Below are 60,301 nucleotides of genomic sequence, written 5' to 3' on the forward strand. Positions count from 1 at the left end.
TCTAGGGGCTCCAGGCTCTATTTTCAGGGGCTTAAAATGTTCATGAAGAGGGGCAATTCTGGAAAGCAAGGCAGACTTAATCACATCAGGCAGATCATCCCATGTACCCTCAAGTTGAAGAGAGCGGGAGTGCCCTGCCTGCCCACTTCCGACTTGGACAGCTGGTGCAGTGGAAATTGTGCATTCTGGAGTCAATCAGGCCTTAATTCTAGTCTCAGATCTGACACATGGGCACTTAAGCTTTCTGAATCCGTTTTCTCATCTGTAGAACAAGCCAGTATTTAATAATAGCATTTACTGAACACTTATTATGTGCCAGGCACTACTGTAAACACTTCAACCCACTAAATCCCCACAGCAACGCTGAGAAGTATTTGCCATTATTAAACATATTCTGCAAATAAGCTAGTAAGCCGCAGAAACCATTTCCTACCCCCTCCCTTGCTGACCAGTGTGGTAAATCTTAACTAGTTTAATGCCATCATGGGAATTCCATTCTCCTTGCTAGTGATGGGCCTCATAATGAAAATGTGACATAATTCTGACCAGTGGGATGTGAGGGGAAACCTAGGGGTCTTCTAAGAGAGCTTTCCTCTTTCTTTTCACCTTTGGATGTTATGTGCAAATGTGCACTCTGGAGCTGCTGCCACTATTATGCATCCCTGAGGGCAGTAGCCAATAAATTGAAAGCAGAGCAGAAAGTGGAAAGAAAAAAAAAAAGTATTTGATGTCATCATAAGGCATCCTACATTGAAGCTATGTTATCTCTGGACCTCTTATGTGAGTGACAGCTTCCTTATGGTTTTGACCTCTATATATGTAGTGTGTGTGCACTAATGTGTGTGTATGTGTGTGTGGTAAAGATGGTTGGTAATGTGACAGAAGGTACCCTAACATGGTCGCTTTTCCTTGAGCATGGCCACACACACACATCCTTCTGACTCCCTAGGACCTCTGGGATTCACCCCGGGCTTCCGGCACTGCTTTAACAGGCAGCACCCCTTGGAGTTGACTGTTGGGAGCGGTTATAGGGTTAAGCCTCGGACTGACCTGCTGGCAAAGTCACAAACAAGTCCCAGCTTGATCTTGTAACTGCTCCCTAGATCTTTCCTGGGTAGCTAGTGGGCTGTGGGAGGGGCAGCAAGTGCTGCCAAAACAAGTGAAACTTACAACATTGTAGATTACCTTGTTTGTCCCTGATTATAAATAAAGCCTCAGCTTTGCAGTCTGGATCTGTTCTGTGGCTAAAGGGCCCAAGATAAAAAATATAGAAGGGAACACCTCGTGTGGCTCAGAAGGGCATGCGCAGAAGCAGGCACTTGTACTCTGCCACGCTCAATGTGTAAGTGGCAAAAGCCTTACAAACGTGCATGCCTGTTGAACCAGCACTGACACTTCTAGGGAAAGAAAACAGATATGCAAAGGTGATTCACTGTGAGGTTTACAATAGCAAAAAACTGGGAACAATCCACATGTTCCTGCGTGGGGGCCTGAGTAAATACATTACAGTACAACCTTACAATGGCACACTACACAGCCATTAACAACAAGGTAAAATAGGCATGGTGTATTAGCTTTAAAAAGCCAGTAACAAAACAGTATATATGGTCTCGTGTTCATTTTTTTAAATCTGTATAGAAGCATAGAAAAGTACAGTTAAACAATGGAATAGAAAATAGTTATTTGGGGGCATTAACATTGTGGGTTAAATTTCTTTTCTGCTTATTTTCACGTGACAAGAGGAATGCTAGTAAATATCAAAAAGAGCAGTAGATGTCCAAGAGAGAAAGTAGGCCCAGGTAGACAAGATGTCTATTTCAACGATGGCCATACTTTGACCCTGGACGTATTGTATTGGTAACAAGGTGGTTGACTCTGTGTCCCTCTGTGTTCCTGCTGTGACAGGGACATAGCACCGAGAAGCAAGAGGTACTCTACTCTCAGGGTCCCTTGGCTGAACTTGGCATCTTCTTCCTTGTGGGTCTGACCACCTTCTCAGTTCTGACTAAGAACTGGCAGATATCCAGCAGCACCAGGAGCGCCAGGCAGACGACAGCCGGGATGCAGGTGTTCAGTGACTCCTTCAGAGACACCAACGTGAAGATGGACCCTGGAATGGAAAGTCAGGTCTCTGAGGCTCCCTGGGGCACCCAAGAGATCCAGGAGCTCAGGGCTCTCCAGCCCAGGCTGACCAGCTCAAGTCCTCCCCTTAAGCACCCCCCAGGCACACATCCTGAACTAGGTGCACTTGTCCCCATGGCCTCCCGGAGAGAGCAGGACCAGGAATCAGAAGCTTTTTGAATCAATGGAACCCCTTTCCGAGAGCAAGAAAGAAACAGGAGCAATCCAGCCAAATAGGGCAGGAAGGTGGCTAGATAGGCACTTTGGAACAAATTCTCCCTGCTCCAACTCCTTTTCTTAATCCTACTGGAGGGAAGGAGGCCCAGGGGTTGGTGGAGGAAGTGAAAGAAAGATCTGAAAATGAGGGAAGCTCCCGCGATGGAAAGAAAGCCTGGGGGCAGGATGGTAGTGGTGGCAGCCATGGTGACACGAGACCTGGGGGGTATAGAAGCAGCAGCTGTCTTTGTACATCAGCAGTTCCTGTGAGCAGAGCTGCTACGACGGGGTCCCTCCAGGACTTCTAGCCCCAGGCACATTCTCTGCCTTTCTGTTCAGGGGGCTCAGCTTCTTGGTTCCCAACTGCCAGACACATAGGTCAAGTGGCAACTGCTACTCTATCCTCTCATCTCAGGGGTGGGATGGGGGGAGAGCAGTCGGGGCTTTTAGATTACATTATAATACATCCTTATGGTGGAATATCACACAGCCAATAGAAGTGATGAGGTAGAAGGTCTAGTTGACATAAATAGTGTTACAGCAGATTAAGTTTGAAAAGCACCTGCCCTAGTCTGAAGACCATGGAAACTGTAATGCAGCAGGAAGTGCTCCTGGTTCCAGAGAAAAAAGGGGGAGGGGCAATAGTAACGGGGAACAGAGGAACAGCCAGGCCTTCCCATCCTCCTCCCCCAAGAATTCCTCCTTCCCCCTGCCCAGGGGGACGCCCCTTACCCATCATGAGCACGATCAAGAGAACGTTACTGATCTCTTGCAGCTTCGGTGGGCCCAGGGCCAGCAGCAGCCCAGCCAGCAGTTCCAGCCAGCCCACGGTCACCTGGTAGCTCATGGGATCTGGCTGGTAGCCGAACACCTTCAACGGGAACACCTCAGCGAACTGCTCGAACAGGGCTTTCTAGGGGTGGCAGGGAATGCCTGTCAGCCACTCACCAAGGATCCACTTCCTAGCCACTGTACGCGGCATTTGGTGCCTACGTCAACTACCCCCAACAAAGGAGTGACTACTCTAGACCAGGTCCAGGGCTGAGGTCAGCTGGAAAGGAGAGAGCCTCCCTGGGGGGCTGAGCTTTGGAATCAGTAAACGAATTCCTGCTCCAGGGAGAAGGGCTGGATGGTGATGCAGAGATGGACTGAGTCTCTCACTGGCTTCTGCCCAGCCCCAAATTTAAGGAAGAGGAAGCCAGGCTTGGGCCTTCTCATCTAGTGCCAAGGCCTTGGGAACGCCACAACGTCTCTTTACGCCTGGCCTGGCTTCTCTTCAGGCACTGTGCAGCGACTATTTGGAGCTGGGAGAGAGGATGGAAGGGCAGATTGTTGCTCATTAAACAGATTCCACTTTCTACATCATGTGCTGGTGCCTGGATCCCACCGCAATAGACACAAGGGGAGTTGAAGGGGCTCAGAGGGACTCATCTTGCTGAATCAGGCTCCGTCCTGGGCCACATGACTTCATCCTGATCCTCAGGTTGGCTACCTTTTCCTGCTCAGTGATGCAAGGAGGCACTAAGCTGTCTGGCTCTAGGGATGAACTTGCCCAAACCCACCACCTTAAGACAGGAAAGAGGGGGAGAACCCAGGCCTGGGAGAGGGAACTCGCAGGGTCTCCAAGTCTGGCTCTTTGAAAGGCTTGGGGGATTGGTAAGCATAGAACATGAAAGCTTTCCCCAGTCGAGAACTAGACAAAAGGCCTAAGGGCGACTTCTAGACCTCCCTCCCAGGCTCCATCCTCCAGAAAAGGGCTCTCTGGATTCTAAGTTAAGGGAGTGTAACCTTTGGCTTAACTGGTTTGGCTCAGTGGATAGAGTGTCGGCCTGCGGACTGAAGGGTCCCAGGTTCATTCCAGTCAAGGGCATGTACCTTGGTTGCGGGCACATCCCCAGTAGGGGGTGTGCAGGAGGCAGCTGATGGATGTTTCTAACTCTCTATCCCTCTCCCTTCCTCTCTGTAAAAAAAAAAAATCAATAAAATATATATTTTTTAAAGAGAGCGTGTGTAACCTTTACACTTCACCTTCAGGGCGGGTTTCCTACCCTGCCAAACGGGGATTAATAAACCCTGCCTCACGAAGCTCCCAAGAACTCCAGCAAGGAAGGCGCTGTGCTTCTTTTCCACCCCATCTCTCTCCCCCAGGGTCCGGAGCATTCCTCCTGCGGCTCTAGATTCGCCCGGGCCACCAATGCTCATCTGGGACGGGCCCTCCCGACCCTCCCGACCCTCCCGTCTGTGGAAACTCCCCGCGGGGCGTCAACGTCCCAGCCCCAGGCTCTAGCGCCCTCTGGCCCGAAGGCAGGCGGTCGGCGGGGCAAGGGTGCGGGCAGACGGGGGCGGGGCGCGCCGGGCACCGGGGTAACCGCTGGGGCCCACCCACCCGCTGCCCACGCCGCGCCGCTCACCATCTGCTGCGACGCAGAAGCCGAGATCTGCTCCGAGAGCTTGGCCGCCCCCGTGAGCGCGAAGAAGCCGCCCAGCAGGACTCGCAGAGCGGCGACCAGCAGCGCCATGGCCGCGCAGGTCCTCCGGGAGGGCGGGCTCACGCGCCCCAGTCCGGCCCGGCCCGGCCCCAAACCCGCCCCCGCCGCGGATGGACTTCCTCCCGCCCCGGGCGGCTGGAGGACGCGCTAGGGCTTCCCTTTCCTCCTCTTCCAGGAGCGTTGCCACTCTCTTTTGTCCCAGTACCGGGTTGGGGGTTGGGGGTGGGGGGTGGGGGGTGGAGGGGTGGGGGAGGGGGCCGTAGGGCCGACGGACCTGGCATTTGTCTCAAGCCCACTTGCTCCTAACTGACTATATGAGCCCGATTGAATTTAGGGGAAATGTGTCTCCCAGTCAACACGAACAGAGTGGAGTTAGACATGGTATGGAAGTGGCTTGCAGGAGGGCACGGTTAGTTAGGATGCAGAAGACCGGGGCCTCATTCCTGCCTGTGCCGCCCTAGCTGAGAGATCTGCGCTGTCCCCTACGCTCGGTGCGCCGCAGCATCTGCTCCTGTAAGTAGGGATAATGCTGCACCAGCGCCCCGGCGTCTGTAAGAGGCCTAGCACAATGCCTGGCACATGCATGAGCTCAAAAAGTTATTTGCGAATTTATGAAGTTATTAATAATAAATCAATAACGAGTCATTATAAAATGAATTGCTCTTTTGTATCTTTACTTGAAACGTATCTTCTGGTGTCTCTCAGCTGAAATCAAAATGTAAAAGGTGTTTGAAAATTCAGATACTTGTGTGGGATGGGAATGAAGGGATGAGGACAAATATGTGACACCTTCATCAATAAAGAAATTTAAAAAAAAAAAAAGAGGAAGCCATGAGATGGCTGACATCAGGACCAAATGCACTGATCAATTACCTCCTACCCTAGCACCAACCAGTCACTAGAAACCACAACTCTGACCATGAACCTAATTCCCTTAGTCACCATGATTACTGAATTTCCCCTATATAACAATCCCCTTGGAAATCATCAGGGAGCCAGGTCTTTGAACTTTAGGTCACCTGTGACGCCTGCTGTGGGCTAATTTCTTAACTAATAAACCATTGTTTTCTTTGCTGCAAAAAAAAAAAAGAAAATTCAGATACTTGTGATATCCTGGGCAGTTAGGCAGGAGCAGAGTAGCACCAGGCCAGGTACAGAAGGTCCCCAGGGTGGAAAGCCCTGGGTGCCTAGCAACGGGCTAACCTGGGAACTCAGGTATTATAGGGTGGGACCTCACCCCCAGGGTGACCTTACCTCCCCTAGCATATCTCGGGTCATGCGGTTTAGACCCCTGACCTTTCATATCACTGGCCGTGCAGTTCGGACCCTCCCCTGATCGTTCCTTCGCTAATCCCGTGGTACATCTCCTTAGAGGAGAACAAGGGGGGCCGGAGAATAGCCTCATTTGACTCCCTTGCATGACCACTCCCTTAAGCACTAAGGCCTCGGAACAATGAGGTTCTGAACCACATGAAATATGAACAAAGCCTCAGGTATGTTGACCACAGAGACAGAGTTTTGGTCAAACTACAGATAAATGACATCTAGGCCTCAGTAGTGTTTCGGCTCCAGGCCCAGAAAAGCAGCAAGGCCAGGCAGGCAACACCATAGCTGACATCAGGACCAGCTGCAATGACTAATGAGCCCCTCCCTGCCTTGGCCCCAATCAATCAGTGGAGACCACAACTCTGAGGAGCCATACCAGGAAAATCTGATGAATACGCTACTGAGATCCTCCCGAGACCACGAGATAAAAGCCATTAAGAGGAAAGACCGAGCACATGCTGGTGCTCGTACTCATATTCTCTCTCTTCTCTCGCCTTTCTCCCCCTCCCTCCCATCCTCTCTCCCTCCCTCTCTCTCTCTCTCTCTCTGTCACACACACATACGTGCCTTTCCCCCCTTCTCCATCCTCCAGGCGTCTTTTGTCTTTCTTTCTCCTACGCTCCAAGGGCCCTTGTTTTGCCTCCGTAACTTGCTTCCTGACGCCACGCAGCTAGTTGGCTCACTTCTTCCACAGCTCACGTCTACCCCTGTGACTTTCTAAACAAACTTGCACTTGTATTTGAGTTCCCTGGCTCTGAATTCTTTTCTTAGTCGAACTCAAGGACCAAAGTCTAACATCTGATGCAGTTCGCTATTAATACTTATAGCTGTGAGCCGAAACCGGTTTGGCTCAGTGGATAGAGCGTCGGCCTGTGGACTCAAGGGTCCCAGGTTCGATTCCGGTCAAGGGCATGTACCTTGGTTGCGGGCACATCCCCAGTAGGGGGTGTGCAAGAGGCAGCTGATCAATGTTTCTCTCTCATCCGATGTTTCTAACTCTCTATCCCTCTCTCTTCCTCTCTGTAAAAAATCAATAAAATATATTTTTTAAAAAAAATACTTATAGCTGTGAGAGAGAGGTTTTCACAGATCTGATTTTACCTGGAAATCTGTATAGACCTGGATGGGCAAACTGGGCCAAATTCGGTCAGTTGTATGGGATGTATTTTTTACTCCCTCCTCCTCCACCAACTAATGTTTGTTTGTTTACACTAGAGGCTGGGTGCCATGCACTGGTGGGGTCCCTCGGCCTGGCCTGCGCCTTCTCGCAATCTGGGACCCCTCAAGGGATGTCGGACTGCCAGTTTCTGCCAGGTCCCCACAGACCAGGCTGAGGGACCCCACCAGTGCACGAATCCATGCACCAGGCCTCTAACATGCATATAAGATCTTTGGTTAATCTCTTCTCGCCCTCCCCCCTCCCTCCTTCCCTCTGAGATTCATAGTCTGTTCCATGTTTCCATGCCTGTGTGCTGAGCGTCTGCCCCTGGTGGTCAGTACGCGTCATAGCTACCAGTCGAACCGAACGGCTGCTTAGGTTTTTATATATATAGATTTTTAATGATAAAATTTTTAAAGGCAGCTTCATGAAAGGAAAATTATATGGATTCATATTTCAATGTTCATAGTTTTATTGAAACAGCCACATTCATTTGTCTGTGTACTGTCTACAGTTGCATTTGTGCTATAACTGCCGACTGAGTACTGCAGTTGCCACCTATGGCCTGCAAAGCCTAAAATATTCACTATTTAGCCTGGGCCAGTGTGGCTAATTGGTTAAAGCATAGGCCCAAGCACTAAAGGGTCGAGGGTCCGATTCCCAGTCAAGGGCATGTACCTGGCTTGTGGGTTCTCTCCCAGCTTCCAGCAACCCCCTACCTCCCACCACAAACACACACACACACACACACACACACACCATCAGGAAGAGTGTGGGAGGCAACTAATCTACCGTATTTTCCGGCGTAGAAAACGACTTTTTAACCCAGGAAAATCTTTTATGCGCCCAGTCGTCTTATACGCCGGAAAATACGGTATGTGCCTCTCTCACATCAATGCTTCTCTTTTTCCCCATTTCTCCCTTCCTCCCTCCCTCCTTTCCACTCTCTCTCTGAAAAGCAATGGAAAAAATATCCTTGGGTGAGGATTAACAAAACGAACAAAAAATCACTATCTGGCCCTTTATGAAAAAAAGTTTGCCAAACCCTGGTCTAGTGGGCCAGAGAGGCCCCCCTACAGGGGTCTCAAACTCTCCTGCTGCTTTCATTTCCTGTTCATCAAGCTGCTTGGATCTTTTTTTTTCTACCTACCACAACCTGCTATAGTAGGAGGCAGGCTGGCTGAAGACAAACACGTCCTACGTGCTTCTAAATGCCAAGCAGTTTCAACATCCAGGTGTGCTATTTATTACATTATAAATTGGACCTTTCACTACCTACATCTTTGTCATTAATCCAAATTATTTGATCAGTCAATAAAATGATATACAATTATGTATAAATGTGTAATGATTAAATTCCTCAACAAAAAGTAAAATTATTCAAACATTTAATCACTGAAAACACATAAGCACATTAGGAAATTATATTTTAGGATACTTATCCCATACAAAAATTAACACAAAGTTATAGAATTTGATAAGCAATATACACATTTACTATTCTTTCTCCTTTACTAATTTTTCTATTCTTGGAATTAAAGATGTGACTGCAAGTCTTAGGGCAGGACCAGAAACCAACAGATTTCTTTGTTTTGACTCAGTCAAAGCTGAAAATGTAGCATCACATAAGTAAATAGTTGAAAAAGGCAATAAAAATTTCATTGCCCTTTCATGGAGTTCTGGGTAACCTATCTTTGCTCTTATCCAAAACTGAGTTACAGACATTGATTTAAATACTGATTTTAATTCTAAATCTGAAGATAACTGTGCTAGTTTTTCTTCTTCCAAGTCCTTGAGATTACTATTTTGGTGATACATGAAAGGATTAATTATCCACAAATTTCCCAGGCGCAAGTCTTCTTCTGGTGGATAACAGTCACTGAACATTTGATAAAGTCCTTCCAGGTGCTCAAAAACAGTGCTGGAAATGCTTCTCATATTTAAGCTGGATGAGTTTGAGAATTCGGAAAATGAAGGAAACATGTCATAATCATTCTCTTGTGTGCGCTTCAACCACATTTTTAACTTTTCTTTAAGTATATCCATTTTATTATACAAATTGAAGAGCGTAGTCATACTTCCTTGGAGACTTAAATTTAGTTCATTTATAAGTGAAAAAATATCTGATAAATAGGCCAGCCTTGCCACCCATTCCTCATCAAGAAAATACTTGGCCAAATCGGAATGCTGCTGATTTAAAAAAATTTCAATTTCATGTCGTAATTCAAATAATCTTGTTAAAATTCTCCCTCTCGATATCCATCGTATTTCAGCAGGAAGTGGTAAATTCACATGCTCAGAACCCATCATCTCTTCACACAAAATTGTTAACATCCGTGAATTCAAGGCATTGCTCTTTATAAAACTTAAAATTTGTGCTGACTGCAAAAGAATTTTATGTAAGCATGGAGACAATTTTTCTGCTGCTAAATGTTCACGGTGAATAAAACAATGCGTAAATGCCAGTGTATTCATGGCAACTTCGTGAATTTTTTCCCTTAAACCAGAATACCTGCCAGTCATGCTTGCAGCTCCATCTGTACAGAGACCAACACAGTATTTCCAATTCAGAGATTTACTATGAATATATTTATTTATTAGTTCAAATAGTTCAACACCAGTTATTTTAGAAGGCATTTCAATACAACATAATAATTCTTCTTTTATATCACTACAATCATTATCAATGAAACGAATATAGCACAAAAGAAGGGTGGTATTTGAGATTTCTGAAGACTCATCTATCTGAAGGGCAAACCACTTTGACTCTCTGACTTTTTGAATCAGCTGTTCCTCAACATCTGCAGACAGTTCATCAATCCTGTGTCCGATCATACTATTAGAAAGAGGAATGGTTTTCATTTTGTCTCCAGCACTTGAACCCCAAACTTCTGAACACATTTCTACTAAGTGTGGTTTAATTAACTCTTCAGCAATGGAGAACGGCTTCTTGCTGGCAGCAATTTGGAAAGCAATTAAATAAGAAGCTTTCACAAGTGACTTTTCAACTAGTAAACACTTTTTAAAAGAACTATTTTGACATTCCATTTCAAGTGATTTTTGTTCAAAAAAATCTACTGGTTTGTTTTCCAATTCTGCATGTTTTGTCTTTAAGTGATGAGAAAGATTTGCTGGCTTCATGTGTTCAGCAGATAAGATTTCTCCACAAATGACACACTGAGGCCGTGGTGAACTTTCTTTTGATCCAGGATAGATAATAAAACCAACTTTTAAATATTCTACATCATAAGTCTGGAAAAAATCTATTTTTTTTTTCTTTGCAGGTGGAGAATCAAGTTCCACATCATTCTTCCCATTGGGCATAGGTAAATCTGAATGAAATATTTGAATTTCTGTTATTTTCAAGAATAAGCTATGTTATTGATGTTTTACTCATACATATTTAAAGTTTATACTTTTTTTTACTACTTATCAAAGGAATGTACTAAAGCTTAAACACAAACCATAATACTTCCATGATGCCATTGAAAACAGAATTTCTCCTTTGTCCAAAGCTTGGTCACTGACTAAAATAAAACTGTAAGCTGTGGTACATGAACAAGAGATTCTGTCTATTCAATAGATAACTGGAATCAGGGTTGAAGTCCACAGAATACATCATATTAAGAATCAATTACTTCACTTTTTAAAAACTCAGGGGGGAAAAAGAGAAAAGAAATGTTACAAAAAGTTAATATTTGGTAAATCTAGATGAAGGATATATTGGTGTTTGTTGTGCTATATTTTCAATCTTCCTGAATTTTGAAATTTTTCCAAATTAAAGTTGGAGGGGGGAAAGGGTTAATTAGTAGTGAGTGTGCAGAGAAATTAATGCTCTCAAAACATTGAAAGTTGGAGCATAAATTGATGTGCTTTTCAGAAGGGCAATTTTGCAACATACATAAAAAAAATTGGGGAAGGTAATGGGGGGATGAGGACAAATATGTAATACCTTAATCAATAAAGAAATTAAAAAACAAAACAAAACTATGATAGCTTTTGCCCTGGCTGGTATTTCTCAGTGATTAGAGCATTGACCCCAGTCAGGGGCACATACCTGGGTTGCAGGCTCAATTCCTGGTGCACTGGGGTATGAGTAGGAGGCAGGTAACCAATCAATGTGTCTCTATTACATCAATGTTTTTCTTTCCCTCTCTCCCTCCTTTCCACTCTCTCTAAAAATCAATGGAAAAAATATCCTCAAGTGAGGGATGGCAAAAAAAAGTCTATGATAGATTTTGAAACTATAATTCCACTACTTAGAATTTATCCTAAGAATAAAATTAGACAAGTGTACAAAGATCCATTTACACAGCTTAACTCAACATTTTTTATAATATTAAAAAATGAAGTAATCTAATTGCCCAATCTTAAAGGAATGGGTATGTTATATACACTGGAATCTATGCACATCTTTTAAGAATCTCAATGTATATTTAAATTTATATTCATATGGAATGGTTTCTGGTTTCTGATGCAATTCAAATAAAAGTGTAGTTTATAACAGTATATAGGAAACAATCTAACATTTAACATAGAAAATTTTTTAATGCATAAGCACACATACCTACACATTTAGATGTCCACAGATCCTTTACTACCTTCCACATGTGAATGTGCATATAATATTAATTCATGTACACAAAGAGTGTATCATTTTAATGGGAATATAAAGCAATCAAACTTACTGAGGAAGGAAAATGGGATTCTCCCTGACTCCTACCAAAAGAAAGGCATCCTTCATAAAAACTCATGATTACTTTTTATATTTTTTATTGATTTCAGAGAGAAGGGAGATGGAGAGAGAGATAGAAACATGAGTGAGAGAGAAACATCGATCAGCTGCTTCCTACATGTCCTCTACTGGTGATTGAGCCAGCAACCCAGACATGTGTCCTGACTGGGAATTGAACTGTGACCTCCTGGTTCCTGGGATGACACCCAACCAACTGAACTTCACTGGCCTAGCTCATGATTATTTTTTGACAGAGTAAGCTTTTAAATACACTATATTCGATGAAGTAAAATTAAGAACAAAAATCAGCCCTGGCTAGTGTGGCTCAGTTGGTTAGGCGTCGTCCCATGCACCAGGAAGTTGCCAGTTCAGTTCCCAGTTGGGGCACATGCCCAGGTTGCGGGCTTGATCCCAGGTAGGGGGTATGTAGGAGGCAGCCAACTGATGTCTAGTTCTCACATCAATGTTTGTTTGTTTCTTTCTTTCTTCCTCTCTCTCTCTCTCCCTCTTCTTTCCTCTATCTCTAAAAAGAAAAAATCAAGCCCTATCTGGTTTGGCTCAGTGGATAGCTTGATTACGGTCAAGGGCACATGCCCGGGTTGCAGGCTTGATCCCCAATGTGGGGCATGCAGGAGGCGGCCGATCAATGATTCTCTCTCATCACTAATGTTTCTATATCTCTCTCCCTCTCCCTTCTCTCTGAAATCAATAAAAATATATTTGAAACACAAAACAAAATAAAATAAAAAAATAAATACAAAAAAAATTTTAAATTAAAAAATGCTTTGAGCAGAGCTATGAAAGTAACTGAAAATATAAGGGTAGGTGGGGTTAAAAGCTATAAAATGGATTGGAGCAACAGTTTATAACCTTTTCAAGTATGAATTCAAATAATTTTCCTTATCAAAAATACCTCAGACATACAGTCATACTTTTAGTAACTGACAAATCAACTTATAGTATTTTTTAAAAAAAGAACTAAGATTAAATCACTAATGCTTTTAAAAATTTTGTATTTAGTAATTGTGATAGCTTATCTATACATCTGGAAAACAGATGTTTGTCTACTCTACACGTAATGCTTTGTGTGCATATGGATTCAATTTAGTAGTTATTAGTGTAAATGACAATAATTATAAGAGAAATAAATTAGATGTTCAAAAGATTAAATGTTTTCACATTTAAGTAATTACCAATGACTTTCTTTTCCTTTCTTTAAAAACAAACAAACAGAGGACACACTTTCCTCATGTGGAAAGCACAGGACACATACCTGTCTGACATTCCTTGTGTTGTGTTTGTGGTTTGCAAGAGATGGCCTTGGTCTGTGTGGCGGGCTTGCACAATAATGCTTTGTTCTTTAAAAGCCGGGCAGACTGGGAATAAAGAAGTTTCATGGCATCTGTCTGTGTATTTCCCTAGTTAAAAACAAATTAAGAAACCAAAGAGAGATTTTCTTTTAGTATCTCATCACTAATAATAATTGCTATCAATTGAAAGGTGGCATATATCAAGAGAAATATAATTCCTCTGAGTGATTGTAATAAAGAAGTCCCTATGGAAAATATACACTAACTCCTAATTCTTCTAATCAGTATTCCATTTACTGAAAATACTCTACCCATAGTAAGTATAATCAAAACAATGAAAACAATCTTTGCTAATTAGGACAACTATTTAGAAAAATTAGAGCCGATGTCAGACTATATGCAAAAATATATTCCATATCAATCAATAACCTCAAAATGAAAAATATTAACTGGAGAACTTTTAAATGAACAGAACAAGAAAAAAGTATTCTTAAATAAAACATGAGAGTTAAAAACAGCCCTAATCAGTTTGGCTCAGTGGATGGAGCGTCGGCCTGCAGACTTAAGGGTCCCAGGTTTGATTCCGGTCAAGAGCACGTACCTTGGTGGCGGGCACATCCCCAGTGTGGGGGGTGCGGGAGGTGGCTGATCGGTGTTTCTCTCTCATCAATGTTTCTGGCTCTCTATCCCTCTCCCTTCCTCTCTGTAAAAAATCAGTAAAATATATATATTTTTTTAAAAAGGCAGATAAGATGGACATATTTGAATTTTTTTTGCAAACAAAGGTCTTTATAAAACAAAGTTGAACTCTGGATGGTGTGGCTCAACTGGTTGAAATGTCATTCTGCATACTGAAAGGTTTCAGGTACAATTCCTGGTCAGGGCACATTCTCAGAATGCAGGTTCCATCCCTGGTTTGGGTGCGTGCTGGAAGCAACTGATTGATATCTCTCTCCTCTCTCTCCTCTCTCTCTCTCCTCTCTCTCCTCTCTCTCTCTCTCTCTCTCTCTCTCTCTCTCTCTCTCTCTCTCTCTCTTCCCCCCCCTTTCCCTTCCTCTTTCAAATCAATAAAAACACATCCTTGGGTAAGGATTTCTAAAAAAAATTGAAGAATAAGCAACAGAGTGGGAGAATGTATTTAAAACATGTTTTTTCATTCAGTTAATATTTACTGAATGTTCAGTATAAGCCAGGCAATGTTCTAAGCCCAGGGGATACAGCAAAAACAAGACAAAGTCCTACTCTCATGTAACTTACATTCTAGAGGGAGGCACAGAAGATAAACAAGTAAGACAAATATATAATGCATAATTTTAGGGAATGATAAGTGCTATGAAAGAAATAAAGTAGGGTAAGAGAATGGAGAGTGATGGTGTGGAGGAAGGAGTAAACATTTGAGCAGAGACCTTCTGAATATTCAAAAGAGCAAGCCATGCAAAGGCCTGAGGTCAGCAGATTACAGGCAGAGGAATGTTAGGTGCAAATCTGTGAAGTGGGAAAGAGCTTGGCCTGCTTTAGGAATATCAACAAGAACAAGGCTGAATAAGTAAGCAGGGGTGAGAATGATACATTTGGAAAGGTAGGCAGAAGCCAAACTGTATAGGGTCTGGAAGGACTGTGTTTTAAATTTTTAAAATAGATAATATATGCAATAATTTTGAGTTATATAATAATACAAAGGGTATAAAAGTATATACATAAAAAGTTTTCTATGCTTCTCTGCCATCTAGCCATACAACCACTCTTCCCAATTTCCTATAGATTTTTCCAAAGATGGCCTATGTCAATGATTATTTTAAAAATATATTTTATTGGACCCAACAAAGATGGCGGCATAGGTTAACACCTGAACCTGCTGCCATGCACAACCACATCAAAACTACAACTAAAAAATAAAACGAATACCATCCAGAACCATGGGAAGGCTGGCTGAGTGGAAATTCTACAACTAGAAGGAAAGAGAAAAACGCATTGAGTCCGGTAGGAGATGCGGAAGTGTGGAAGTGTGGGTACAGAGGTGCGCGTGAAACAGGCTGGCAACTGGGTACGCTGTTGTCTTTTTCAATCGGGAGGAAGATACAAGCTCCCAAATGCTCTGAACTCCAGTTCCGGGCGAGACTCTGGGGACCCAGACTCATACGGAGAGAAACTGGACTGTCTGGCATCGGGCCGGAACGCGAGGGCAGCTTTCTCTCAGAGGTGCTCGCAGCGATCATTGTTTCTGCACAGTGCTGCGAGACACATAGACCCGGGGGCCTCTTTGGGGGCAGCGCTGATGGGCAGCCATTGCTGTTTGCTCTGCCCTGGTGGTTCCCTAAGACCCCGCCCCACCCTATTTACAACCCCACCCAAGCTGTGCACAGAGGCTTTTGCATATCAATGGCCTGGCCTTTTGCAGTCTAAAACCTAACAAACTGCAGCTGGGTCAGAGAGCCCCAGAGCTTCCAAAAGAAGGCCCGAGGCTCCACAGCAGGTTGCATTGCTTCACAGGTGGGCCTCATCTGGGCACCTCCAAACCCCAAACAAAGAGGAGGAATCTGCAGATCTCTCTGTAGCTCCTGCTGAGTGGCCTCAGGCAGTGCCTAACTTTGCGCCTCCTTGGAGATCCAATAGCCCGTGTACCCAGTGGTCAGAGTGAGACTATCCAGATTGCAACTCTTTACATCCATAAGAGACACACTCAGGGGGCAGACTCAGTGACGGCCAAAGCCCCACTGAAGCAAGTCTTGCCCCATAAGGGTGTCTCCAGCACAGAAGTTCTCCCATTGTAGACACAACTGGTCCTCACAGCCAACTGGCCTGGAAGTCAATTCCTCCCAGTGATACCAACAGCAATCAAGGCTTAACTACAACAAGACTGTGCACACAGCACACAAAGGAGTGCACCACGAGTGTCCACCTCAGGTAATTGGGGAGGCTGAGCCACTGGGCCCTATAGGACACCTAGCACACAAAGCCACTCTATCAACACAGGGAAGCAGCCAAAATGCAGAGACAAAGAAATAGGTCACAAATGAAAGAAATGGAGGAAAGCAAACTACTAGATATAGAGTTCAAAACCACAGTTATAAGGTTACTCAAGAATTTTCTAGAAACCTCCAAGAAATATAGTGAGACCCTCAAGGATATGAAAAAGGACCAACTAGAAATTAAGCATACACTGACTGAAATAAAGAATAATATACAGAGATCCAACGGCAGACTAGAGGATCCCAAGAATCAAGTCAAAGATTTGAAATACGAAGAAGCAAAAAACACACAACCAGGAAAGAAAAAAAGAAAAAAGAATCCAACAATATGAAGATAGTGTAAGGAGCCTCTGGGACAACTTCAAGCATACCAACATCAGAATTATGGGGGTGCCAGAAGAAGAGAGAGAGCAAGATATTGAAAACCTATTTGAAGAAATAATGACTGAAAACTTCCCCTACCTGGTTAAAGAAATAGACTTACAAGTCCAGGAAGCGCACAGAACCCCAAACAAAAGGAATCCAAAGAGGACCACACCAAGACACATCATAATTAAAATGCCAAGAACAAAAGACAAAGAGAGAATATTAAAAGCAGCAAGAGAAAAACAGTTTCCTACAAGGGAGTACCCATACAATTGTCAGCTGATTTCTCAACAGAAACTATGCAGGCCAGAAGGGAGTGGCAAGAAATATTCAAAGTGATGAATAACAAGAGCCTACAACCAAGATTACGCTACCCAGCAAAGCTATCATTTAGAATTGAAGGGCAGATAAAGAGCTTCACAGATAAGAAACAGCTAAAGGAGTTCATCACCGCCAAACCAGCATTATATGAAATGCTGAAGGGTATTCTTTAAAAAGAGGAAGATGAAGAAAAAGGTAAAGATAAAAATTATGAACAACAAAGTGACAACAAATACATATCTATCAACAAGTGAATCTAAAAATCAAGTGAATAAAAAATTTGATGAACAAAATAAACTGGTGAATATAATAGAATCAGGGGCATAGAAAGGGAGTGGACTGACAATTCTCGGGGGAAGGGAGTGTGGGGGGTGCGGGAAGAAACTGGACAAAAATCGTACACCTATGGATGAGGACAGTGAGGAGGGGGTTAAGAGGAGAGGGTGGGGTGGGAACCGGGTGGAGGGGAGCTATGGAGGGAAAAAGAGGAACAACTGTAATAATCTGAACAATAAAGGTTTATTTTAAATAATAATAAAATAAAATAAATAAAACTGTATTTTATTGATTTCAGAGAAGGAAGGAGAGATAGAAACATCAATGATGAGAGAGAATCATTGATCAGCTGCCTCCTGCACACTACACAACCCGGGCATATGCCCTGACCGGGAATCGAACCGTGACCTCCTGGTTCATAGGTCGACACTCAATCACTGAGCCACGCCAGCCGGGCTATGTCAATGATTTTCAATGGTGTGCCATGGCATACTGGTGTGTCGCAAAAATTTTTAAAGCATGCAATACCTGACTAGTCAGGGGCATTGACCTCTTTTACCTTAGATTTAATTAAAAAATTACAACAGCCAACACAATATGAATGAATGAATCAATCAATCAATCAAAATTATACCTATTATTTTTTGTCAGATGGGCAAAAAATATATTTTTTGGTGTGCTGCAGAATTTTAGTAATTAGTTTATGTCTGTCATGAGATGAGAAAGGTTGAAAATTGCTAGTTTATGGAATTAAATAAGTTGCTTCTGACTACAAAGCTTCTGACTACAAATGATCATATTATTAGTAAGGTTCTGCATTGTCACTTAGTAAGCTATCTTGGAGGTATATTTACATAACTTTGTATAAAGCTGCCTCCTAGGGGCTTTATACATTGAATGTACCTCAGGGAATGTGAAGTGTCTCAGCTGAACTTCTTTTGTTGTTGTTGATCCTCACCCAACGATATTTTTCCACTGATTTTTTAATATATTTTATTGATTTTTAGAGAGGAAGTGAGACAGAGAGAGATAGAAACATTAATGATGAGAGAGAATCATTGATTGGCTGCCTCCTGCATGCCCCCTACTGAGGATTGAGCCTGCAACCCAGGCATGTGCCCTTGGCAGGAATCGAACCTGGGACCTTTCAGTCTGCAGGCTGATGCTCTATCGAGCCAAACCAGCTAGGGCTTTCCACTGATTTTTAGAGAGAATGGAAGGGAGGGGAAAAAACATTGATGTAATCAAACACAGGACCCTTCAGTCTTCGGGCCAAAGCTCTATCCACTGAACTAAAGTGGCTAGGGCATCTGCTTCTGAACATTTAAATGTTACAAATCTTTTGCTGTTATAAACAATGCTGCAATATCCTTACACATAAATTAATTCTACATGTGCTATTATCCTATATAATACAAGCCTAATATGCAAATCGACCGAATAGCAGAACCACCAGCAGAAAGACCTGTCACTATGACATGCACTGACCACCAGGGGGCAGACACTCAATGCAGGAGCTGTCCCCTGGTGTGCTCCCACAGGGGGAGCACCACTCACCCAGAAGCCGGGCTCACAGCTGGCGAGCGCAGCGGCAGCAGCACTAAGCAGCGCTAAGCAGCGAGCCCAGCGGTAAGGTGCAACGAGCAAGCGGGCAGTAAGGAAGGGTTGTGGATTGCAAGAGGGATGTCCGACTACTGCGGAGAGCGGGCCTAAGCCAGCAGGCAGACATCCCCTGAGAGGTCCTGGACTGCGAGAAGGCAAAGGTCAGTCTGAGGCCTCCTCCCCACCCCAATGCACAAATTTCGTGCACTGGGCCTCTATTATCTATATAAAAAGGTCTTACAAGTGCTGTTTGGTGGGTCAAAAGTATATTAAAATCTGTATGTGACAGACTTTAATTATGATGGTATTGCCAAGTTGCTTTCCATAGAAGTCATATCAAATTAAATGACCTTCCTCTGACCGGTCAGTAGATTGAGCATCATCCTGTGCACCAAGAGATCATTGGTTCGATTCCCAGTCAGGGCACATGCCTGAGTTGTGGGCTCAATCCCCAGTCGGGGGCATGCAAAGGCAGCTGACCAATGATTCTCTCATCATTGATGTTTCTATTTCTCTCTCCCTCTCGGAAATCAATAAAAAAATATAAAAATAATTAAGTGACCTTCAGCAATGTATGTGAGCCTGTTTCCTAGCACTGTTTCCCACTTTTTCATCTCATGACACACATAAACTAATTACTAAAATTCTGCAGCACACCAAAAAATATATTTTTGCCCATATGACAAAGGTATAATTTTGACTCATTCACACCAGTGGCTATTTCTGTGTTTACTGTTGTCATTCTCTTATTTGACAATCTAAGGGAAAAGAGACTGGCGTCCCTGGCTAAATGGTCCAGTATTGCATGTTTTAAGAATTCTTGCAGCACACCAGTGTGCCACAATACGACAACTGAAAATCGCTGCTCTAGTCAACACATTATCAAACTTTTTGCTATTTCTCAATAAGTGAAAAATTAATAATAGTATCATTAGGTATTTTTCATGGTTAATCATTATTTGTATTTCCTCATCTGTGAACTTTCTATTCATATCCTTTGCTCAGTTTTCCTTTGTCTTATAAAAAAATTGTATGCATATTTTTGAATGGGTAACATGACATGTGACATAAATTCCAAAGATTCAAATAGTAAATAAAACTATAATTCTCCCTCTTAAAATTCTCCCTCAGTTATTGAGTTCTCCATAGAGCCACCACTATTATCTATTTATTGGCTGCCTTCCAGAGATATTCTATATATGTATGTACAGGCATGTGTTTTGTCTGTTTTTAAAACAGAAATGGCAGCATGCTATACTGTTTTGTCTTTTTCACTTATATGTAAGACTGCTCTATGTCTGTACATAAAGAGCTGCCTCATTCTTTTTTATTTTAACTGCATGGTATTCCACTGTATGGATATAATATATTTAACTACAGTCCCAACACTGCCACTGTGTATGCTTGTGCAGGGGATTCCACTTGCCAGGCCACATAACTGAGAGGTTGGAGAGGGGTGCATTTCAGGCTTTACCCATGGTCTTCATTTTGGTTTAACTTGTGCAGTAGAAATCCAACTGTACTTTTTTTCCATGTTTACTGAGTTCTCACAATACTATTTATTGAATAATCTAGATTTCTTCTACTAATCTAAAATGCCAATTTTATTATTTCTAAAATCTCATATATATTTAGATCTATTTCTGGACATCATTTCTGTTGAGCTTGTCCATCTGTTCATGGCTTCAGTATCAGTTGTTTCAACTATGTAGAGCTTTATAAAATTTGCAACTTTCCCCATAATTTTTAAAACTAGCTCTTCCCTCTTCTTTATTCTTCTTTTTCAGAATTTCATTGAAGGTGTCTAAGCAGTGAAGTCACACAATCTGGTTTTGTTTTAAGATCATTTTGGCAACAGTATGAAGAAGAAAAAACCGCAAAGGGGAAAAAGGGAAGCAGGAAAACAGGTAGGAAACCATTGCAATAATCCAGAAGAAAGATGATGGTGGCTCAAACTAAGGAGGTAACAAGAACACTGGAGAAGATGTCTGGAAGGAATAAAAGGGCCCTGTTTTAGACATATTGGTTGAGATACCTATTAACCATCTAAGTGTAATTAATCATCTAAATGTCAAGTAAGCAGCTGGATACATGAATCGGGAACTCAGAGATTAGGGCAAAAGAAATAAAACTGGGGATCAGCCACCACCTGGGTGCTATTCAAAACCACAGGACTGCCCTGGCTGGTTTGGCTCAGCAGATAGAGCGTCAGCCTGCGGACTGAAAGGTCCCAAGTTCAATTCTGGTCAAGGGCACGTGCTGGGTTGTGTGCTCGAGCCCCCGTGGGGGACATGCAGGAGGCAAACAATCAATGATTCTCTCACCCCATTGATGTTTCTATCTCCCTCTCCCTTTCTCTCTAAAATCAATAAAAATAAAAATAAAAATAAAAAATAAAATCAATAAAAATATTTTTAATAAAAAATAAAATAAAATAAAACCACAGGACTGTATGAGTTACCTAGGAAGCAATGTAGGTTAAGAAAAGGTACGAGTATGATGGCCTAGAAATTGAAGAAGGTATTTCAAGAAGAAAGGGGGGAAAAAAGCCCTAGCTGGTCTGGCTCCGTAGATGGAGCATCAGCCTTCACACTGAAGGGTCCCAGGTTTGATACCGGTCAAGGGCACATGCCCGGGTTGCAGGCTCGATCACCAGTAGGGGGCGTGCAGGAATGATCAATTGTATCAAATGTTACAGAAAAGATGAGGAGAATGAGAACTGAAAATTGACATTGGATTTGGCAAAATAAAAAGTGATAGTGACCTTGACAAGCAGTTTCAGTGAAGAGGTGCAGACTAAAGCCTGACTAGAGTGAGCTAAGGAAAAATCACATTTTAAAACATGGAGGCAGCAAGTAGAGGCCCACCTTTAGAGGAGTTTTTCCAAAATGGAGAGCAGAGAAATGGGACAGTGGCGAGAGGGCCATGGTGTTAAAGAAGGATTTTTTTCAAGAAGCATTACTGCATATTTCTGTGTTGGTTAAAATGATGAGTTGGAAGGGGGAAAAATCCAAAATATATTAAAAAATCCTATTGCCCTAGCCAGTTTGGCTAAGGAGGTAGAGCGTCGGCCTATGGACTGAAGGGTTTGATTCCGGTCAAGGGCATGTACCTCAGTTGTAGGCTCCCAGCCCTGGTGGGTGGCATGTGGGAGGCAACCAATCAATACATCTCTCTCACATCAGTGTTTCTCTCTGTCTCTCCCTCTCCCTTCCACTCTCTCTAAAAATCAATGAAAAAAATATCCTTAAGTGAGGAAAAAAAAAAAGAAATCATATAAAACAATAAGAAAGACACAATTGAACACAAAATTTGAAAAAATTAAAAACAGAAAATTTAAAGCAAATTCAAATGTTCAAAAACAGAAATTAAAGCAAACTCATTAGTAATCAGTGACAGGAAAAAGAAGACAACAATAAGATATTACTAAACAGACTGGCAAGAAAAATGTTTACATCTGACAACATTAAATGATAGGCTGTGGAAAATGAGTACAATCATAAACTGCTGGTGGGAATAAAAATTGGAACGGCCTCTCTGCAAGGCAATTAAAAAACTAAAACTACAAATATTGCTTTGACCCCAAAATTCCACTTTTCCATATCTACACTAGACAAAAACCTGCACGTGTGCACAAGGATGTTCACTGTAGCAGAGATTTTTAATAGTGAAAAAATGGAAGCAACCTAATGTTCATCAATATGCAGTGGACAAAAAAAATGTGGTTCCTACATACAGTATAATACCAAATAACAGTCAATAGGAATGTACCAAATCTATTAGGTCTCACATGGATACTTGAAAAACAATATTAAATATTTTCTATGGATTTGCATGTATGAATGTGAAAGACTAAAAATGGTCTGAAAGGACACACACCAAACTCCTAATAGCAGTTACATCTAGAAATATGAAAAGTGATCATTTAAAAAATCCTATATAATAAAAGGCTAATATGCAAATTGTCCCGTCAGGAGTTCGACTGACCGGGAATTTGACTGACTGGGAGTTCGACCGCTTGCTATGACATGCGCTGACCACCAGGGGGTGGCGCGGAACAAAGGAAGTCAGCAGCCGACCGGCAGTCAGCAGCCTGGGGAAGGGAAGGAAGACCCTGGCTGGCAGCGGGAAGGCCCCGTTTGGCCCTGATCACTGGCCAGGCCTAGGGACCCTACCCATGCATGAATTTCATGCACCAGGCCTCTTGTAAATAAATAAAAGGATAAGGAAAAAAAAACACTGAGCAAATAAGCCAAATCTAACAATGGCTAATTCTGGATGGTGAAGTATGGCTCTGGGCCAAGTCCAGCCCAGCACTGTTTTTGTAAATAAAAGCGTATTAGGACACAGCCTCTTACTGTGCTGCAATGGCAGAGGTGAAGAGTTGAAACCCAGACCATATGACCTGCAAAGTTTAAAATATTTACTATCTAGACCTTTATACAAAAAGTTTGCTGACCTTTGCAGACTTCCTTCTTTGTATGTTTCTGTATCTAACTGTTACCCCAAATTTAAGACCACTTAAATAACTTGAAAGAAATTCACACTAAAGTCCTAGAGGAACAAAGAAAAAATTCTAAAACTGTCATTTTATTTAAAAAATCAGCCCTAGCCAGTTTGGCTCAGTGGATAGAGCATCGGCCTGCAGACTGAAGGGTCCCAGGTTCGATTCCGGTCAAGGGCATGTACCTTGGTTGCGGGCACATCCCCAGTGGGGATGTGCAGGAGGTAGCTGATCGATGTTTCTCTCTCATCGATGTTTCTAACTCTCTATTCCTCTCCCTTCCTCTCTGTAAAAAATCAATAAAATATATTTTTTTAAAAATCAGAGTACTACACTATTTATTATTATTATTATACTTTTTAAGACTAAACTGAAAATATTAGAGCTATTCTGTAGCACAGTTTAAATGACTGGTTAGAGTAAATTATAGAAGGACTCCAAATAGGGAAAACATATACAGTGTGGGCAAAAGCTTACAGTTGTAACAAAATACAGTTTATTCTTATATTACTAATTAATTATTGTATTATTTCCCATACAAACAATTGTAAACCTACTTTTGCCCAACCCTGTGTATGGCAGTTACATATAATATAAGGAATGTTTCTGAAAATCCTGAATAATTCAAAACTAACACAATTCAAAACTAATTGTCCCATACATATAGAGGAGGAATGCATTCTCAGAGTACACAAATTTTCAATCAATATAGAATATTTTCATAATACATATTAATAATGCTTATTAATATACTTTATATAATGATCTATACATAGAAAAGCCAAAGCGACCGTTATGACTGGTCAACTGGTCACTATGACGCGCACTGAGCACCAGGGGGCAGACACTCAATGCTGGAGCTGCCCCCTGGTGGTCAGTGTGCTCCCACAGCCAACCTCCTACAGCCAGCCAACCTCCCGCAGTCCCTCCCCCTAGCCAGCCAACCTCCCACAGTCCCTCCCCCCAGCCGGCCAGCCCCAATCAGGGCGGCTAGGCCAAGGGACCCCACCCGTGAACGAATTCGTGCACCAGGCCTCTAGTGTAGTTAATAATAAAATTAATTCTATAACACAGTGATTATGTGATTTCAAAATATAATTTAATGTACAGTATCCTATATAATAAAAGCATGACATGCAAATTGACTGAACGGCAGAATGACCAGTCAGTGGGGGCTGAGGTGGTGCCAAGCCAGCCAAGGCACATGCCAGTGGGCAGAGGAAGGGAACGGCAATGGGGCGGGGGGGGGGGAGGGGGAGGGGCGGTGACGGTGGCAACCAGCTGCAGCAGAGGGGCGATGGGGGGAGGGCGGGGATGGCCACTCGCCGGCCAGTGCCCTCTCCTGATCAGCCCACCTGGTCGCCTCCCGCAGAGGGAGGCCAAACTGTGGCTTAGGCCCACTCTGGGAGCAGGCCTAAGTCATCAGTAGGACATCCCCTGAGGACTCTCGGACTGTGAGAGGGCGCAGGTCGGGCTGAGGGACCCCCTCTCCCCCCGAGTGCATGACTTTTCGTGCACAGGCCTCTAGTATAATATACAACTGTGAAGTTCTAATGCAGTATCATGCCTGAAAGTAATTAACTAGAAGTTATCATTATCATCTCCCAACAACACAAATAATTGCAGAGTTAAGAGGTTTCAAAGTAGGACAAGCTATCTCTCTACATTGTAGTGAAGGCTGAAAAATAAATCTAATATGGTTTGTATTTTCCAGAGGATTGGGCCTAAGCCAATAGTCAGATATCCCTCTCACAGTCCAGGGCTCTTGCAGTCCGGAACCCCTCGCTCCTTACCGCCTGCCTGCAGAGGCGGGAGAGGCTCCCGCAATGGCCACTGCACTCACTAGCCGTGAGCTTCTGGCTGAGTGGCGCTCTCCCTCTGGGAGTGCACTGACCACCAGGGGGCAGCACCTGTTTTGAGCATCTGCCCCCTGGTGATCAGTGCACATCAGAGTGACCAGTCGTTCGGCCATTCAGTCAATTTGCATATTAGGATTTTATTATATAGGATTGGTGTGACACTGGTTAATAAAATTATATAGGTTTCAGGTGTACCATGCTATAAAACATCATGTGTATATTGTATGGTGTGTTCACTGCCCCGTCAAGTCTCCTTCCATCCAGATTATCCCCCCTATACCTTCTTCTACCTCCCCCCACACCTTTCATTGTAGTCTTCTTGATATGCAGACATGCTGTCCATCTTTTGCCTTGCCACCCTGGAACAGCAATTCACATTTGGATCATCTTTTCAAAAATAGCAACTATTGCTGAAACATGGTCACTCACTCGCTCGCCGCCCACCCCAATTCTACAGTCTCTGCCCTCCATCAGAGATCCAAATCCACGAGACTTTTATTTTTCTAATTCTAGAAAGTCTTCTTCTATTAATTCATGGGGAATAACCCAAGCAAAATTTCAACATCCCCTTCATCAACCTTGCACAAATTTACCTTCTTTACCACTTTCCCAGATTCTTTATGAGCATGTTGTCTTCCAAGTTAAAACCTCTTTAAATTACAGTAAAGCTGAAATGTTTTGATAGCTTTGGAGTTAGCAGATATAGCTTACCTGCTCATGTTTATATTCTTAATACCTTGGCCGGCTTTAAAACTGGAAAGCCAGTTATGACTTATAGTAAGCCTTTTTGTCACTGTCACCTCCTTTCAAATCATCAAAATACTGCATGCCTTAGTACAGACGATAGCTTGGCCTTCGGAGCGCTTCTGTCAGCCCTGATGTTATAGTCATGCTGCCAGGAATTTACCCACTTATCCCATTATCCTTGCCTGGTTCGTGAACTAAAGGGGGCACCTGCTTTAATGATGCTTTGTTTTCTTGAGCATTACCTCTAATATTCTGCAGGATGCTCTCTCCTAAGTTACTAGAATGAGACATCACAACAGTCGTCTGGCCTTCTTCACACAATTTTGTCACATTTAACTTCTGTTCCAAATTTATTAAATTCTGGGCATAATTTTAGCAGTAGCCCCACCACATAATGCATCTGAATGACATTGCTATTTGATATAAAAAATTATTTTTTACTATATCAAGAGCAAATGTTAAGAGAGTAGCGTAAGAGTCACCAATACATTAACCTAAGGTCTGAGGTTCATGTGATATTGATAAAGAATGATGGGAATTTTGTTTTCCTGCTAAAGTGATGTTGATACTGGACAATAATGACATAGTCTATAATCCTTTCAGCTTGCCAACTGCAATTATGCATTTCTTCAAAAACTTCTAATTTGGGGAAGTTTTACAATATTTCAAATTTGAGAAAGTGGGAATTTAAATATTTTTACTTTAGACTATTTTCTGCCTGATACATAAAATGACATAATACTCAACTTTTTCAATAGACTTTCTCATCTAAAAGAAAATTACTTGAATATAGCAAAAGAGAAAAATAAGTAACCAGATGAAGTTAACAAGTATTAAAAGAAATTAAAGAACCAGACACAAATAATAAAAATAAATTAGGAATGCATTCTCATTAATAATGTAATTTTAAGATCTGAAAACAAAAGTTAATGCACAATATATTACTTTAATTTTTTAAAGATTAACCTGCAAATAGAAATGTACTCAGATATATATTAGAAGGTTATATCCAAAATAAAAATAAAGTGGAATTATCAGGCAAATACTAACAATAAAACTTACATCTTCAATGATCTTTGCTGTCTCTTTAGTAACTGCACCTGTTATAAAATGAAAACATGCTTTATTATTCCCAGAATATACAAACGTAAACACTAAAACCAAGAAGTTACTTTCCTCTCACTAAGGTAGGTGATCTAGAGTCTAGATCAGAATTTCTCAAAAACAGACCAAGAAAACTTGGCCTCAGTATCACCTAGGGTCCTTGGTTAAGGTGAGGATTCCTGTGCCACAATCCCACCTATTGTATTAGAATCTCTTTTGGTAAAGGCAGCTATATTAAAATAATTTGGGTTATTGCCCTAGCTGGTTTGGTTCAGTGGATAGAGCATCAGCCTCTAGACTGAAGTGTCCCAGGTTCAATTCCAGTCAAGGGCGCATGCCCAGTTGCAGGCTCAATCCCCAGTGGGGGGTGTGCAGGAGGCAGCCAATCAATGATTCTCTCTCATCATTGATCTTTCTCTCTCTCCCTCTCCCTTCCTCTCTGAAATCAATAAAATAATAATAATAATTTGGGTTACTGGGAGATGAAGACAAATATGTGATACCTTAATCAATAAAGAAATTTAAAAAAATAAAAATAAATAAAATATTGAACCAGGCTTGAAAAAAATAAATAAATAAATAAATAAATAAAGTAAAGCACATAGTACTTTATGTGCTTCCTATCATTTAACTGATGAGGTACTTTTTGATTCTAACAATTTTAATAAAGCACATTAATTCTAAAAAATAAAGATAAAAAAATAATAATAATTTGGGTTATTAAAAAAATAAACTATGCATGCCCACTTTCTTCCCTATCCATTCCACCCTGCTTGCTACCCTCTTCACTCCAAGACAGAGGAGTATATTTCCTCTTATAAATGTAAGTATTACCAATAACAGCTATGCCCACTAGACAACAATGATTCCCACAGTTTGAACAAATGCTTTTACACCAATCATACCTTTTAAAACACTGTTAGTGTTCCCTGTGGGCTGGGCAGGAGATACTTTTGCTAATGACACCACATTGGTTATAACTGGTATTGTATTTGTCCTTGCAGAAGGGAACACCATTGAAGCAGCTGGTGCCTTAGCAATATTTACTGATTAAAACAAAAAGGTAAGACCTAGTATAAACAAAAGGGTCACACACAAAAACCCTGTTTAACAACTTAATTTTCAAGATGCAATGCAAATATCTAACTCTGTACAATGTTGGGTTGGGTGATTCTGGTCAGATTAGTGTTCATTAGGACTTAAAGAAAGGCTGATTCTCTAAAATTATAAGCTTCAAATTATATTTAACAGAGGGAATTTAATATTTTTTACTTTGCACTATTTTCTGCCTGGCATAATTCAAAGATACATAAAATAACACTATTCTGAACTTTCTCAAAAGACTTTAAAATATAGATATTTGCTTCAGGGTTAGCTGGGTTTTTCTATTAGAGAGTATTAAAACTCCTACATCTATGTTGCTTCAAATAAAAATTTAACATGACAATTTTTATAAATAAGTTGGTGATGTAGCTGTCCATCCATATAAAAACACTGGTTTTGTTAACCCACATCACAGAATGAAAATTCTACCACCCACCTGGCTAATCTCAGGGAATGGATGCTATAACACAAAAGATTAGCACAAGGCATATCTGGATTAAGGAGATGACTAATAAGACTACAAAGGTAGACAAGAGCCACACTGTAAGGAGTCAAAGCACATGGATTCTGTCAATTCAACAGCACTCCAGGCTTTGATCAGAGAACATAATATCAAATGTTTTTAATCTAAGTCAGAGAAGTCCTACTTCAGGGAACTATTTTAAAAACATGCTACGTAACTACCTATTCATCTGGATATTTTGACCACATTAGCTGTCCTACTTGCAAAATTATTTTATTCTTAGCCAAGAAGAACTTGGCTACCCATGAAGAAGTGATCTATTTTATGTTTTTATATAATTAATGTGTTGTTCTTTTTTCCTTGGCTACAAGCAAGCACTTGATAAAGTCTTAGGCCAGACACAGCAACTATATTAACATATTTATAGCCTTTCCCTTTGCCCCAATTTCCTACTTTTATTTCTAGTTTATTAACTGAATAGCATATATCTCTTAGTGTAAGTTATTTATGTACAGGTAAATGCAATAAAAAGCAATCAAATCTAATTTTCCTATAAAATTGGTGCTTCTACATTTATTATTCTTGGTGTGTTTGATTATGAGAGCAAAAAGTATCAGGATTAATTTCCCTCAAAGGCAATCCTTAAGGATTCTTACAGGAAAATTTAAGGAAATTCAGGCTATCTGAATCCAGTAAAATTTTGTTATTATATTATTTACAATTATGTATACTGATACTATTATCCTAGCATTGACATAAAAATCCCATTAGCCAAGTTTAATTTTACCTTTTCTTTGTGAAACAGGGTCATTTGTAATTTGATGATGACAGAACGCCAAGACACAAAATAGATTACAGAAATGTTTGATGTTTCCTCGCCATTTTATGGACTCACTTAGCTTACCCTGTCGTTTACAAGCATCACACTTGGCCATCTGAGAAAAAAAAACAGGACATGCTTAAAACTATAAAATGAAAAGATAAAATTATTATAAAATCAGAAGACACTATAAAAACATGATATATCAGTCAGTTGAGATCACAAAATATGAGATTTCTACCTTAAAATGTTGTGGTTATTCTCCAATGATACATCCAATACAGAGTTAATATCCACAATTTATAAAGAACTCAAACAAGTCGCCCTAGCTGGTTTTGCTCAGTGGTTAGAGTATCAGCCTGTGGACTGGAGGGTCCCGGGTTCAATTCTGATCAACGGCACCTGCCCAGGTTGCGGGCTCAATCCCCAGTAGAGAGCGAGCAGGAGGCAACCAATCAATGATTCTCTCTCATCATTGATGTTCCTATCTCTCTCTTTCCCTTCCTCTCTGAAATCAATAAAATATATTTTTTAAAAAAACAACTCAAACTCAACACCAAAAAAACAATCCAATTAAAATATGGGCAGGGGACCTAAGTAGACACTTCTCCAAAGAGGACATACAGATGGCCTATCTATATATATAAAACACTAATATGCAAATCGACTGAATGGTGGAACAACCAAACAACCGAACAACCAGTAGCTATGACTTGCACTGACCTCCAGGGAGTGCACATGGAACATGGTGTGCATTGGCAGCAGGCAGCAGAGCACAGAACATGGTGGGCATCGGTCGCAGTGGGATGGTGGAGCAGGTGAGTGGGGGTGCCAGACCAGGGCAGGGAGCTGGTCACTGTCATTGGGGTGAGCCTCTGGTGGTTACTGAAAATGCTTTGCTCCTGCGTGCCACAGTCCCGCCTGGTGCTTGCACCCACTACTGGCACAGGAGCCTCTGCTTGCACCCACTGCCGGCCCCAGTGCCAGCCCCAATCACTCGGCACCATAAGTGCGAGTGGCGGCTGCCAGCCCCGATCGCCCCTGAGAGCTTCTCCACCTCCCCCTACCCCTGAGGAGCGATCGGGGCCGGCAGCTATCTCTCACACCCGCTGCTGGCGCCAGAACCACCAATCGCACCAGCTGCTGGCACCGGTCCCATTCACTCCGTGCCATCAGCAGGTGCAAGCAGGGCCAACACCATTAGCACGTGGGAGCAGCGGGAGCGGGGCTGCCAGTTGACAGGGGACCGGGTGCCGTGGAGGAGTGGCTGGGTGGGGACGCAGAGGATGGGCCAAGACCCGCCCCTGTGCCCACCGCAGCCTCACAGCCCACCATTCCTTTCAAGGTACATGAATTCCTGCACTGGGCCCCTAGTCCTATATAATAAAAGCCTAATATGCTAAGTGTCTGGTCATCTGGTCGGCCGTTCAACCAATCAAAGCGTAATATGCTAATGAATATGCTAAGGCTGCTCAGCCTCGCTATGATGTGCACTGACCACCAGGGGGCAGACAGTCGACCGGTCAACCAGTCACTATGACGTGCACTGACAACCAGGGGGCACACACTCCGACTGGTAGGTTAGCTTGCTGCTGGGATCTGGCCAATCGGGACTGAGTGAGACAGGCCGGACATGCCCTGGAGCCCTCCCACAGTCCCTCCCTGGCTGGCCAACCTCCCACGTCTCTCCCAGTCCTGATCATGCACCGGTGGGGTCCCTCAGCCTGGCCTGTGTCCTCTTGCAATCTGGGCCGAGGGACTCCCCCCACCCAAGTGCACAAATTTCGTGCACCAGGCCTCTATATAAGATGTCAATGTTACTCATCATCAAAGAAATGCAAATTACAACCACAATGAGGCCCGGTCAGCATGGCTCAGTGGTTGTCAACCTATGAACCAGGAGGTTATAGTTCGATTCCCCGTCAGGGCACATGCTGGGGTTGTGGGCTTGATCCCCAGTAGGGGGCATGTGGGAGGCAGCCAATTGGTGATTCTCTCTCATCACTGATGTTTTCCATTTCTCTCTCCCTCTCTAAAATCAATTAAAAAATATTTTTTAAAAACCACAATGAAGTATCTCCCTAAACATGTCAGAATGGCTATCATCAATAAATTAAAAAAATAACAAGTATTGGTGAGGATGTGGAGAAAAGGGAACCCTTGTGCACTGTTGGTGGAAATGCAGACCTGTGCTCCCACTATGGCAAACAATATAGAGGTTCCTCAAAAAATTAAAAACGGAACTGCCTTATGACCCAGAGATTCCACTTCTGGGCATTTATCCAAAGAAACCAAAATACTAATTCAAAAGAATATGTGCACCCCTATCTTCATTGCAGCATTATTTACAATAGCCAAGATATGAAAGCAACCCAAGTACCCATCAATAGACAACTGGATAAAAAAGCTATAGTACATATAGACAACAGAACAGTATTACTCAGCCATAAAAAGAACAAAATCTTACCATTTGTGACAGCATGGATGGACCTAGAGAATATTATGCTAAGTCAAATAAGTCAGTCAGAGAAAGACAAATACCATATGATTTCACTTATATGTGGAATTTAGAGAACAGAATAAACAAAATTGATAGAACAAACTGATGCATAGATAGAACAGATTGATGGTAGCCAGAGGGGAGGGGAATTGAGGGAAAGAGTAAAAAAGGCAAAGGGATTAAGAAGTACAAAATGGTAGTTACAAAATAGTCATGAGTATGTAAAGTACAGCATAGGGAATAGAATTAATAATCTATATTATAAAAAGCCCGTGGCCGGAACGCCGAAACAACCAAACAACTGGTCACCAGGAGGTGCATTGATGGGTCCCACAGTGGCGGTAGCAGCGGGAGGGACTCTGGGTCTCGTGGGGGCAGCGTGACGGGTCTGAGGTCCCAAGGCAGCAGTGGGAGGGACTTTGGGGTCTCGCGGCAGCGGCACAGCGGGTCTGGGGTCCTGTGGCAGTGGCGTGGCAGGCAGGGCACATGCGGGTGGGCGGGGCTGCGAGCACAACAGGTGGCGGGCAGGTGGGCGGGGCACACGCAGGTGGGGGGGGTCTGCAAGTACAGCGAGGCACACGCGGGTGGGTGGGGCCACGCGATTTCACACTCTGGGCTTCTAGTATTGTAATAACTAGGTATGGTGCCCAGTGGATACTTGAGATATCAGGGAACACTTTTCTAAAGTATATGATTGTCTAACCACTATGCTATACATCAGAAACTAATACAAAATAATATTTAATGTAAAAATAAAATTAAAAATAGCCCAGCTGGAAAAACCAAGATGGCATAGGTAAACACCTGAAATTGCTGCCTTGTACAACCACTTCAAAACTACAACTAAAAGACAAAATGGACATCATCCAGAACCACAGGAAGGCTGGATGAGTGGAAATTCAACAACTAGAAGGAAAGAGAAAAGCACACTGAGACTCAGAGGAGGTGGGGAAGTAAAGTGTAGAGCTGGGCCTCATCTGGGCACCTCCAAACCCCAAACAAAGAAGAAGAATCTGCAGATCTCTCCATAGCTCCTGCTGGGTGGCCTCAGGCAGAGGCTAAATTAGCACCTCCTTAGAGATCCAAGAGCCCGTGTACCCAGTGGTCAGAGTGGGACTATCCAGATTACAACTCCTCAGATCCATAAGGGACACACTCAGGGGGCAGACTCATTGAGCACCAAAGCCCCACTGAAGTGAGTCTTGCCCCATAAGGGTGTCTCCAGCACAGAAGTTCTCCCATTGTAGACACAACTGATTCTCACAGCCAAATGGCCTGGAGGGCAATTCCTCCCACTGATACCAACAACAAACAAGGCTTAACTAAAACAAGACTGTGCACACAGCACACAAAGGGATGCACCAAGAGTGTCCACCTCAGGTGACTGGGGAGGCTGAGCCACTGGGCCCTATAGGACACCTAGCACACAAAGCCACTCTATCAACACAGGGAAGCAGCCAAAATGCAGAGACAAAGAAACAGGTCACAAATGACAGAAATGGAGGAAAGCAAACTACTGGATATAGAATTCAAAACCACGGTTATAAGGTTTTTCAAGAATTTTCTAGAAACCACCAATAAATTTAGTGAGACCCTCGAGGATATGAAAAAGGACCAACTAGAAATTAAGCATACTGACTAAAATTAAAAATAATATAACAGAGATCCAACAGCAGACTAGAGGATCATAAGAATCAAGTCAAAGATTTGAAATATGAAGAAGCAAAAAACACCCAACCAGAAAAGCAAAAAGCAAAAAGAATCCAAAAAATATGAAGATAGTGTAAGGAGCCTCTGGGACAACTTCAAGCATACCAACATCAGAATTATGGGGGTGCCAGAAGAAGAGAGAGAGCAAGATATTGAAAACCTATTTGAAGAAATAATGAACGAAAACTTCCCCCACCTGATGAAAGAAATAGACTTACAAGTCCAGGAAGCACACAGAACCCCAAACAAAAGGAATCCAAAGAGGACCACACCAAGACACATCATAATTAAAATGCCAAGAACAAAAGACAAAGAGAGAATATTAAAAGCAGCAAGAGAAAAACAGTTAGTTACCTACAAGGGAGTACCCATACAATTGTCAGCTGATTTCTCAACAGAAACTATGCAGGCCAGAAGGGAGTGGCAAGAAATATTCAAAGTGATGAATAGCAAGAACCTACAACCAAGGCTACTTTACCCAGCAAAGCTATCATTCAGAATTGAAGGTCAGACAAAGAGCTTCACAGATAAGAAAAAGCTAAAGGAGTTCACCACCAAACCAGTATTATAGGAAATGCTGAAAGGTATTCTTTAAGGAGAGGAAGATGAAGAAAAAGGTAAAGAAAAAAATTATGAACAACAAATACATATCTATCAACAAGTGAATCTAAAAATCAAGTGAATAAAAAATCTGATGAACAGAATAAACTGGTGAATATAATAGAATCAGGGGCATAGAAAGGGAGTGAACTGACAATTCTCGGGGGGAAAGGAGTGTGGGGGGTGCGGGAAGAGACTGGACAAAAATTGTACACCTGTGGATGAGGACAGTGCGGGGGAGGGCGGGGGAGAGGGCGGGTAAGGGCAGAGGGTGGGGTGGGAACCGGGTGGAGGGGAGCTATGGGGGGAAAAAAGAGAACAACTGTAATAATCTGAACAATAAAGATTCATTTTAAAAAAAAAAAAAAAATAGCCCAGCTGGCGTGGCTCAGCAGTTGAGCATCGACCTATGAACCAGGACGTAATGTTTCGATTCCTGGTCAGGGCACATGCCCAAGTTGCTGGCTCTATCTTCAGTGTGGAGCATGCAGGAGGCAGTTGATCAATGATTCTCTCTCATCATTGATGTTTCTATCTCTCCCTCCCTGTCACTTCTTCTCTGAAATCAGTAAAAAAATATTATAAAAATAAATAAAATAAAATATATATATTGTGGTTAAAAACATGTATTCTTATTTCATATAGATACCCTCAATTGAGAGAATATAAAAGTTCATCTGTTTTCAAAATTAGCAATGAAAAATCTAAAGATAGATTCTATTTTTAAGAGATTAAGAGGCAACGTATTGCAGTAGGAAGAATATGGACTTTGGAGTCATGAAGACTTTGAATCATTTAATATCTAATGAGGTATCCTTTGTCTTGAGCACTGAGATAGGTCCTGGGCATATAATTATGAAAAAGACATACTTCCCCTCAATAAAATTATATTTTGAGGGCTCGGGAAACAAGAAAACAGGTGATTTCACTTGAGTGGTATAGGTGCTGTCTGTCATCTACCCGATTCTTTAAGGACATGTTACTTCTTTTCCTTATTTATACACTGGCAATAACATACCTACCTCTTGGGATTCTGGTGAGGATTAAATGAACACTTATGAAGCACTGGACATGTATTAGTGGTTCAATTAATTCCAGCTTTCATTGTTAACCTTACAAAAAAAGTAATTTTTTTAAAAGGAAGTGGGTAAGGAGGTCAGTCACAGTCATTTGATCTATGAAATGAGAACAAGGCCTGACTTCAAATTTCTCAGAGGAACTTTCTGTATGAGAAAGGCATAAGATAACTTACCTACGTAAAGTTCTAACTCAGTTATAACAAGGTCAATGTGCCTTATAAGAAAGCAAAATTTAAAAGGAACATATCCTCGCCGAAACCGGTTTGGCTCAGTGGATAGAGCATCGGCCTGGGGACTCAAGGGTCCCAGGTTCGATTCCGTTCAAGGGCATGTATCTTGGTTGTGGGCACATCCTCAGTAGGGGGTGTGCAGGAGGCAGCTGATCGATGTTTCTCTCTCATCGATGTTTCTAACTCTCTATCCCTCTCTCTTCCTCTCTGTAAAAAATCAATAAAATATATTTAAAAAAATATATATTTTTTTAAAATAAAAAAAAAAAAAAATAAAAGGAACATATCCTCAAATAATAACAAAGTCTCCAGAAATTCTGTACTCTTTACCCCAAAGATTTCAAGTTTATAATCAATTAAATTTTGCTTTAGGAGCCCATAGTTTATTTTACCCAGTTCTAAACACAAAACTTTATTCATATAATCTGAACATATTTAAACAGAAAATAATTTTTATGAATTTCAGGAAGCCAAAGAGGTATAATTACCTGATAAAACAGAACTGTAAATTTTGACATGCATTCTTCACAACAAAACTCTTCTAACTTGCCCTCCAATCTGTTTTCTACCAAATTAGGGGATGTCTGGGAGCAATAACTGCACATCCTACAGTAGTTTCCCCATCGTTCTCCAAAGTCACGCGCAGAGAGGTATTTGCAAACTGAGAACCAGAAAGGATGAAAGGAAGAAACATCAAATTTACATTAACTTGAAGGAAGTAAAGTGAGTTTCTACAGTCTTAGATGCCCACATTGTTAATTTCTAAATACTGGACACAATTATTTGCCTCTAGGTTAAAGGATAATCTCTATATTCATAAAACAAACTTATATCACCTTTTACATACACTCTAAATATAAGGCTATCTATATTCAGAAACATCAGTTTCTTAAGCCAAGAAGCCATAATTGCTTAAGTACCTGCTTCACAAATGGGTGCAAGGAAAGATCTCTGAAGTCATAGCTAAACTTATGAAAAGATCTAATACCACTGATCTAATTACATTTCAGAAGTTTTTCTTTGCCGAGGTTATGGTAACATTTTAAAAGAGAGACTTTTGTGGGCGTGGGGATTATTGGGGGGGGACAAGGAAAGGGGACATCTGTAATACTTTCAACAATACAGAAAAAATATAAATAAGTAGATAGGTAGGTAGATAGAGATAGATAGATAGATAGATAGATAGATAGATAGATAAAAAGATAGACTTTTGTCAGCTGATTTCTCAACAGAAACTTTGCAGGCCACAAGGGAGTGGCAAAAAATATTCAAAGTGATGAAAAGCAAGGACCTATAACCAAGAATACTTTACCCAGCGAAGTTATCACTTAGAATCAAAGGACAAATAAAGAGCTTCCCAGACAAGAAAAAGCTAAAGGAGTTTGGCCGGCCAGTCTAGCTCAGCGGTTGAGCATCAACCTATGAACCAGGAGGTCATGGTTTGCTTCCCGGTCAGGGCACATGCCCAGGTTGTGGGCTCGATCCCCAGTGTGCGGTGTGCAGCAGGCAAATGATCAATGATCCTCTCTCATCATTGATATTTCTATCTCTCGCTCCCTCTCCCTTCCTCTCTGAAATCAATAAAAATATATTTTTAAAAATAAACCTTAGAAAAAAAGAAAAAGCTAAAGGAGTTTATCACCACCAAACCAGTATTATATGAAATGTTAGCCATAGCTGGTTTGGCTCAGTAGATAGAGCGTCGGCCTGCGGACTGAAGGGACCTAAGTTCGATTCCAGTCAAGGGCACATGCCGGGTTGCGGGCTTGGTCCCCAGTGTGGCGCATGCAGGAGGCAGCCGATCAATGATTCTCTCTCACCATTGATGTTTCTATCTCTCTCTCCCTCTCCCTTCCTCTCTGAAATCAATAAAAAATATATACATTAAGAAAAAAAATGTTAAAGGGTCTTCTTGAAGAAAAAGAAGGGGGAAAAAGATAAAAAATATGAACAATAAAATGGCAATAAATACATATCTATCAACAATTGAAACTAAAAATCAAAATGAACAAGCAGAACAGAAAAAAATAAAAAGATTTTTAAACGAGTTAAATATAAATTCAATTAAAAAGCTTCAAATCATACCTGATAAAACAAAAATTAATTGAAAGTTGATTGTGGATGAATAGCCCAGCCCATAATGAATACTTCACCACAACCACATGATCTGTGGATAAAACTGAACTTTTCCCTTTACCTTCACTACAGAATGGCTTATCAACCCCTGAAAATCGTACAGTCTCCTTTACAATTTTCTGTAGTTTACAGTAGTCACACATTGCTATAACTTTATTTTTCTTTTTGTAGTCCTCAGAGCACGTCTTGCCACAAAACAGAAACATTTTACCCTGTAAAGAAAGAACAGTCAATAAGACCTAATTAAGCAGTTGCTTTATCTTTAAGAAATATTTTTCCTTCTCATTTCAAAGCAAATTAAATGAATTCACAGATGAAGAGATAAAAATGTTTCTTGGATAAGTTTAAATTCAATCTCTCTTATGATCTCTCTTTACCTTGTAGAAAAGAAGTTCTGGTTTTTTGGCAAACAGATGGTTACAGTTCTGACACTTGAGTTTAACAACTGCTTGGATTGAAGCAATTTGCTGGAATTGTGCAGCAAGAGAAGGGAGACTGGCTGCGGCAGAGCCACTGATGGTGCTGGGGGGAACCGCAGAGGTGCTGTTACCTCCTCTTGCTGACACTGTTGACCCAGAAGACGGGCATATTTGGCCCTGAGACAGGGGCACTGCTGAAGAGTTTGTCCCTTTTGGCTTGTCAAATACATCCTGAATGAACACAAATCAGGCAAAGACTTTAACAATTAAGAAGTAACAAAACTTGGTAATTTTCATTTTCTCATTTTAATAAATTTCTTTAAATTTATAAAGTAGTACACAGAAAGAGTTTAAATGGCATACTTCCAGAATAGAAGAACTGAGAAACACATGCTTTCCAGACCAAGACCTCTAGTATATACGACTCTAATAAATTAAAGCAGGCCTCTCATCACCAACCAGCCTCTGATGGCTATTAAGAGCACAGTGATGCCAGATTGGCATGACTTAATGGTTGAGCATTGACCTACGAACCAGGAGGTCACGGTTCGATTCCTGGTCAGGGCACATGCCTGGGTTGCAGGCTTGATCCCCAGTAGGGGGTGTGCAGGAGGCAGCTGACCAATGATTGTCTATCATCATTGATGTTTCTCTCTCTCTCCCTCTCCCTTCCTCTCTGAAATCAATAAAAACATTAAAAAAAAAAAAAAAAAGAAAAGAAAGAAAGAAAAGCACAGTGGCCACCAGTGATGTCTTCTTTCTAATGCCAGGGCTATTGCATCAGGCATCTTCCCACCCTGCAGGATCTCTAAACTCTACTTTCTCTGAGAGTGAAGACAAAATGTGACAAGTGAAGGCTCACAAGTTCATGCCAGGAGTCGTTATGCAGCTGGCCCAGGATGAGAGGAAGAAATACATGAACACATCACCTTATCATGTATCCAAAACCACATCCTAGCTTCCATAGTTGAACAGAATTTTTTTCTAACTGAAATTTAATCTTTTATAAATATGGACCTTCAGCAGTTAACATTTTGCCATAGATCAATGCCTAATAGAACTGCAGGGGTAAAATACGATCTTAGCTCATACCTGGAAAGCCACAACACAACTGGAGCTGCAGAAGCTGTATATACTTCCATTGGACATAGCTAGGTGATACTGAGGGGTTGCCGAGGTTTTACAACTATGACACAAAACCTGGACACCTTGGTAACAAAAAAATAAAAACAATGAATAAGTTACACAGATGAACAAATAATCCAAAAAATGTATTAGAATAAAAACACAAATAATAATATACAAAATAAAAATCAAGAAACTTTATAATAACCTGTCAAGCTAACTAAAACTTCCTCAATTAAGTTCCACTTACACAAAAACTAACTTGGAACTTACGTGGGGTTTTTTTTTCTTTTCACACATGAAACTACACACACACACACACACACACACACACACACACACACACACTTCAACCAAGGAAATCTATAGAAAAACTATGTTCATTTAAAAATAGTTCTTTAAAACTAAACCAATATTGCCCCTTTATTTAACCATATAGGCAAATTTAGTTTCCAACAAAATGAAAGAAAAGCAGTTACATTCTTTTTCAATAGTTACTACTAGTAAATCTATAAATTTATCAAATTTAAACATTACCTGAAGAAGTAACTGTCTTAACTCTGTAAGCAGATAAGCAATTAATAGAGCAGAAAAGCTCTGTTTTTCCTGAGTCATTGGTAGTTTCAATCATTTCAGCTGAGGGCCTCAATGATTTCCCCAAGGCATATGGTGTCTGGGCTGAATTCTGCTAAGAAATAACATTCAAAAAAAAAAAGGAAAGAAATAAGAAATAACATTCACACACCTAAGTATACAGTACATATATACATACTGTTTAAGAAAAAGAAAAGCTACCTATAACCACTGCCTTTGGTTGAAATATTTGAGCGTGACAGTGAGGCCACACCAAGCATAGACTTCTCTGAAAGTTGGGATGTGGGAAAAGTAAGTTTTTTCAGATAATAATAAAACGTAAATTGAAGAAAATTAATAACTACTCAGATAGGTTAGCAACAACAAAACATATTAAAAGTAATGAATTAGATAGTCATAACATACTTTTCTCATCACAAATGATCAGAGAAGACCAGGTAATGCATGTACCAAAGGCTCATCTTCAATGCAGACTTAGACATCAATCTAGGAGAGAATCTACCACATTTAAGGTTACTTAACTAGTTGATCCCATTGGGGATCAAGCCCACAACCCGGGCATGTGCCCTTGTCTGATATCGAACCTGGGACCCTTCAGTCCGCAGGCCATATCCATTGAGCCAAACCAGCTAGGGCAGAAATGATGTTTAATGTATATTAGGTCATTCTGCAGCACTGCTTGTTTTCAAGCTAAGTTTCATAATAAACTTTGCCCGAAAGTTTATCTACGTTTAAAGAAATAGCCCTAACTGGTTTGACTCAGTGGATAGAGTGTCGGCCTGCAGACTGAGGGTCCCAGGTTCAATTCCTGTCAAGGGCATGTACCTTGGTTGCGGGCACATCCCCAGTAGGGAGTGTGCAGGAGGCAACTGATCGATGTTAGTCTCTCATCGATGTTTCTAACTCTCTATCCCTCTCCCTTCCTCTCTGTAAAAAAAAAATAAATAAATAAATAAATAAAATATTTTTAAAAAAAGAAACAATAATAATATTAATGGCTACCATTTATGTAAGCTACCAATAGTATTACTTATTGAAGAATCAGAATCCATGCTAAGCAATTTTTATACACTGCATTATAGAATTCTTTAAACAACATAGTGAGATACTTTAAAATATTAACAAAAAGTTTAAATTATCTTTAATTAGATTAACTTAATAAACAGAAAAGTAAGAGATTAAACTTATTTCACTGACTCCAAAACCCAGGCTCCTAACCACTACTACTGTCACTGACACAATATAAGGTCTCTCAGTAAAAAATTATGTGGGGAAGTAAATGGTTAAGAATGTAAAAATTGTGAAGTTTCAAATTAAAAGAAGAACATCATTTATGCAGTAGACAGAGTACAATACCAGTAACAAAAGTAAGGATGAAACTGATTTGGGGACCATATATCCTATATAATAAAACCCTAATATGCAAATCGACCGAACAGCGGAATGACTGGTGGAACAACCAGTCACTATGATGCAGACTGACCACCAGAGGGCAGACGCTCAACGCAGGAGCTGCCCCCTGATGGTCAGTGCACTCCCACAGGGGAAGTACCGCTCAGCCAGAAGCCAGGCTCATGGCTGGCGAGTGCAGTGGTGGTGGTGGCGGGAGCCTCTCCTGCCTCTGCAGCAGTGCTAAGGAGCAGCAAGCAGGCAGGCAGTAAGGAATGAGGGGTCCTGGACTGCGAGAGGGCGCAGGTCGGGCTAAGGGGACCCCCACTCCAATGCATGAATTTCATGCACCAGGCCTCTAGTATATAAATAAAATGGATTCTATTCCTGTGACAGTAGTAACCAGATTGCCAAAAGCTTAAATTCCTAGAAAAGTAATACTTTTCACAGGATGAATGTCCATTACCAACTGCTTAGAGGAATTAAATAGAAATCAAACTTGCTAACTAAAAAATGTTTTAATTATTACTTAACATCCTTTTGTAAAAATGGAACTTTTTAAAGACCCCACGTCATTCAGCAAGAATTAAATTGACACAAATTGATATACTTAGTAACCAAATGAATGTATTCAAAAATATAAAATCAGCTAAAGTATTCTAATAAGGCAATGTTGCCAAAAGAATTATAATTCATTCCAAAACACATTAAAATATATATTTTCTTTTTTGTTTTGTTTTTTGTTGTTAAATCTTCATTCTTTAAAAAAAAAAAGAAGAAGCCCTAGCTGGTTTGTCTCAGTGGACAGAGCGTCAGCCTGCAGACCAAAGGGTCCCGGGTTTGATTCCAATCAGGGGCACATACCTGTGTTGCAGGCTCAATCCCCAGTGGGGGGTGTGCAGGAGGTAGCCAATCAATGATTCTCTCTCATTGATGTTTCTCTCCCCTTCTCTGAAATCAATAAAAATATTTCTTTTAAAGAATAATTTACTGATTTTTAGAGAGGAAGGGAAAAGGGAGAAACATCTATGTGAGAGCATAACACTGATCCACTGCTTCCTGCACACCCCCTACTGGGGATTGAGCCTATAACCTGGGCATGCGCCATGACAGAGAATCAAACCAGCAACCTCATGATGCACAAAGACAATGCCCAACCAACTGTGCCACACTGGCCAGAGCAAGAGCTCACTATTTTCTTGTGCACTTCATCCCTGCACAGCCATCTCAGGAGGGGAGAGCCCAACTATATGCAAGAGAATGATATTCATACCTGCTTATATGCTGTGACACTTGTTGAAGTAAAAACCTTCTGGGACTGGGAAGAACCAGAACTACTATAGCAATAGCTCCCACAGTTCTCACAACATTTCATAGTGAGGTTGTTGGTAGAATGAAATTTTGAAAAACAAGCATCACTACAAAGACCATGTACCACATTTTGATATTTAACTTCAAATCGAATCTAGGAGAAAAAAAACACATATGCATACAAAATAAGAGCCAGTTAAAAATCTATGATCTTTGAGCAGAATCCCAATAAAGGTAAAATGTAACTTACATCAGCATTCTTCTGACACATACTGCACTTAGTTGAAATGCTATTGTTATATATGGTAACAACAGGTTTTTTCTTTAGTTCATAAGAAGAAAGGCATGATTGGCTGCAGAAATCTTTGCTAGGAGAGGAATTTCCAAATCGGGCTGTGATCACATTCTTTGGATTTAAAATGTCTCTAAAAATAAATAACAAAGGCAAAATGAAATGTGTTCTTCAAAATTGTAATTTCTTCCCCTTTGTGAGCTAAAATAACTACATTTACTAAGGATAGCTATTATATAGTAGAAAATGGCTGACCCTGCATAAGGCATCTGAAAACCTGGGTTTAATGATTAGTTCTGGTACTATCAGCTAAGTAACAATGAATAAGACAATTACTATCTTAATTTCCTCATGTATAAAATGGAGTTCATAATACCAAATTTATAGATGTGTAAAAGAGAATTATATTTAAAATATATCCAGGCAGATTGCCATGACAAAAATAATGAGGCTTACAGCTCCAACTAAGTTTCTTCCACTGGAGCCAATGAAACAACTCCAGTCTATGAAACATTTGTCTTCTTACTAGCCAATAGCTGCCAAGAGTAAAAACACGAATGAGATAAAAAATACATTTACAGCCGAATCCGGTTTGGCTCAGTGGATAGAGCGTCGGCTTGCGGACTCAAGGGTCCCAGGTTCGATTCCGGTCAAGGGCATGTACCTTGGTTGCGGGCACATCCCCAGTGGGGGGTGTGCAGGAGGCAGCTGATCGATGTTTCTCTCTCATTGATGTTTCTGGCTCTCTATCCCTCTCTCTTCCTCTCTGTTAAAAATCAATAAAATATATTTTTAAAAAATACATTTACAAAAAATTAAATTAAATGCAAGATTCTGGAAACAGTGAACTACTGAAGATAATATTACTACCAGGGCCCAACTGGTGTTGCTCTGTGGTTGAGCATCAACCCACGAACCGAGAGGCCACTGGTTCGATTCCCGGTCAGGGCACATGCCAGGTTGCGGGTTCAATCCCCAGTAGGGGGCATGCAGGAGACAGCCAGTCGATGATGTTTCTCACTCATCAATGTCTCTATCTCTCTATCCTCTCTCTTCCTCTCTCTAAAAAAAAAAAAAAAACTCAAAAAAAAGTATGTTAAAAAATATTAGCATGATATATAAAGTTTAGCTATAACTAAAGAGAGCAAAGAAACAGATGACAAAAGGATTACTAAGGCTTGGTATCAGAGGACAGAACCAAGAATAAGATAAAAGAACACAAATAACTGAGTTGTTCTATTATGAGTTCATCTGCAATAAGCACTGGCAGTAAAAACAGAGGCTAAATATTGCCATTCTTCTGACAAGCATATAAACTGAAGGAAATAGTCATTAATCAGAAACACTAGAGCAGGCACAAAGTGAAAAAATAATGGCAATAATATTATATACTATAATAATGTGTATTGAATAATAACTATGTGCCAACATTATTCTTTACTCAAATTATACAATTTAATTGTTGCAAAAACTCTATAATGTAAGTATTATTATAATTGCCATTTGATAGATGAGGAAACTAAATCAAAAATGCCAAAGTCACATAGCTGGGAAGCAATAAAGCCAGAATACAAATCCCAGCAGTCAGATTCTACAGTACATGGAATTAATCATTCCACTATTCTGCCTTAGACATCCTGTACACCTTTGTTATACAGAATTGTTCCATGGTAAATTATGAAAGAACAACAATAGCCCGGCCAGCATGGCTCAATGGTTGAGCGTTGACCTATGAACCAGAGGGTCACAGTTCGATTCCCGGTCAGGGCACATGCCCAGGTTGCGGGCTCGATCCCCAGTGTGGGGTGTGCAGGAGGCGGCCATTCGATGATTCTCTCTCATCATTGATGTTTCTATATCTCTCTCCCTCTCCTTTCCTCTCTGAAATCAATAAAATATATATTTTTTAAAAAGAAAGAACAACAATAACAATGTGATTAACTTTCTAAAACTCACCTACCATTAAAAATACAACAGTGAGCCCTAACCAGTTTGGCTCCAAGGACAGAGCATCGGCCTGCAGACTGAAGGGTCCCAGGTTCGATTTTGGTCAAGGGCACATGCCCAGGTTGCAGGCTCAATCCCTAGTAGGGGGTATGCAGGTGGCAGCCGATCAATGATTCTCTCTCATCATTTATGTTTCTATCTCTCTCTTCCTCTCCCTTCCTCTCTGAAATCAATAAAAATATTTTTTTTTAAAAAAGAAAAGTTCGAATAGACTGTCCAACCTATGAGGGAAGTGGGGGGTGAAGGGGTAAGAGGTCAACCAAAGGACTTGTATGCATGCATATGAGTATAACCTATGGACACAGACAGTAGGGGGGTGAGGGCATGTGCTGGAGGGTGGGAGGGGCTGGGGAGAGATCAATGGGGGGAAAAGGAGACTCATGTCTTAAACAATAAAGAATTTAAATTTTTTTAAAAAAGAAAGAAAATATCTAGCCCAAGGTCGTACAGTTAATAATAGAGCCATGATCTAAAACCAAGCTCTTAACTTTTCTTGCTCTTAGAGACTACTGACAATACACTGTATTCCTAGAATTATATTACCAGAGAAATAGGCAAAATATGCCAAATTTTTCAAAGGTACTAAGGTAGAGGAAGTTTTTTTGGCCCTGACTGGTTTGGCTCAGTGGATAGAGTGTCGGCCTGAAGACTCAAAGGTCCCAAATTCGATTCCGGTTAAGGGCATGTGCCTCGGTTGTGGGCACATCCCTGGGAGGGGGGGGGTGGCAGCTGATTGATGTTTCTCTCTGATCGATGTTTCTAACTTTCTCTCCCTCTCCCTTCCTCTCTGTAAAAAGTCAATAAGATATATATTTTTTTTAAAAAAGTTTGTGACTTTCCTTTCTCTTTCTGAATATATACATTATTTGAAGCAACAATGATCCCCAACAAAAGTTCACTAGGATTTTTTTTAGAAATAAACACATTACATTTGTGGCCACTGAGAGTTTTTAACCTTTTAATGAATTAAATAATTTTCACATACTATTTTAATGTGAATGCTATTATTTTATCTTATACTTCAATAACATTCAAGATAAATAATTTTGAATGGCTGTTGTCTGAATACAGGATATATGAATGATCCTACAATTCCCACAAACTGTTTGTTATTTCTTTCCATAGTAAAATTTAAACTGAAAGAGATTAAAAAACTGGTTTAGGCAATACTTTGAATACCAAATCATTTCTTTAATGTTACAAAAACTTTATAATCTGCAAATTCTCAATAGCTAAAAAGTTATTTCCACAAAAATGAGCTAAAGAGATTTAAAGTAGCAAAAGCATGTTTGAAATAAACTATCTATATATATAAAAGCTTAGGCGACTCTCATGACCAGTCGACTGAAAGACCAGTCACTATGACGCGCACTGACCACCAGGGAGCAGATGCTCAATGCAGGAGCTGCCCCCTGATGGTCAGTGAGCTCCCACAGTGGGAGTGCCGCTCACAGTTGGCGAGTGCAGCAGTGGTGGCGGGAGCCTCTCCCACCTCCCTGGCAGTGCTACGGAGCAGTGGTAGTGGCAGCCAGCGCAGGGAGGCCCAGGTGAGCGGGAGTAGCGTGGCACCCGGCCCCTTCACGCACTGCTACATCCCCCAAGGGGTCCCAGATTGCGAGAGGGCACAGGCCAGGCTGAGGGACCCTACCGGTGCACGAATCCATGCACCAAGCCTATAGTATACACACTAAAAAGGTACAAAGATGTAAATAAAAATTTTATACTTCGAGCAGTTTGTGCAGGTCTTCTTGGGAGGAGGTGGTAGGCAGACAGGTGAAGAATATCTGGCGATGCACCGTGTGGAGCAAAAGAGCTGAGTAGATCCTGTCTTATGATATGCATTTTGCCCCTTACAAAGCACTTTTTTACAACCAGAACAAACAGCCTGCAAAGCTATAGCTGGAACTGAAGGAAGCAATCTATTTGGGCCAGTTGATGCAAGAGGAAACTGAAAGCCTGGGGTCAACTGTTGGGCTATTAAAAACAAAAAACAAAAAGAAGTTTTAGTATCAATATAAACACATAACATTCTCTATTTTTAGGACAATTCTCAGTCTTAAATTCCAATATAAATGGAGGCAGCAAGCACTCCAGGGGATTTCAGGCTTTATAAACCATGACCCATAGTAAAAACCACGTTTTACATTCTAACCCAGCACACATGTACATACATGTGTATGTGCAGGTGTGAATATAATTTAATAACTGACATAGTAGTTTCATGAAATAATGTTTCCTTACTATATGTATTATCTGATATACTAGTAATCTTATTCTATTCCACTTTTAAAATGCTGGTCAAGCCCGGCTGGTTTGGCTCAGTGGCTGGACACTGACCCATGAACCAGGAAGTCATGGTTTGATTCCTGGACAGGGCATATGCCCGGGTTTGAGCTCGATCCCCAGTGTGGGGCATGAAAGGGGTAGCCAATCAATGATTATCTCTCATCATCAGTGTTTCCATCTCTCTCTCCCTCTCCCTTCCTCTCTGAAATCAATTATATACACACACACACACACACATACACACACACATATATATATTTTTTTATTATTATTATTATTTTTAATGCTGGTCAAGACCAGCTACTCAGTGTGAAAGCATTGCTTTGTCTACAGGAAGAAAAAACTTATATGAGGTGCTTTCCCCAAATTCTACTAGTCAGAATATAACAAATATTCATTATAATTAACTTTTGCCGTTCTGTTGCTTACCAAGAGGAATTCCACTGATTGAAAACACAGCATTAATTTTCAATTCACTTTGAGTTTTTGGCTTTGGGGCATGTCCATACTCCTTAAAGGAGGAAAAAAAAAAAAGAGAGAGAGAAAAATGAATATAATTTTAGCATCTAAGTAAACTAGAAATACAAGAAAAACCTAATTCTGTCATATTCATCTTTTCTACATTCTAATTGTAATCAACCTTCACAACTACCTCAAAAGTCAAAATTTACAAGTTATTAAAATAGAGTTAATCTTTACAAAAAGGATCTTTCAGGACTGGAAAATCTTTCATAATGGTTATATCTACTTTTCAAATGTAACCTTCACATACAGGAGTAATATACAGCTTTCCATGCTGAGCACTACTCTTCTCTTAGGTTGTGTTTATAAGGGAACAATAAATTAAATTAATCTGAATAATTTAGAGTTGGTAAAATTATAGTAATTTTAGCCAAGACATTTACATGCTGTCATATCTGTTAGCAGAAAAGACACAAGAGTTTCTGCTCGTTATGCATAAAATCATCACAGTCCAAATCAGATATACCCTTAACATATTTTTAAACGCTTAAAAATAAAGTATAATCATGAAACAAACATTTAAAAATACATATACCTATCTTTGTAAAAGACTGTCTTTTTTCAGAAAAAAAGAAAGGAAGGGAGAGGGAAGGAGAAAAAGATCAATGTGAGAGTGAAACATCTATCAGCTGCCTCATACACACCCCACTACCGGAGATCGAGCCCACAACCTGGGCATGTGCCCTGAACAGGAATGGAATCAGCAACCTTTCAGTGCACTGGACAACGCCCAACCAACACCGTTCCCTCTCCCCTGTGCGCGCGCACACACACACAGACACACACACACACACTTAACTGAAAGAACCATGTCCACTATGAACAGGGACCATATTTGTTTTTCCACGTCCATACACTCAACGGCCAGCACAGTCAACATAGCACAACAGAGGAGACTCTGGGTTATGACAGTAGACAGAAACAGATGTGATCTTGGCTCAGACAAGTTATTTAATCTTCTTTAGTTTCAACTTTCTTATCTATATAATATATTATCTAACCCGTAAGCCCATTATGGAGGATAAATGATTTAATACCAACAAAGTATGTAGCATGATGCCTTACAGTTAGCCAAAAGTTAAGCATGATAAAAATATTAGCTATCATTATTATTTTCACTAGAGGCTGGTGCACAAATTCATGCACCGGTGATGTCCCTCAGCCTGGCCTGCGGGATGGGGCTGAAACCAGTTCTCCAACATCCCGATTGAAGGGTCCCGGATTGTGAGAGGGTGCAGGCCAGGATGAGGGACCCCACCAGTGCATGATCGGGCTGGGGAGGGATGCAGGAGATTGGCCAGCCAGGGAGGAACCACGGGAGGGCTCCAGGGCGTATCCAGCCCATCTTGCTCAATCCTGATCAGCTGGACTCCAGCAGCAAGCTAACTACCGGTCAGAGCGTCTGCCCCCTGGTAGTCAGTGCACGTCATATCGAGCGGTTGAGCGGCCTTAGCATATCATTAGCATATTATGCTTTTTTAAATTTTTTTTATTTTTTATTGATTTCAGAGAGGAAAGGAGAGGGAAAGAGAGATAGAAACATCAATGATGAGAGAGAATCATTGATTGGCTGCCTCCTGTATGCCCCCCACTAGGGATCCAGCCCACAACCTAGGCATATGCCCTTGACCGGAATCAAACCTGTGACCCTTCAGTCCTCAGGCTGATGCTCTATCCACTGAGCCAAGCCAGCCAGTGCACATCATATTGAGCGGTTGAGTGGCCTTAGCATATCATTAGCATATTACGCTTTTTTAAAATTTTTTTTTTATTTTTTATTGATTTCAGAGAGGAAAGGAGAGGGAAAGAGAGATAGAAACATCAATGATGAGAGAGAATCATTGATTGGCTGCCTCCTGCATGCCCCCCAGCCAGGGCTAGCATATTAGGACGACCGGACACTTAGTATATTAGCATATCCTCAGGTGAGGATTTAAAAAAATAAAATAAAATAGCCCTAGCCAGTTTCACTCAGTGGTTAGAGCGTTGGCCCATGGACTGAAGGGTTGCAGGTTTGGTTCCGGTTAAGGGCGTATACCTCTCTCACATCGACAATATGTCTCTCTCACATGGATGTTTCTCTCTCTCTTTCCCCCTCCCTTCCACTCTCTCTAAAAGTCAATGGAAAAAAATATCCTCTGGTGAGGACTAACAAAAAAATAAAATACAAGAAAATAAAAAGCACTATGCAATAGAAAAAAAAAAAGATTAATTTCACCCCTAAGTGACAGTTAAACTATGTCTTAAAAGAAGAGAAATTTTTGCCAAGCTATCTAGTTTAGGATACCACAGGCAGAAGAAATGAACTGTGCAATCAAGGAAACAAAACTCAACAGAATATACTTTGAGTGAAATGCAAACAGTTTGCAGGAGCAGAGATTAGAAAAATGAGGATGAATGATACTGAAGAGGGAAACAAAGGCCTAAAAATGGATAGTTTGGATGTCACACTAAAAAGTTTATGCTTTATCACACGAGATGGTCTTTAAAGGGACTAATGTCATCAGATCTATAGAGTACAATGTCATCACTGCACTGCACACCCCCTGGGCCTACTGGGTATTGAGCCCACAACCCAGGTGTGTGCCCTGACCAGGAATCAAACTGTGACCTCCTGGTTCATGGGTCACCGCTCAACGACTGAGCAACACCGGTGGGGGGAGGGAGAGGGATCATTCCTTTTACTCTATAGTCAAACCTCGTTTCTGGAATGTCTTGTAGTTCTTCAAAAGAACCATGCATCTTTCCAACTCAGGGTTTTCCTATATGCAGATCCCTCTGTCTGCAACACTCTCCATGCTTTTGCGTAGTCTGTTCATTCTTCATAATTCAGCTCACAAATCCTTCCCTCTGGGCAGCCTTTCCTAGTCAGCCTCTGCCCCCAACCAAATCTAGGTCAGATTCCCTATTTTATGCTTTTCTTCCAGAGCACTTGTCATAGTTTACAATTATATATGTTATTTGAGCAATTATTTGTGTAATGTCTGTCTCCTCTACTGACTTATAAGCTCTATGAGGTAAGGGTCTAAGGTGACTTTGATCACTTCCTGGATCCCCTAGCATAGAATAGACCACAATATTGAGAGAATAAATAAAAGCAAACTTCTGTCAGATACAAGAGAATTTTTTTTAAAAAAAGGTACTCCAGACACAGAAAAAACATGGTCAGCTTAAAGTCAATTGATTAAGCCCTTGTGAAGGAAAGGAGCCACATGCTAACCTGACAAGCTCAGGGGAGGCCTACGTGGCAGTCTTGCAAACTCAGAGACCTGAAATAACCACAAAGGATGGTTTGAAAATTAAATATTTAACTACAAACAGGTAATAGTGGGTAGTCATGTCCTTGTCCGATATCTTCCCTGACAAAGGTCAACTTAGATCTTCTTTACTGAGCCCATTTGCCTTTTTGCCTCTAAGATAACATATCTGTGAGATGTCTGTGAGATGTCTGGGTAACTTGTAACTTCCTTCTTTTGCTGGAGCCCCTGGGGCACAACCAAATGTGGTGGGCGCCAGGACAGATACTTCAAATTCCTTCATTATCATGTTAATTGTTCCTGTACCCACCTAAGTATGTGTCCATCGTTTTACTTTTTATCCAATCCCAGGGGTTTCCCACCGTTTGACTTTATCCCACCTCCTTAATCCGTCACCAATGAATTTCATGTAGCCCACTTATGTCCCTCCTCTGATGGCAATGTATAAATACAGATGTAACACACCATTTCTTCGGAGCATTATCTCAATTCATTGAGGTTCTGCTTCCCGGCATATGTCGACATTTTGGCTCAAATAAACTCACTAAAATTCTTTACAGGTTTCAATGGTTTTTTTTCGTTAACACCCTTGCGGAACCTATTTTGCCATCCAGAAATAAAAGCCCATGTGGATTCCTGCAACAGAGGATCCCAAAGAGAAACTGACCAGATTGCTCCAGCCAGGAAGACAAGAGGAGAAACAGTCCAGAGATGGAAGACGCTGAAGACGCACTGCCATGACAGCAGTCAGCAGCTGTGCACCGCAGCAGGTTTCCCAGAACCAAACCAGAGAAGGTTGGACATGCATTGAGCATTTGTCCACCATCCAGAACTGAAATATCATTGCTGGCATGTACACATAAGGAACTGTTGACATTGAAATTGGGACTCAAAACTGTTGGACACTGAAATTGGGACTCAATGGACTGTTGGCCCAGAAAGAAACTTACTACAGACTGATTCATTTGCCTCTTAGCATAACCACTATTGCTTGTCTCATTTTTGTTCTTATATGTTTATTTCTAGTCTGCAGATGCAAGATTTTTTAAGAAAAGAAAACAGGGGATATGTTGGAAGCTGCCCATCGTCTTCACTAGCAGAGAGGTGTGGACAAGGAACCCGGAAGGCTGGTCAACCTTGAAGCTCTGAAAGGTCAGAGCCAACCACCCACTGTTTAGTTGAGACAATGGTAGCTGAAGCAACTTCCACCTTTTAGTTTTATGGAAATCCTTGCTGATTGGCTGTTATTGGAATTGCCTGCCTAAAGGCTATGGGTGTATCCCATTGTCTTAATAAAAGGGATAGCAAGGCCAGAGCGGTGTGGAGTCCTTCCCCTTGAGCTGGGCTCCCACTTGGCCCCCAATATTTCCAAATTAAAAAAAAAAAAGGTACTCCAGCCCTAACCAGTTTGGCTCAGTGGATAAAGTGTCAGCCTTCGGACTAAGGGGTCTCATGTTCGATTCGGTCAAAAGCATGTACCTTGGTTACGGGCACATCCCCAGTAGGGGGTGTGCAGGAGGCAGCTGATTGATGTTTCTCTCTCATCGATATTTCTAACTTTCTATTCCTCTCTGTAAAAAATCAATAAAATATATTTTAAATAAATAAATAAATAATAAAAATAAAAAAGGTACTCCAGCCCTAGCCAGCTTGGCTCAGTGGATAGAGTGTCAGCCTGCGGACTGAAGGGTCATGGGTTTGATTCCAGTTAAGGGCACAAGCCTGAGTTGAAGGCTCGGTCCCCAGTAGGGGGGCGTGCAGGAGGCAGCCAATCAATGATTCTCTCTCATCATTAATGTTTCCCTCTCCCTCTCCCTTCCTCTCTGAAATCAATAAAAAATATATTAAAAGAAAAAAAAAAAGAGTGATTATCAAGCCAACAGTAGATGATGGCTGAAAATTTTAAAATAAAATAAATAAAAAATAAAAGAAGGTACTCGAGGCCTAACCGGTTTGGTTCAGTGGATAGAGTGTTGGCCTTCGGACTGAAAGGTCCCAGGTTCAATTCCAGTCAAGGCCATGTACCTTGGTTGCGGGCACATCCCCAGTAGGGGGTGTGCAGGAGGCAGCTGATTGGTGTTTCTCTCTCATTGATGTTTCTAACTCTCTATCCCTCTCCCTTCCTCGCTGTAAAAAATCAATAAAATATATATTTTTTTAAAAAGGTACTCCAAGCATGGAAAAATGGTAACACATACTACTTCCTTTTTACAAAACGAAACATCATATAGATACCAAGACCTTTTTTCATTCAAAGAGCAGAAAAACTGATTTACTCATCCAATGAGGAGAAAAAATCAGTTTGGGTCATTTTAATGTACAAGCTAGAAATTGCCTAACTAAAACTTTGAATTCACCAGATAGAAAAAAAAAGGAATTAAAAAATTTAAGTGAAATGAAATGCTTACTTGAACATTATCAGGTTCCTCTTTAATTGTGTCCGGAAGTCCCTGCTGTGGTGCCATTGCTTTGCCACATACACCATCCAAAGGTTCTTTCATCCTAATTATTTATATAAAGGAATTCTCCAGTTTAAACTAATATATTTCTTCTTGGTAATAATAGATAGCTGGGCTCCTAAAACACAACACAAAGGAATGGTACTCAGGTTAATCTTTTTTTTTTTCCATGTTTATATTAAAAGTTTTGTGTTGAGCGCAAGGCTTTAGATTTGAGCATTTGAAAAACAAACTTTTCTGGGGCCATGACTAACTCTATTCTCCCACTTCCCTAATATCTTTATTTTTTGTTTGTTTCTTTTTTTTGGTTCTTTTTTTCCCCCTAATATCTTTAAAGACAAGCACTCTGGTCTTCTATATTTTGAAAGTTACAGAGGGAATTAGACCTGCAGACCAAGACATGGGAAGAAGTTACCAAGGGAAATGATCCAAATAGTTTCTAACTCAATGAGAATTAATACTTGGAGATCCACCTCAGCTTTTATTTCTGAAAGTGGGGCACATTGAGCTCCCCTCCCCCACCTCTAACTCAGCCTGTACTGGAGGCCTCCTTGTAAGGGCCCCCCCTCCTTGGACTAAGATGCTATCACAAGTGAATAGGTACTCCTTACTTAAAGGGGACCCCCTGCACTTTTCAAGGTCTCCATGGTTGCGATGCCTAGGAATGAGACGCCCTGAGCTCTGATTCCCCTTCCCCACCCTGTAAACAAAAAACTCTTTATTAGCCATTCAGCGGACTTTCCTTCTCCTAGTAGCAAATGTACTAAACAGGATGTATTAAGCCTGAAGCAAAAGGTACCTCCACAAAGTTGTCTTTATCCTGGTAGTCAAGCCAGGCTTGGACCGGGCGACTGGTTTAAAAGCCCGTGCTCTCCAAGTGAGAACTTCGGTCCCCTTGCCACCATATGACCAACCTAGGAGCGCTCATCTCTCCCTCGAGCATCGTATTCGCTCCGAAACTCTCGTCCCCACCAATAATTCCCACGCGCGTCACCGAGTACAAACTCTGCAACGCTGAGTCCGTGGGAGCGAACGCAGCCCGCAAAAGCGTGTCACTCCCGGCGGCGAAATCCGTCCCGCGTCAGCCGCGCCGTCCGCCCGCCCGCCCGGCACCGCCCCCGCTCGGTTCCCGCCCCATCACATGGTGTGACCCCTCCCCGCGCAGTCCCTCCAGCCACCGCCAGACGCGCTAACCTTCTGGTCGCCCCTCTTCTGCCGGGGGGGCAGCGGCCGGAGAAGCAGTAATGGGACCCAAGAACCCCGCGCCGGGACGAGAATTATTTTCTCTTACTGGAATTCTTCCGCGTGACCCAGTGCAATCCCACAGGCGGACTCGCGGACGTGTGCTGTCCTGGTCTCGGCGCCCCCCCCCTTTTCCCATCATGCTCTAGTCCTCAGTTTAGTGACTCTTCCCAGCATTCCTCTTTTCTCAGGGATGGTTGTCTTCTTAAAGAGACCAAGACCCAATTGTGAAAAGGTAGAGGAAGGAACTGGGGGGAGAGTGTTAGGGGCGTCAGACGACGTAATAAGTGCTCTGCACCATTCTCTGACGCTCATGTCCAGAAAGGGCCTCCTACGAGAACATAATAATAAAAAATAGCTGAAATTTATTGAGCCAAGAGCTTGCTAAGCACTTGACATGCGTCATTCCTTAGTCCTCACCACAACCAAGAGGTACAAATTTTTTTTATTTTTATTGATTTTTTTTTTAGAAACATCGATCAGCTGCCTCCTGCACACCCCCCACTGAGGTACATGCCCTTGACCGGAATCGAACCCGGGACCCCTCAGTCCGCAGGCCGACGCTCTATCCGCTGAGCAAACCGGCCAGGGCCAAATTTTTATCTGGGAAATGTAAATGAAGAAATTAACTAAGTTGTACAAAGTCAAGATTTGGTATTTTCAACATTGTCTTGGAGATACATCTATGATTTGTGAGGCTGTCTCGTTTATTCATTTGGTCTGCTGTGTTGAATTCCATTTTAGAAACATGCTGTAATTTAACCTCCTACTATTGATGGACATTTGACGTGTCTCCAATTTTTGGCTATAAGGAATAATGTTGCTGTGAATATTCCGGTATTTTGTGGCACATATGGTAATTTTATACCTAGCAGCGAAATTGCTTGTTATGTATTTGTATAACTTAACTGGATAATGTCAAACGATTTTTTAAAAAGATCTTTTATTGATTTTTTGAGAGAGAAGAAGGGAGCGGGAGATAGAGAAACACCCATGTGATGGGTTGCCTCCCACACGCCCCCTAGCGGGATGGAGCCTGCTAAGCAACCCTTTGGTGCACTAGAGCCCAACCTAGCTGCACTATCCAGAGCTCAAACAATTTAAGAAAGTAGTGGTTTCAGCTTGCACTTCACCAACCATGTATGAGAGTTTCAGTTGCCCCACATCCTGGCCAATAACTATTACTGTATCATTATGTCTTTTTAATTTTAATCATTCTGGTGGAGGTATAGTGGTATTTGATTATGGTTTTAATGTGGGTTTCCCAGATTACAAATGAGGTTGAGTCCATTTTCATGTTGTTGTTTTTTAAATATATTTTTATTGATTTCAGAGAGAAAGGGAGAGAGAGAGAGAGAGATAGAGACATCAATGAGGAAAGAGAATCCTTGATTGGCTGCCTCCTGCATGCCCCATACTGGGGATTGAGCCCAAAACCCCAGTATGTGCCCTTGACTGGAATCGAACCTGGGACCCTTCAGTCTGCAGGCCAATGCTTTCTCCACTGAGCCAAACCAGCTAGGGCCATTTTCATATTTTTTAATATCTGGATATCCTCTTTTATGAAGTGCCTATTCAAGTCTCAGACCTATTTTTGTGTTGGATTATCTGCCAATTTCTTATGGATATGTATTCTGGATATGAGTTCTTTGTTGAATATACGTATGTATTGCAACTATCTTCTCCCACTCAGTGGACAGCCTTTCCACTTTATTATTTTTGTCTTTTTAAATTTTATTTATTGATTTGAGAGAGAGAGGGAGAGAGAAAGAAACATCAATTTATTGTTTCACTTACTTATGCATTCATTGTGCCCTGACTGGGCATGGAACCTACAACCTTATCTGAACAATGCTCTAACCAACTGAACTACCTGGCCAGGGCCTATTATTGGTGTCTTTCATTGTTGTTGTTAATCCTCACCTGAGGATATTTTTCCCCCTTGATTTTTAGAGAGAATGGAAGGAGGGAGGGGGAAGAGGAAGAGAGAAAGAAAGATAAGCATCGATGTGAGAGAGGCTCATCAATCGCTTGCCTGTTGCCCGCACGTGCCCTCCACTGGGGATTGAACCTGCAACCCAGATACATGCACTTGACAGGAATTGGTGCGCAGGCTGACGTTCCAACCACTGAGCAACACAGGCCATGGCTATTGGTGTCTTTTGATGAACATAAAAGACCTTTATGCTCAGTGTTTCTTGTAAATGTTCAAAAATATTTTCTCACCAAAGGTTCTTACTAATTTCTGGAACTGTTATTACTTTGTCTTTCTTATATAGATCTACAACCTGAAGTTGGGTTTTTGTATGGTGTGAGGTAAATCAAATTCATTTCTTCCATGTGAATGTTAAACTGATTAAGTGCTATTTTTTAAAAGTCTGTCTTTTCCCTACTGCTTTGTATTGTCGCCTTTGCATATAGTATAGTTGTCTAGAAAAGTGTGGATTTGTTTCAGGACTGCGTAATCTATTCCTTTTGTCTCTCTTTGCAGAAATATTACACTGTCTCAATTTCTGACAGCTTTATACTAAATCTTGTTATCTGATAGAAAACGTTTTCCTTCCCATTATGTCCTTCAAGATTATCTTGGCTTTTCTTGGTCCTTTGCATATTCATATAATTTTAGCATCAACTTGCCAAATGCAACAAAATTTTCCTTATAAACTTTAGAAGCAGCTAGGATTTTGTTTAGTATGCACTAAAGCTGTAGACGTGTTTTGGAGAATTAGCATTTGTTATTCATTGTGTTGAATCATGTCCTCCAAAAAGATATGTTGCAGTCCTAATCCTGAGAATGTGGCTTTATTTGGAAACTAGAGGCCCAGTGCATGATATTAGTGCATGAGTGCAGTCCCTAGGCCGGGCTAGCAATCAAAGCGCAAGCATCTGGCGTGGAAGGGCAGGTCCCAACTGACCTCTGGGCCCTGGGCAGCAACTGGGCCCCCTGGCCCGTGCGTGCCACCATACACCTGAGTCACAGCACCAGAGTCCCACGCAGAGATGCGGTGAACGCAGCCAGACACCAAAGGTGGGCCGTGGCCCAGTGTGGGCCTCTGGGCCGCCCAGCAGCACCACACAGACGCTGGGCAGGCAGCACACTCTCTCCTGGCCAGCCTCGCAAACCGGCTCCTGCACAAACCCACAGGGAGCCCGACCAGCTTCTGCGGTCTCAGCAGCTACAGCCTGGCTCACCCGGAAGAGGCTGCGCAGGTGTGGGGCAGGCTCTCTCTCTCTCCCCCTGGTGGGCAGGCCAAGGGATCCCACCCATGCATGAATTCGTGCACCAGGCCTCTAGTATATATAAGATTACTTTTACCCATGTATTTTATAATTTTTGAAGTTTCCAACTATATAGAGAATAATAACAAATGTATCCCTTCCTTTCCAAGCATGTAACTTTTATTTCATTTTCTTACCTCATTGCATTGGCTTAAACTTCTAGTAATGTGTTAAATGGAAATGGTGATATTGGCACCTATATCTTCTTTAGGCTATATTGTTTTCAACATAAAATCATTAAATATTCTTTTTTTTTTTAAATATATTTTATTGATTTTTTACAGAGAGGAAGAGAGAGGGATAGAGAGCCAGAAACATCGATGAGAGAGAAACATCAATCAGCTGCCTCTTGCACACCCCCTACTGGGGATGTGCCCGCAACCAAGGTACATGCCTTGACCGGAATCGAACCTGGGACCCTTGAGTCCGCAGGCCGACGCTCTATCCACTGAGCCAAACCGGTTTCGGCAAAAATCATTAAATATTATACTGGGGTAGGCAAAAGTAGGTTAATGATAATACAATGATAAATAAATAAAAATAATACAAGAATAAACTCTACTTGTATTTCAGGTACTCACACTGTAAACCTGCTTTTGCCCACCCCTTTATTTGCTTTAGAATTTTTGCAATTACCTGTGGAGGCTTACACATGGTCATTTCTTTGTAACTCCACCCATCAAATGAAAAGTTCTATTCCTCTACCCATTGTTTCTGGGTTGGCCTTTGAATTATTTTAACTACTAGAATGTAACAGATGTGATATCATGTGAATTCCCAAGCACAGGCCTCAATAGTCCTTGCAGCTTCTGTTTTTACTTTTGTGAAACATTCCCACCACCATGTCAAGGTTAAATGGGTTAAACTGCTGAGTGATGAAAAATTACATACAGAGAGTAGCCCCTATGGCCAGCACCAAGGCCCCATTCATACAAGTGGAACCATCTTAGACCCTCCAGGTTGTTAGATGACTCCAGCCTCATGAGTGAGCCCACGCAAGATCAACAGAATTGCCCAACTAAGCCCAAATTGTAGAAGAATGAATAAATAAATGGTTCTTGTTTTAAGCCAGTAATTTTGGAGTGCTTTTTTACTTAGCAATATATAACTTACAGAATTGTTATCTAGAAGTGGAGTACTGCCATAACAAAAACTTAAAATGTGACATTTGTCACTGGCTGGGTAGCTCAGTTGGTTAGAGTGTCATCCCGACATGCCAAGGTTGTGGCTTCAATCCATAGTCAGGGCACGTACAAGAATCAACCAATGAATGCATAAATAAGTGGAAAAACAAATCTATCTTTCTCTCCCTCCCCCTACTTCTCTCTTTCTAAAATCAATAAATTTTTAAAAATTAAATGGATTATTAAATCATTCCCACAGAACCAAACAAAGAACATCCCTGTCTTTAGAGTTTGAGAATCTAACAACAGGTGCCCAGGTAGTGAATTACTATGAGCAGGGGAAACATGGTGGTAGTTGGCTGGCTGCAGTAGATGCTGGGGAAGGTTCTGGGGAATCTAACTGTTCTAAGTTAAGAGTTTCTACCAATTTGTATGCCACCACATACCATCTGAGCTACCTGATGCTTCTGCATCCTGAGCCTTTCTGGAGTTCTATGGAGTGGGTTGACTTCATTCTAGGGATACCTCACCTCTGCAGGTACACAGTAGTTTCCTTCTTATGTAAGTTACCACTCTTCCATGAGTTTCCAGTCTTCTAAAATGTGGTGAACTCTTCAGTTCTTTAATTATCTCCTTTCCCATTCTTTTTGCCTTTTGTATGTATCCCTTTTATTCCTTTAATGTCAGTTTGAGTTTTAGGAAGAAAATATTTTTAACCAGGATTTAGTTCTGTTAATACTACTCCCAAATATTTTTCACTGTTTTGCTCTTGGAAGGAAGCATGGGGACATGTGTGAAGGGATCATGTCCTGCCATTCTGCCCCATGCCAGGAAATGGGCCTGCCATGAGTTGGAAGTGGTGGAGATTCCAGGAGGCCAAGGTTCATCCTATGGCCGAAGAAAGCCAAGGTTCCAGGCAGTCTGTGCGTCCTGTTTACCACTCACATATGCCCAGGCAAGAAGGGCTCTGGGGAGGGTGGGAGGACCCCAGATCCTCTTCTCACCCTTTGACTTTCTTTCAAAGCTGTTCCAATTCTTTTGGAAAGAGAGAGTCTGTAGTACTGGAAAGGCATGTCTGTCTGTCTGCCTCTCTCTCTGTTTACCTGCCTGCCTGCCTATCAGTGTTCCTCCCTGGTCTAGAGGATTCTGACTGTGCTTCCCTGCCCAAGCAACACCACCTCTACCTCTAGATAGTGGTCTGGGCTTCAGAGACCCCTCGAGCTGTATTGACCTGGCTGACTTGGGAGTG

The 60,301-nt window shown here is 41.5% G+C and overlaps 2 protein-coding genes across 2 annotated transcripts; both read right to left on the reverse strand.

The window, feature by feature from the left end:
- Positions 1 to 1,603: 1,603 nt before the first annotated feature.
- TMEM35B (transmembrane protein 35B) lies at positions 1,604 to 4,987 on the reverse strand. The gene is made up of 3 exons (XM_008157033.3): positions 4,749 to 4,987; positions 3,070 to 3,250; positions 1,604 to 2,110 (listed from the first exon to the last, which is right to left on the reverse strand). Exons 1-3 carry the CDS (start codon positions 4,854 to 4,856, stop codon positions 1,941 to 1,943), a joined length of 459 nt encoding a protein of 152 aa, XP_008155255.2. The 5' UTR covers positions 4,857 to 4,987; the 3' UTR covers positions 1,604 to 1,940.
- A 3,724-nt stretch (positions 4,988 to 8,711) lies between these two features.
- Positions 8,712 to 53,464, reverse strand: ZMYM6 (zinc finger MYM-type containing 6). The gene is made up of 15 exons (XM_054721344.1): positions 53,357 to 53,464; positions 47,599 to 47,680; positions 46,608 to 46,857; positions 42,835 to 43,009; positions 42,547 to 42,738; positions 39,828 to 39,975; positions 39,258 to 39,373; positions 38,124 to 38,396; positions 37,808 to 37,958; positions 36,099 to 36,271; positions 29,459 to 29,606; positions 28,010 to 28,150; positions 27,063 to 27,100; positions 13,320 to 13,464; positions 8,712 to 10,643 (listed from the first exon to the last, which is right to left on the reverse strand). Exons 1-15 carry the CDS (start codon positions 53,447 to 53,449, stop codon positions 8,809 to 8,811), a joined length of 3,960 nt encoding a protein of 1,319 aa, XP_054577319.1. The 5' UTR covers positions 53,450 to 53,464; the 3' UTR covers positions 8,712 to 8,808.
- Positions 53,465 to 60,301: the final 6,837 nt, after the last annotated feature.

This window comes from Eptesicus fuscus, chromosome 9 (assembly GCF_027574615.1).
Source record: "Eptesicus fuscus isolate TK198812 chromosome 9, DD_ASM_mEF_20220401, whole genome shotgun sequence".
In the NCBI taxonomy this organism is placed as follows: Eukaryota; Metazoa; Chordata; class Mammalia; order Chiroptera; family Vespertilionidae; genus Eptesicus; species Eptesicus fuscus.

Coding starts and splice junctions, on each gene's coding strand:
- TMEM35B (XM_008157033.3), bottom strand. CDS start 4,856: ATGGCGCTGCTGGTCGCCGCTCTGCGAGTCCTGCTGGGCGGCTTCTTC. Junction 3,251..4,748: donor CTTCTGCGTCGCAGCAGATG/GTGAGCGGCGCG, acceptor TGCCACCCCTAG/AAAGCCCTGTTCGAGCAGTT. Junction 2,111..3,069: donor CTTGATCGTGCTCATGATGG/GTAAGGGGCGTC, acceptor TTTCCATTCCAG/GGTCCATCTTCACGTTGGTG.
- ZMYM6 (XM_054721344.1), bottom strand. CDS start 53,449: ATGAAAGAACCTTTGGATGGTGTATGTGGCAAAGCAATGGCACCACAG. Junction 42,739..42,834: donor TGTGTCAGAAGAATGCTGAT/GTAAGTTACATT, acceptor TTTTTCTCCTAG/ATTCGATTTGAAGTTAAATA. Junction 28,151..29,458: donor CCCTGTTTCACAAAGAAAAG/GTAAAATTAAAC, acceptor TGTTTTAATCAG/TAAATATTGCTAAGGCACCA.